Raw genomic sequence first — 67,831 nt, 5'->3', positions numbered from 1 at the left:
AATATCCGCAGACTTTGTAACAATTTTCATTAGGTTAGAAAATATTTAAAACATATTTAAAATTAATAACTTATTGTAAAGCGTTTTTTATCTAAATCCTTTACGTAATGCATGATTTAGTCAGTTATAGACTAACATTGTACACAGTTATAGACTTATATTTCCCCAAAGTTTTCTTTAAATATCGGTGTTTCCATAACTATTATCAATCTCGGTCAGATATACTGATCTATTCCTGAGCTGAAATCCCCCAATGTTTACCTCGACCATATTATGTTAAGTACTTGGCACGTCTACCATAACAACATTATCAATCATGAAGTTTAAGAGGGTCAAACTCTTGCTTGTTTTCATATGATAAAGATTTCATATGACAGATTTTTGCGCATTTGACAATCAATAGTTGAAGCTATTTTCATCCCCGTTTGTATGGTTATGATTATACCTAAGGGCTTCATAACTTCACTTGCTTCCTTAATGCTATATCTTTATAGAGGTTAACTCATGTTATATTAATAAATGCTCGGATAACAGGGAATAAAGAATTCAAACACGCAAAAACAAAGGAAATATGGTGGTACTTTTCATTGCAAAGGCCTTTTTTATCTGATATTGATGCGATTTAAACGTAACAATGCCAAACGAAAGATTTTAACTATTTACTTGAATAAAAAGATTTATTTTTTAAAAAATAACGGAACAATGAAAATTCAAGAGGCTAGCTTTATTTTACATTTTAAGCCTGGGTGTTTTAGTCAGATGGAGATAGATGCCATCGTACCAGTTTCTGTTATACGGTTGTTGGTGTCTTTGTTGCTATTGTTATGCTGGTCATAAATACCCGAGTCCTTGTCCCTTGGAAAAACATACTAGATCAGTTAATGTTTACATTTCAAGGTAATATCAAACTTGATGTACTCCTAATATCTACAATTTACTATGCTGCAAATAAAATAGAAGAAAATGTTTCTGTAACTTTCTTTGAGAACACAAACGACGATATTCTTTTTAATGTGACCTTCAAATCATTTAGGTACATGTTGATTAGAATTATTTTTGCCACATAGATAGCACCAGTAAAAAAGAAAAAAAAAACAAATTAAAGATATATGCAAATACAACTTCAGAAAGGTTAAGCAACTCGTATATTCTATAAACGCATCAAAATCGAAGAATTATAAAAACACCTTTTGATAATATTCCAATTTATTTATACTTTTTTTACAATAGGTGGGCTTATTATTGTGGTCCTACTTTGCGATGCATGGCTATATGGCTGGGCTGTGTTTGTGATGCTCTGTGCTTACGGGAAATTTACCAGTACATTTTATATTTTTGTTCACAACAGCGGACATTTAGTGTCGTGTGGTAGCCGTAACAGGTTACTCCGTAATATGTCTCACTGGTGTTGTAGATTTACTGTTTCATTGGAACCACTTAGCATTTACATGCATGGCTTGTGATCCGACTTCTATCGCTCCCCCTCCCAGCCCTAATACATCCGACCCTTCTATCCTCATCTCTGTATTTTGCATATAATTATGATGTACTTAATGTTGGGTTTTTTAAGCAACCCGTCTGCAAAATGTTTCCGTTACAGCTTCTTTTGTAGACTAGCTCCTAGACTATGATATATCTTTTTACAATTTTATGATTGAATGGAGTGAACTGAGCCAGTCTATATCCTATGTCCAATATCATAGTCTAGTACAATCCGAAAATTCACAAACCTCTTTTTAGGTTTGTTATCAATCAATGTCAAGAACTGACCACAGCCTAACTGATAGAGATCTGTGGTTTACTGCCACATGTTTATGCAATTTATTGAGACCATCTGGTACTAGTAGCTGGGATTTATAACTGCAGGGGTCAGCTGAGTTGAAATTTTATCAGAAATGAATTTTCATTTCTCTGTATTGGTACTTGCAGTTAGATTGGAAAATCTGAAAGATACACATCCCATAAAATGTAAATAAGGAATTAAACTGCAGTTGAACAATAAAGGAGTAGAACAGACGTGTTTTTTTTCTCTGAACTGGTAGCGGAAAAGTTAGCTTTTGCGATGTTTGTGTTAAAACCTTGAACGTTAATAGACGGAAAGCACATATAATATAGTGGTATCACCTCTTTGTGCATTAATGAATATCCAGGTTCAGGGGATTAATAATGCATATTGAAGTGTTGTATTTGAAGGACAGTGAAACACAAGCACTAATCCCCAATGATAACGTGATTCCTGCCGAAACGAGAGGACGAGTCTAATTCATGATAACTGATGTAATAGCAATTCATAATGCTTGCACATTACTTGACAAGCAAATATTAGTATTTCTTTCATTTAAGATATCCACTGTGTATATGGCAACATAGCTCAGTTGGGTAAAATGTAGACAACAACTGGATATAAGCGAATCGTTTTATGGGTTCGAATTCTCATTAGTTTTTTTTTTTTTTCAGATTTTTTTTTTGTTTTTCCCATTCGTTTTCATTTTTACTTCCGTATTTTTGTTTGTTTCTTTGATGGTTTGTATTTGTATATATGTCTTTATATACCACAATAGTATGTTCATTATTTGTATGACTTGAGTGCCTGTATTTAATCAATATCATCTTTGATATATAATTAACTGCCATACCGCAGTAGATACCTCTCTGTCATGAACCCATGAAGGAATCTTTTTTTTTTATGCAAAAGTGAAATAAAAATTAAATGTCGATGCTGGCAAAAGATTTGTTGAACATGGGCAGTATGCTTAACCACTGAGTTATTTCGTAATTGGTACAAAAGTCTAGAAATATTTAGATAGTAACATTTTAGAAAAATGTTGAATGCCCAATGTTCCATTTTAATCTATTTATAGTCATGTTTGTAAATACATGTATCAAGTTATCGTTGGGGCATAGTACAGGTACATAAATCTGCAATCTTACTCTGAGAATATTCGGACAGAATGCTTTCATTTCTTGTAATCCTGTTTTCCGTTAGAAGGTCTATGGCTTTTCTGAGGAATTTTTAGCTTTAAAAATCTATATGTAAATACATGAAAGCACACTTTTTTGCATCAAAATTGGTGTTTCTGCAGAAGATAGAAACGTCTCAAAGTTAGATATAAATTTAAACTTATAATTCTTGTATGTTTCTTATTTGTGCAAATTTCGCATGTTGCATACTATATTTCTAAGTTAACTCCAGTTATTTAACTACTACTACACAAATCAAGAAAACCCCATACTTGTATAATCTTTAGTAAAGATTTGCAGAGCCAAATGTTTTATAATGAAAATTAATTGATTTGTGAAAAATATAATGTTAAATAGAGACATGTGGTTTCAAAGTGTTTTGGCGTTGAAAAGGTAACTCTACATATTAACAATTAGTTACATTTCTCTTATAAGGTACATGCATTTGTTCAATTAATCGCTGATGTAGAGATGATTGGAGATGGTTGAAAATCTTATGTATACTATAAAGTATTTGAAATTTTAAGCGCTGGTTATCACATCTTATTAGACCACTTTATTTGCTATTTAGTTTATAATAGTATAGTTTTATTCATGGAAGGCTTGTTCAATTTACCAAATACTTCATTTTAACGTTAAAAATGTTTAATACTCTAAATACAAGTAAGCATTTGATATTTCGCAGAAAATATAAAGAATTAGGAGTTAACATTATAACTCCGCCCTTTCATTTGAAAAATGCCACATGCCAAATGCAAAATATTTAATGCCAAATGCTAAATCTTAAACATTTAGTCATAATTGTCAAATGCGATGGCAAAACAATACTGTGGAAGGACGGTGAGCCATGCTAATTGCAAATGCTAAATGACAAATAATTTAATAAAAATTGGCATTTAGCATTAAATAATATGTATTTAGCATAAAGTTATTGGCATTTAGCGTTAAAATTGACATTGGCAATTAGCATGACGCACCTACCCTCCATACAAAGCTGAATGCTAACATGCATTGTCCGATGCTGAGATGACATGGTAGAACATGCTTCAAATCAGACTCACAAAACATGATGCAGATCTTTATTTCATAAAATCAAATGGACAATTAGCATTATCTTTCAGCATTATAAACATTAGATATTTGAAATTTTCGCATTTGTTATGAGGTAAGAATAATGTATTTAGCAATTAGCATTTAGATATGTGGCAAAAAGAATGGTGCACCAGCCTTCCATATATGCATCGACCTTCAATAATTTTGTTATTTATAAATCTTTGTTAAGAAAATAAAACGTCTTTTTTGTTTGGTGCTGCAGTGACTGCAGTACGGTGCTTAGTCACTGAATAGAAATCATTTTATGCTGACAACTGTGTTTCCTTTAATTTTGGTACAGCTTTCTCATAATTTTGTCTATATCTACTGGCTTTCCAATGGGGCAACAAGTCTCAGTTTTATTAACACTTTTGAAAAGTTTTATATGGTAGCAATCCTAATCTTCTTTTTTGACACGTATTATACAAGGCAGTTTCTTTATTGTTTGAATAAACTTAACTCGACATATTTTTTAAAATGTGCCTTTGACAAAGACATGCTGTAATAAACTTTTAAAATTCATTCTTCAGTTTCAGAATTTTAATGATTAGAATAATCCTTTAAATAAAATAAACATATTATTGTTAATAAATATATTTGCAAGATGACCCATCAAGATTTCAAAAGTAGCAAAATAGTTTATTCTGCATGAGAATGGTTCTTCAACTATCACCATTAAAAATCAGTTAGGTAAACAGATTTATGATCAGCAGCGTAACCCTTGACCACTAGCATGATGTACCAAATTATCCATGGGTAATCTAATAGCCATAGGTGCCAATCATCTCTCTGAGAGCATTTCGGATTGTACTAGACTGATAATTTCAACATCAGTCCTGTATGAAAATCTCTAAAATAGACTGGCTTTTGTCTCTATGAAATTGAATTTGTTAAAAAAGGGAAAAATATAGAAATATAGTTATTATCAGTCTAGTGGCTAGTCTACTTCTTTTGTTGTGGGCCTACTTTGCGATACATGCCTCTATGGCTGTGATTTGGGAGCTCTGTGCTTCCGGGAAATCTACCCTTACCTTTGATCTTTTGTAAATCCTGAAATATTGCAAACTTCAGTAGAGACTTAAGATTATACATGTCTTTAAAACAATACCAGAGGACGATATGGAATAGTTGAATCAATAATCATGAAACCAAGGCAAACTGTTAAATGACTTTATCAATCGGACATTTGAATTTGTAAAAGTAATTTATCATGTTTAGCATCGTAAAATTCCAATCGGCCTTTACTAGCTTTCAAATAAGCTGGTTACAAAAAAATTGAGTATAGGGAGCTTCACAAAGTTACATTATCGTAGGTTATTAAAAAAAGATTACCTTCTGAATAGTGTGTACGTAATGGTTAAAATCATCTAAAACTAAGTATCAGTGGGTTTTTTAAAATGCTGTTAAATCGGCCCTCTACCTACATGTTGTTAAATCGGCCATCTGCCTAGTTGTTGGGCTATTTTAAGTAAAATGACCTTAAATCAGACTTTATGATAACAGAACAGTAGATTACTGTCTTATAAATTTGAATTAATTAAGTTCGTCTACGAAAAAATAAACGTATCAGCTAAATCCTCAAAAAGTTAAAATTTATTAGACATTAACCTCCATGGACCATTGTCAATACAAAAAAGACGAAACGCGCTCAGCATTTATTTACATTTTTGTTAACATGTCGTCATATTATTTGGAGCATTACTCCAGTGTGCTAAGTCTTACACAATTGTTTTATTTATTCAATTATTGAAGAAATAAGTTAAAAATGCTTTACACGATTCAACATGGAAGTTACTTTATAATTAGTTTAAAGTGACACAAACACATGAAAACATAATTTTCTACCTTTACTTCTACTACTCCTAACACCTAGTATTGAAGAAATAGGCACTGCTATAATTGTCTTCATTGACATTTACTGTCCATAAAAATGAAAAAAAATGTTGAAACTTCAATTTGATGAAAAATTGAGTTAAAACATGTGACAGGAATATTCTTGACTCATAGAATTTTTTTGCCATATAATAATAAGTTTTAACGATATTCTAAATTTTACTAAAGTTTCAGCAAAAAAAAAAAAATAAATAAAAAAATAAAAAAGGAATAAAGAGAGAAAAAATAATAAGCAGTTCTCACAACATTCACAAAAATCACAAATCAAAATTAAACAAAAATAATCAAACAGCATAATAACATAGAGAGTACATACCCGAAAGTTGTCTGTATCGTTACAACCGTGAAGAAAAATATTACATATGATAAAGCCATTTTCTTTCAAACGTACCAACACCAAACAGACTTTATACTACAAAGCCACTAAGCCTCTCTTTTATATTGTGCTTATCAAGGATGGACAATTCCAAAATTATTTTTCCTTTTTTTTTTTTAAAGTACTGTTACTGTACATTATTCTCTTCCTTAGGTAATATTATGTTACGTTGAATGTAAAATAAGTAATACATGTAAGTCAGGCTTGGTCTATATATATTGTAAAAGGATATTGTGGATGCAGTATTATGTTCAATCCAAATAAATTCTCTATGTCCTGGTTAGGGTTGCATTTTTTCGATTTGTGTCGAGTTTACATTTTTTGTGTTGATTGACTGAAGACGTTTCAAATAGTTTAACGACTTTAAGAAAAGTTATGAATCTTTGGATGTCTCTAATTCAAATTCATTACTGAACATATATTTATGGGGTATATCCGGCATGAGTAGGTGTATTAGTTTCAACAGAAAAAAAAAAACACTACCGACACAGTTTTTTTCTCGAGTTGTTATTGATGAACATGATTATTTGTAAAGCTAGATCACCCTCTACTTGATACTGCATTTGTAATGCGTGACTTACGCAATAGCTATACTTTTTTGAAGATTTGATAGACTACATGAAACAAATGAAGATTTACATAAATAAGAAGGTTTTTCAATAATTTGCCAGTACTACAGCCATACATCGCATTCACAATGGAAGTTTCCTCACACAACACGATTTATGCATATAAAATAACACGAAACACTAAATATGTACTTCAAATACGTGACGCCATTTAAATGGTTCGGAACTCGCAATCAAAGAACTAAACTGAAAACCAAGCATAGTAGCAAATTTTGCAAACCTGATGTTACTTAATATTAAAAGCATACCTACATTCTAAACTAAGACAGCTTTAAATACCTAAAAAGAAAGACGTCAGCAGCATAACAAACGTGACGTCATATGTATAATTAAACATGAAGATAACTACATTAACTATGCGTAGCCACTAGCTTTGACGTCGTGAGAGAAAGGTATTGCGACAGGCGATATATATTTATTGGACGGTCATCCCGTGTTGCATCTAAAAGACCAAACTAAGTTATCTGGCCCTATTCCCTGCTATTTTAAATATAAGAAAACTTTTTTAGATTAATCTTGAATTGCATTTATTTAACTTTTAGTCTTTCAATAACTTCTGAAGACACCCTGTATCAATAAAATTGAGTATCTTAAAAAGGAAACAAAGGTAAAAATACATCTTATATCTTTCTAAAACAAACAAATAGATAAAAGGTAAGTGGAGATTTAAAGCACAGGCAGTTTAGATGTCACAGTACTTATAGATTGCTTAGGCACGACGGGTGTTTATTTCAAATCTGTATTTGTAAAATTGATTTGCAATAGATTCAGTTAAACAAAAATTGCGATTTGGTAGTTTACATGTGAGTATGAAACAAATAGTCTGTTTCAAAATGTGAAGAGGCCGAATGCCCCCTTTAAACACAACCCTGTATGTCAAACCTAACTAAATCGCGTATATATATATATATATATATATATATATATATATATATATATATATATATATATATGATTTGATTTATAATGCCAACTTTGTATCCTTGCGGATCTCACGTAAGGGAAAGTAAACATGTTCTGAATTTGATTATATACCTAAATGCAAATTCTAACACGACCAGCGAATAACCTACATACATGTAGTCTAAGAGCAAAATCTATCTCGGGTTATTCTGCAAAAAACCACTCGCGTGCAATGACATCACCCGATCCAGGTGCGTAGCACGGTCGTAAAAAGTAGTTACCATCTTTTCTAACACTGTTGATACTAGTATGTCGTGTTAGAATCGAAATAACATGTTCCCAAGTATGATTTATTGTAGAATAACCCTAGTTTTTCGTTCTTATGCGAAACAAAATATCACTCAGGTCTACGGCCTGCGTGATATATTCTTATACACATAAGAACTCAACACACGGGTTATTCTACGATAAACCACTTGGGAACTTATTATTTCTTAATTATACATATATATTCAATGTAGCCTCGAGATCCAGTTAACCATCAGAAAGTCTAGACATGAAAACAGAGATTTGAATATATATATGCAAATGTTGAACCTGTACAAATGTGTAGCACAATTCGGGTGTGTACAATGTATATATAGAGCAGCATCGAAACTAATCCTATTGGGTTAGTGGACATGCTGTGGCATTTGTGCGCTATTTTGTACTACTAGGCGCTCTGCCGTAATTTTTCTGGTATATTGTGGTGGTGATTTAGTTTGTATAAATTCTCTCTATCATATAAAAATGTACTGTTGCTGAACAATAATTATATTTGTATGTCCAAAATGTATTGTTGCTGAACAATGCAGATAATATAGCGAGAAAAAAAGATTGAAGGAAATGCCTTTTTGGAATTGCATAGTGTAATTGAGTAAAATTACAACTTAAAAATCTCAACCTATTTTACCATTAATATGGATCTTATATCTTAGTAAGATGAATGTTAAGTAACATTCTCCTGGCGATCCATATTAATGGTGACACCTTTTGAGATTTTTAAGTTTATGTATAAAGCGTTGTTTTCTTCTTCCTTCACAAGGATTTTTAGATCTATTAAAACAAAAAAAATCGGTTGCCTTGAGTTAGACCTTCTTATGAAAGTTTACATATCAAATTTTCGTGCCCATAGCATTACATTTTCAAGATATTGTGCACAAATATTTACACAAATAGCTTTCAGAAGGAAGTTAGAACTCGAAAATGTCACACATATGCTCCGATATAAGAAACATCTGTGGAACCAAATGGTTCAAGTTTTACAGAATTGTTAATAAATAAAGACATTTTTGTAAACACTTAGAATTTTTGTGGATTCTGTTAGACTGAAGAGAAAAGGTAATCTCTCAAAACATAACAATCGTTTTTAAACCAGAAGTGTAAGGTATGCAAAATCCTAAACAAAAGTATTAACGGGGATTGTTTGTCCATCGGGCGTCGAAGTATCCAGTGTGAAAATCGTCTGGTGTTATTGTAGGTTCTGTTATAAAACTTGATACAGTTCCTCTATCGATATACAATACGTTCAATGCATTTTTACTTCTAGACACTAGTTAGTATTGGCTTTGTTTGTTGTTTCCTAGACTTGTATCATTGAATGTGTGTTTTATAAATATAACTGATAATACATAAACGTTTACAACATGTACATGAATGTTACTCTTTAACATCAATTCATTCTATCCAAGATTAATCGATTAATATCTCTAAAATGCCTAGAGAATGTATGTTCTGTTACAAAACAAATACTTATCCAGGGGCCGTATTCATAAAGCATCTTAAGTATAAGTTTTGACTTAAGTTGAAGATTTTACTTAAGTTTGTGGTGATTTCAGCTTAAGTCTAAGTAAAAAACTTAAGTCCTATTCATAAAACAGCTTAAACTTAAGATACGTAAGAAATGACTTAAGTCAGAAAACAAAATAGCGTCGTGAGTACGATTAAAGTGCTGTTTTTCAGATAAAAGCACTTTAAACATAAGTGTGCATGTTGTATCTGTCTGAAATTAATGTTGTTGTTTTTTAATGTTTTCGTCCACAATAAAAGCCAAGAATTACTTATTAAGTTGTTTTATGAATAACAAATATACTTAAGTAAAATAAATTTCTTACTTAAGTAATACTTAAGTAAATAATCAATTTCTTATACTTATACTTAAGATGCTTTATGAATACGGCCCCAGGGCTGATTTAATGATATGACACCGTACAAGTAATATTCGGTATTACACCTGATAGAGTATTAATTTACGTGTAATATCCACATTTGTTGTGTATTTGATACACAACTTGCATAATATAACATTATTTTAGCTTTTAAAAGTTTAAAGTTTTTTTTTTTTTTCAAATGCTTCTCTGTATTCAACCTAACTAAATTCCTTTGTGAATGAGTTATCATGTTGAACAATTCTCCTCTTTGGCGATCTTATCAGTACATCTACGGCACAAATTCTGATAAGCCACCGGACAGCGCAACTGATAAATCCTATTCCTAAACTTACATTGATTTATATAGGAAAATGATACATTTACCATAGAAAATGTCATAAATTACACATTTCTCTTTATTCTATTATACCATCCCTGATATTTCCTTAAAAAACAATTCAGTACCTTTACGATGGTATATTTTTCTTCAAAATAAGTAAATATTTGGTTGCTTCTAAATTCGTTTGAAAAAAGTCTCTCAAATTCAATATACTCCCTATATACATTTGGCAGAATTACACGATAACCCTGTTTTTACTGATTATTTTGATGGAAATATTAAAGTTAAATTTCCATCCCTGATATATTTGGAAAGTTCCCGCCATGCACATTCTAGACATATATTTTATTATAAAATAAGTTATTTCTTTCTTGCTTCTAAATTAGTTTAAAAACAGAGTTTCAACGCTTTCTGTATATTGACAAAAGCGTGCTAAGTTTTACGATAAGATAGAGCCGTATCGGAATAGGAATACATGATTGTATAATTATTTAACAGAGTTAGCATGATTTTTAGGTGCGTTCCCTCTGACAAATGTTCTTTTAAAAGTTTTTTTCTTTTTAAAGTTTTCATGGCATTTTCCTTTGAAAATACTGAGATATGTTTTTAAAAACTCGAAAATAAAAGTGAAAGCAGCTCTGTTGTTGCATTACAGTAATAACCATAATAACAATACAGTATATTTATTATGACTTATTTTGACAAAATGACTGGGTGTTTCAGTGAATTAGTTTATTTAAACTTTATTTAATTAATTTATTTATTAAATTTAAATTTAAAGTGTCATTTTGGTCAGGTAGCATCCTGTTTCTTGTATACATGTATATCATCGTGGCACGGGACAGCGTATTGTATTGACAAAATATTAGCATTATAAATTTTATGGTCATATGCCTTAAATCAGTGTACGCAGAAATTAAATTATGTTAATTATATTCTAAAGGGACACGTATGTTGCCATCCGAATCACGGCATGTATGAATGAAAGGTATAACATCATGACACGTGCCGATGTATGACATAAGTATTTGAATTTAAATGCGTGATTTATGTCAAAGTAGCGGATTGTGTCAGTGAATTAGAATTAAAAGAAAATTGACAAGATATTGGCTATGATTTGTAGGGGCTTTTTATACGCACCTTGTAAAATGTTCCAATAATTAAATGGAATAACCAATTGTAAAAAAAATCTCGCAAAGAAAGAGTTGAAATGTTCCTACATTTTTCGAAATCTAAATGGCTATAATTTTTGACAATGTAGTACTAAACTTAAATGCCTTTCAAAGAATTAATATGAGATTACAAAATTGATAGCAGTTTTCTAGTGCGTGCCGTTTTACGCCAAAAAGATGTTTATCTCTTAATTAGATGTAATTAACAGTGGACAGATGCACATGTGTTTCATAATGAATGGAGAATCGACAACTAATAATTACCACCTGTGTTCATTTGGGCCAACATTTTAGGTTTTATTATTTTTTTCATGTTTTACCCTTTATTAAAAATAATAAGAAACAAGGAAAGAAAATAATTCTCAAATTAAACTATATAATATAATTACGTATTGTCCATAAGTATTGACCTGGCACTCATGAATATTCCGCATGTTTTCGTAAATAGATTTTCGGTGTCCGAACCTAAACAACGATATAACTATTGAAATGCTAATTATATACCATCATGTATCATGCGGACAAAGCGTTTTGCCACTAACCGCAGGGTAGTGTGTTCGAGTCATCTGTCTGACATTTTTTTTTCTGTAAAAGACGGAAAACGTGTCACACTTATCATGATTTATCAACGAAAAACTCTACTATGGTGACCATTCTTCTACGTACTTAAAACCGTTCTACAAAATGTCGTTTAAAATCTTCAGGACCGAGCAAACATTCATAAAATAATACAACTATAGATACAAATACAAGCATAAGGAATTATATTTTATATTTCATCGTAAAAAGCATTAAAAACAGCAAATTCTAATATGTGTCCATAACATAAAGTTTGTCAGTAATTAAGTTTTAAAGCAATTTGAAAAAGAAAATGGAAAACCCGACAGTGAAATGACCACGAAAGAACTTAAAGGAAGACTGAAATCACTAGGAATCACTGCAAAAGTTACTCCGCAAAGCTACTGATGCTTATTGATAAGTGTGTGTTAAGATGATGTAAAGATAAGGACTCTGAAAATAAGGGGAATGATGTTGGAGATGATATATTATAAACAGATGTGCAGATATTGTACATAATGTACCTAATTCAATATTATCAAATTTCATAAGAACTCTATGTTTTATCATAGCTGCATGCGTACATTTAAAACAGGGTATAGCCATTCATCCATACATCATACACATGTATACTTTGATTTGTTTGAATACCAATACATGATATTATTAAAAGATGTGCAATGAAATTATTGAATAGATTTGGTAAACTTGATAGATCTATCCGCTTGTCATTCAGTCTGAAGAATACATCAATTATTCAAAAAAAAATCTGATTTCTGATCTGATAATAAATACTATCACAAAACATATCACTATCTTGTATTGAAATGTTTTCCTCTCGTACAGTTTAAATACTTTTGTTGGATTAAAATTTCAGATCAGAAATCTATAAATCTATAAAAACGAATAAATTTCTAATGAAACATTTGCGTATTAGGAGCGAAAAAGTATCCATTGTTTCGCGCAAAGCACAGAAAATAAATTGCTAAAATATTTTGTTTAAAGAAAAACATCAGTCACAACATTCACATTCCGAATAAAGAATGCTATTCATTTATATCAATTGAATGTATATAGACAATCAAGCATGTAAGAGATGATGTCTTGTTACTTGATCACTGTTTGAGATAAGAGTTATCAAAGCGCTAAGGGGAGAAAACGCTAACAGCGAAACTGACTTAATCGTAGTATTTGCACACTTCCTTCCCCTGATAAGTGAGGAAAATTTCTCAGTATGTATTTAGTTTTGCATTTTACACAATTACACAGAACACTATGAATTCCCAATGAAGCCAAAGACTAACTTTAATTCCATCGGGATTGAACGTAATGAAAATGTGTTTCGCTTTATCGGTGCAGACGTTTTTGAACCGGCAGCAAGTTTTTATTACTGAGTCAAATAACGCTAAATTTCGCTCGCGTGATTGAGAATACAGTTACATATTGAATAAAAATCCAGTATCTACCTAGATTGGATTGATTTACAGTTACTATTGTTTATTTAATTTTCTGGTGTTAAATTCAGTTTATATAATTATGTTATGCCGTCATTAAAATATCTGACTTAATGATATAAATCTTGCAGTCTTACATGTTCATGTCAATGTTTAATATTCAGGTCATACATATTAGTTAAATTTTTGATATGCTGCAAACTGATAAACTACTTTTGTCATACTGGCTAGTGTCTTCGTGCGTCAGTGAAGTGTATTCATTAACGAAAAAGCTCACATGGGTAACAGCAGCTCAAGGTTTTCTTGTGAAATAGGGACTGGTTGTGGCTACGCGGCCAGTAAAAGGCAGAAAGTTCTATGCGTCAGATGACTGGCCTCCTTACCAAACACTAGACAGATGTCTTCTTTACTCAAAGGAAACAAGCTGTTTATAAAATGCAATTTGTTGTGAACATCGTTTATCAATGTTAATCCTGTCAATTTTATTTTAAAGTGACTAACTCATACATCTTGGTGTGACATTTTGAATAAAAAAATCAAACTTATATATTGATGTTCTAACAACGTATTTTTCATCGATTTCGTTGTTTTCCTAATAAATGTAAAATTAAAAATAAAAAACATTCATGTATGATTTCTGATAAGGGTTTCCCGGTTTTAAAAATAAACGGAATTCCGTTCAGCAAGTGACACATATAAGTTAGTGAACATGTTAGAACTTAGATAAACTAACTCGTTTTGTCCTCGTTTAATCTAATTGAAAATAAAGAAATTACATACATATTTTTTTAACCTTTACGGGTCTTGGAATCGAACTCCCAACGAAAAAGTATAATGCGGATACAGTAACCGCTCGGCCAACGAGAAATCACTGACTGCATCGTAAACGTATTGTACTGACTTAATTTTACGTTATTGTTTTGTTTGTTTACATTTCAAAACGCCATAATACTATGACATACCTATACGTGTGCACTCCATTGATTATAACGGAAGCAAAATATGCGCATGCGCAGTTTTGGTTTGCTGCCAACGTGATGATATTCTATAAAAATACTGTCTCGTCTCGTTCTATATTTATAAATATCTACAAAATTAAACCAAAATTAAAAAAAAAACGGTTTTTAAAAGTGCATGAGAAAAATTTCAAACACTCGAATGTTCCCGTAATTCTGGAAGGTTTTAACCAGAAACTAACCAACCATTAAGTTTCACGCAAATATATGAAATAGTGGCTGTACTTTTGCCTTTCGGTGATAAACTATTTTAAAAATCACAAAATTAAATATCACAATGTGTGGGTTATTCGTTTTAATGCAATGAAAAAGTAATATATGTTACCTGCAGCACAGCGTAACTTCGTAATACATCTAGTTGTCCTCAAACTGTTTTAATTGATTTTTTCATATTCATCGACAACTGTCGCATACTAATACACAAAATATAGGCAGCAGAATTTTTTGTCTTCCTATAATTAGCTTTATCAACATGTTTTACCTTATGGAATTCTGTGTGTTTTAATTTCTTCTTGTTTTACTTGTATAAAAATCGTCACAATTTCTCCAGTGCATTTCTAAAGTTGGTCTTACCATATTTTTTCTTTCAAATCACAAGCCACTGACCAATTGTGTCTCTGTTCAAATCAGTCTGCATTTATTATTCGTGCTGTTTCCCATGCCTAGAGGTAAAATGTGCATAGTAAGCAGGAGAAAAACGTACAATAAATAACGTTTTAGCGGAGTTTTTTCCATTCTTTTAAAATATTTTACCAAGGATATATTTTAGGCCCAAATTTCGATTTTTCATGAATTAATTATTTGCGTTAAATTGTGTATTTTTGATAGCTAATGCAAATAGTGCCTATTTGAATTGTGTACTTTTAGCTTGAGTGCATACATTTTGTCTTCTGTCTTTAATTGCTACCTGGTTTGTTGATTTTTGTTAATACATGAAGAATGAAAATTAATAATTATCTGCAGTTTGATACAAGTGCACAATTGATGTGATATGGCAATTTTAATGATTTCAATGGTAGGGAATGACCACACCAAAGGCGCTTTTATCCCAAGCACGGGCGTAGCATGAGTAGAATGGTTGATCTTCCGTAAGTCAGTTGGATTTTTTCCTGACAATGTCATGAAATGACAAACTATGTGAAGATCCAACCCACAGCGGTAAAGAGTCAGAGATTCGGAGTTTGCGATCATCCATCATTCAGGGGGCCTTTTGTTTCGTTGCAGAATTTATGTACTAAAAAATTTAATCTAATTATTATAATGATATTAATCAAGCGATTTCATATTGGCCTTGTTATTTGTCCAAAGTTGTCGTATTGGTCCAATTACGTTTCCCCGAGGACAAATAACTAGGCCAATATGAAATCGCTTGATAAATGATGATTTTATTTTTCAACTTTCAAAAACTGGCGATATCACGATAAAAACGTTTTTAATTACTTTAAGGCAGTTATGCACGTTGAAGAAAACATTTGTTTTAAGCCAGTTAAACAAAATGGGTTGTATGTAGGTATGTGTGAATAATTTTGAGAGATATCGCTATGCCTCAACATAATCAGCAGTAACGGGAACTTATCGTACTCATTTTCTTTAGTGAGTATCTTTTCATAACATTTGAGCTGTAATAGAAAAACTCCTTTAAATGTCATACTTTTGTAGGCTACAGGCCACGAGACACAAATTGTGCACTTATGTGATGATCATGATAATACAACAAATCACATAATATACATCCCAATATACGCCTCCGAAATTGTTTGCAGTTTACGACTGACGTTCGTGTTCACAACCAGTTATTCATCCACTTTTCAGCATGTGAATCGCAATTTTTATTGCACAAATAATTCAGACTACCTTAATGTCTGTTTAAGATAAGTTTCATCCTTTTATATGAGTTTCTCACATTTTCTCAGCGCTGTCCTTGAAAATTGTCGGAACTTCTGACAGGAACATGTTGAAGGTGAACATATGGTTATAATCTACAACGATTACTTCCGCTCAGTTTTACTTGGTTGTTACATGTGCATCTTAATATATACTATTTTGTAAAAAATGTGAAAACATTGTAATGTATAAGTTTTATGTAAAACAAGATGGCGTCATTAAAAAATCTAACGGAAGTGATTTCTCCGTATTGACCCGTATTTTTTTAACCAAGCAAAACAGTTGAAATCCGTATTGGCATCGTCTTCTCGTATTGATCCTGCTTTTGTCATATTGGCTCAGTTATGCTTTGTATTATTTCTACCTGTTTCATATGACGTGCGCATTTGACCTAATACAGTGTGTAAAATTGAGTGTCAAGTTGAATAATAATAGGCTATAAAAATATGGTAAAGATCCATCTCTTGCAATATTTAGAATGCTAAAACACTTCAGTTTAGAGAGCATTAAATACAGTATGAACTCCCAAGATATGTGTTACTGTTACTTTATCAAATTTGACATAACAAATATCATCAAGACGATATACAATACACACTTAATGATTGTTTCTTGTTTAATATTTTATTAAATACACATAAAATAAATATTTATATTCTTTGAGTCGTAACCAGACAAATACTAATAGCATAGCATTTCATTACAAAAATTCCCAATTGCCTATGACGGCATTCGAACCTTGGTCGTTCCGTTGCTAGACCAATACTCTAACCACTGAGCAAAATAGTCGACTTCATGACGCAAAGATTGGTTTTGATCGTTCAGGCGACCAAAACAGTACATACCTTTTAAAGTGATCTAAATCATTTTTAAATAAAGCGAAATTGTTCATTTTTGATTTGATAAAAACACGCAAACGATTTATTATTTGTGTTAGTCAAGTTGCTAACCGAACATGTTCGTTAACAAAATGGAAAACAATAAGAATACTTTCTGAAATGTCTCTGACAAATAATCATACCAGATAGCAGCTCTTTAGGCTATGTACAAGAAATTTTAGTAAACAAATAGAATATTCACCGTCTAGATTGTAAAAGAATTATATTTGAAAATATCAAAGTTTCTTTATAAAAGAAACAGGAACTAAGAGAAACATAGTCGTGCTTATTTGTAAAGTACAGTAAAATTTTATTAATGAAATAACCGAAGAAAATAAGTTTATTTTCACTGTTTCACTACTGTTGCAATTATTGTTGTCGAATCACTTGTAAAGTTTATTCACTTTATCTGTCGGTTAAAATCTTCTTTCTGAAAGTAGGAGTCGTCAGTGGGTGCTGCCTCGAATATCCCACAGGTACACAAATGGAGTCCATGTTAAGAAGTCTGATGTATAGTATGAGATAAAGCGTTGTCAGGTGCTAGATTATTTTATGCTCACTGGTAATATACTGAAAATTATCACAGATGAAGAACAAAGCTATTCACGATTCACTTTATCCGCTGGATAAGGTTTTATTTAAATCACAAATGTTTGCATATTGTATAGTACTTTATAGGCGCAGGTAATAAATGAGCCGCGCCATTGGAAAACCAACATAGTGGCTTTGCGACCAGCATGGATCCAGACCAGCCTGCGCATCCGCGCAGTCTGGTCAGGATCCTTGCTGTTCGCTAACTGTTTCTCTAATTGCAATAGGCATTGATAGCGAACAGCATGGATCCTGACCAGACTGCGCGGATGTGCAGGCTGGTCTGGATCCATGCTGGTCGCAAAGCCACTATGTTGGTTTTCTCATGACGCGGCTCAAATAATGATAGTCCAAATGCGTTTCCTTAGATGAAACTAAATAAAGCTGATGCGTACCAATTAACATGAACTTTGATGATCCCTACGGCGGAACATTCCTAAGAAGATCACAGCGCTCAGTAAGCTTCAATTATTTAATATATAGATCACGTCGTTATATGAAAAAACGGGCATATGACCGGAAAGCTGCACATTGAATGTGTACAATGTGATGCGATATTACAGTGTTTGTTAGTCAGTTAAGGACTTTATCGTTATAGAGATATATTACTTTCAAAACATGCAGCAATGAAAGAAAATATTAACTGCAGATAGAAGGCAAACATCTTGTGATGTAGTTACAATCTGTATATCATATACATTGGGCTAGTTAAAGTACACGTGAAAGCCTTCCGCATTCACCCATTTTAAAGAGTCCAGCTTACATAATATCAAGATGGTATCTACATAACCACAATTATTCCTTAACTGAAATTGAAAACAGTCATTTACTTGATATGCAGAAAAAAATCAAACATAAATATGACCAAATAGGTCACCCCTTAAAGTACTAAGTTACGATCCGGTAAGAATCATAATGTAATTGCAATGCTCTGTCGTTCTGTCATAAAAGTCATAAAATAAAGAGGTAATGTTTTTTTCCTCTTCTTTTCAAAGAAGAGTGTGTTTGAGCTAAAGGCTATCCTGCTTTTTAATGATGATTTAGCAAATAAATAACTTTATGCTAATACGCCTGAATCTGCCTATGGATTAAAGAGCTCGGTAAAATCGGGTCTACCAAATTACATAACGTTTTAATAACTTTGGCAATAAAGCAATTCAACACGATAATATTACATTTATGTGTGTGCACATGGTACCACTGGATGTTCTTTATTAAGTTGGAAATATACATAATGGTCTTTACTGATTTTCAATATATAATGTAGTGAGTGAGATTTACCTGCAATTATTTTCCACACAATAATATATATTAATATTTTAACATTTTACCACAATAGTAATTTTATTGATGACATCATAAAATTCTCCCATCCATTATTGTGTTCTAAATATAATATCAATATAAATTTACCGAAAACGACATTAGCAATTTATCAGCGAATCATCTGAATGTATGATCCAGTGAAAGGTATTAATCTAGGCTTAACATTTGTTACATACATGTTAAATATCATGGAAAAGTGGGATCACAATAGAATATCACAAATATGAAAAAAGCATTGCATTGATTAAATTCCTCTTCTAAAGCTTATGTCATTTCATGTCTAAACAAACAACTTTATAAAATGTTTTATTTTTTGTCCTGGTCATCTCTACATCCTATTGTCTTCTGGTAAATTTATTAGAAAAAATAATTAACTGCATTCCATTCTAACAGCATTTGCAAAGATTCCTGCACAGGTTGTAGTTACAATCTACTTTGCTTGATTGTATTTTATGCTCAACAGTATAATCTGAAATCTTTAACAATGTTAAATTGAATCTTATGGCCGGGGTATTGCCCTTCTTCTTAAGCGTAAAATCATTATGACCGCATCACTAATGGCATCTAAAGATTTTTTTTTTAAAAGTGCTAAGTCCATTGTTGGAATTGTTTTTTAAACTAAACAGATTTAAGTCAAAACACATGACAATTGCGATACGTATAATTTATTCCAACTGTTTTGTTAAATTAAATAGTGCTTTTATTGACCTATTTACGGAATTCAAAGGGACCTTCTTGCCCGAGTGGTTAAGGTTGAATTTAAATCCTTCACCGATGTGGGTTCTTTATGTCAGGAAGCTACTCAGCTGGCTTACGGAATGTTCTACCTAGGTGCTTGCCTGTGATGAAATAATGCACGGAGGAACACCTGTGGTTTTCCTCAACCATCAAGCTGGAATGTCGCCATATGGTCTACAGTTGAGGTGGTGCAAAATTGATTTCAAAACCGTTCTTACATACACATTTGTCTGCAAATATAATCATAAAGCAGCAACGAAACTAACCTTATTGGGTTAGTAGACTTGTTGTAGAATATACATGCTCGTTTGTACTGCTAGGCGCTACCGCGTCTGATATATTGTAGTGGTGATTGGGTAAATCAAAATTCTCTCTCTCTCTCTCTCTCTCTCTCCCTCTCTCTCTCTCTCTCTGATATATATATATATATATATATATATATATATATATATATATATATACGTTCGCATATCTTTATTTATTCATTGTTCATATATCATAATAGGGTTATGTACTATAGTATGGATCAATATATTGAAAAGGGGAAGGTTTGAGGCTAGCAAATACATAGAGAAACATCATTTAATTTACGATTTAAGTCCAAAACTTTTGCTATGATTTAAGAGTTCATGTAATAAGCTATAATGTGAAATCATCAATATCGTCTCAAGTCATTTAGACAGCGACGAGATTATCTGATATTAGTACAAGTGTCCATCAACTGGTTATGAAGCTGTTTCTGTTTAACAAAGTACACAAGTTTTCGTCATTTTCAGATTTAAGGGGTAGTGGATGAAACGATCGTGGTTGTTGAATCTAAAAAGGAAAAATAGGTCACGATCAAATAGACGACAGCAGAGACGAACAAAACTGGATTTATATCCAAAATTAGCTTATGCTTTATTTTGATCGTCTTTTGCAAAGAAGGCTTTCATAAAGAATTTATTAAAATAAATATCTAAAGGAAATAGAAAAAAAATAATCGTAGCATCGTTATTCATATATATATGATGAAATATATAAATATGTCAAATTCTATTAAAAGTCAGTCTCTTATAAATAATTCAATGAACACGCTCCGTGGCTAAGTGGTTAAAATCGCTCACTTGCCCCTAACCGGAGTAGGTTCGAACATTCGGGGTATTGACTTCTTCATGTGAAGAAGCCATCCAGCTCCGGTAAAAGTGTACATAAAACAAAGCATTATCAATAAGATGCATGTGCTAAAACAAGTAACAAAAACACAATGACATCCGCTCCTGATGAAATACTGCACGGAGGAGCACCTGGGGTCTTCCTCTATTATCGAAGCTGTGTCGATGCGACGTTTAACCACTCAAAAAATAGGAACACGCTTTCCCGCTTAGAGCAACTTTAAAATTTGCTTTTAATAACTGATACGGCGTTAATTATTTTTCCTTCAAAACAACTAATTAAAGCAATGTATTATAAACATTAGTAATTCTTCATAATTTAGGAGATCCGTGATCAAAGAATCATCGAAATGTTTATAACCAGCTACAGGTCTGACCTATGAGCACAGCCTGCCACATATTTAAGACTTACCATTGACCGTGTTGCATAGGTTACAAAAGCTGGCGCAATGATCGTGTGTCCATTTACTGAATGACGCTGGTTTACAAATGTCTGGTCCGTATTCATTGCAGTTGTCTACTGTATCGGCACATGGTTTAGGAGATATGGATGATCCTTGAGTAATAACAAAAACATGAAACTAATTGTATCTGTACATTTTAAACATTTAAAAACCCGCGTTAGTGGATATGACGAAGTGGGTTGCCCCTGAGTAAGAAAAAATAAACTTCTTTTAACTAATGGCCCTTTAGAAAGAACAAAAAACATAAGACAATTCTAATCTTTGAAAGTAAATTAGGCTTATAGTGTGTGGGTAGTTTTTCTCTTTAGTATATTCAATACAGCAAAATATATCAAAGCGCCATAACTGCGAAAAAAATAGAAGAAATAATTCTTCCCTTATGGTCATCTGCATATCAAGCTTGTTCAGGCCAATAGTGTGGGAGGAGTTCGACAAACATTATTTCGGTACGTACGTACGGACGTAGGGTCGGACGGACGCGGACGGACGAACGGACGTACGGGCATCACCAAGCAACGCTATATTCCCATCCCAATCCCTCATAAATGTGTAGGTTTATAAAAATAAGACAGATAGAAATAAACTAGAAATAAACAAAATTGCTTACGCAATCTGAATTTGCATCGCCTTTGCATCTAAAATCATTAAGTGCAAATTAACGTGAAGCTCAATTCTAACCTTGGCAAAATCCACAATACTTCTGACAATGATCCCTTGCCCATGATTGATAATCCGTACATACGTCTTGACCAAAATCTCCACAGGTGCTTATTTTGTTTGTACATGTGTTTGTAGAAGCAAACGAGGGTGCCGTCGCTAGCATTCCGTTAAAATTTACTAAATGTATCACAGATCGTTACAATTATTTCTACACTTAACAAAATACATAATCATATAATTATTCATCTTTTAATCAAAAGTATTCGTTTTAAGGAGGTAAGCTAACCTGACGATTTACGACGACGTTTACGACAATCTAAATGTGTTCGTATATCCATTCTTCTTGAAACAAATCATGGACCTGCGTCTTACCTAATGCTTAATGGTTTAATAATGCAGAAATAATGAATAAATTGCCACAGAAACGCTTCAAAACATTGTTGCCTTAATATAATGTCGTTGACGTCATGACGTTACGCGTCAGTTTCCGCGGGAAATTAATAGCTTTTATTTTGAAAGTACGTAACTTTGTGAATTTTCTTGATCTGAACTATTTTTAAACAGCAATTATTTTCTGAAATATTTTTATGAGTCTTTCGCTCTGCATAATGATCAGTATCTTGCTTCTCTTATTTAGTTGTATTGAAATGTTATACGGAATGTAAGAAAATTAATGGTAGTTACTGATGCTATTGGGAATATTTGGGTGAAAGGTAATTTATTACAGCCATTTGCAAATAAAGTTTGGCAGTTTGATTTGTAATAACTTTTTTTCTTCAGTTTTCGTAGAAAATTGCGGTTGATGCTACCATGGGAACGAAGCCCTTTACCTATATAGCTAAATGTAAAATTCAAAAGCGTTGACACTGGTCTATTTAAGGAACACAACTTCGGCTTTTTATTTGCATTTCAGCAATATCCATGAGAATAATAGCAGCATGCAGAACGATTTTCCATAAAAATGTCAGACAAGGGGTACTACTGTAAGTTTTAAGGCTGTGGAATTTGTTTAAAAATGCAAATAACACGAAAACTTTACATACGTTAAAAATAAGATGCTTTAAAGCTACATTAACAAGAAAGATAATTTCATTTTTTTTTTTTTTTAAAGAATTTACGATAAAAAGCATGATATAAGCTATTTTATTATGGTTACTATAAACTCTAAGAAAAGTAGGGTACCATGTAAAGTGATTGGTATTTTTCTAAATATATTGCCCAAATATTCTATGATGGTCATTAACAGAATAGCACTGAAGCCGTCGAAAAAAAACGTGTTTAAACATAGTCGTTTAATAGAAAATACGTTACCGTGAAAACACGAGCCCCGCGACATATACATGTTAAGCTTTTATTAGAACGCTTATGCGCATACTAGTAAAATTACCAATTATGCAAACTTCTACGGATAACAATGAAATCGAAATACACAGAGTGTTGACTGTCCGTATTTTCCTTCTTCTTTCAATATGAAATACCTTTGGAGGGGCATATACTTTAAACCTGGATAAAAATTGAAGTTGAAGACACAGACAAACGGAATTGCGATTGTAGCAGTTAAAACAATACAAAAATAAACTGCGGTAAAACCAATTTGGATTACCCTGGTAACAAGGTAACCTACCTCCTTAAGCGATGTTTCTTATTGATAAAGCTCAAAGGCCTTAATATTTGCAGTTGTCTTGGACATTTATGAGTTCACTAGAACAGTGCTGGTTCAATCACACAGTGTCAAATGTTTTTAGTATTTTTTAGCGACACCTAAAAGTAGCGCTCAGCATGATATTTCGTATGTCAAAGTATCAATAACCATAAACTTTTCAATATATTATATGAGTTATCAACTGTCGTATAAACCTTGCAAACTTGTTCGATTAATTGCAAAATAATAGGAAAATACCTGGGTATGTTTTCTTTGGCTTGGATTTCATTCATTTACATGTATGAAACGGCACGAGTTAAGCCTAACTAGTGTTCCTGAATTCTATACCAGTACAACCCAATTCTCCGCAAGTAATGAAAACTTCCCCACATGAATCAGAGTTGATGGACAAATGCTTTCAGGCAAAATGTCTTCTATCAAATCGTCAGGGTGAACATGCGCGTCGCCAAGGGGTTGAATCCGCAACCCCCTGATCTGTAGATCTGCTTTCTTTCTATTGATCAAAGGGTGGGTTCGGGTATCATTTATTGGACTTATACGCCTAGTAAATATGCAAAATAGAATCGGTTTATGAAACGGGATCGATCACAACAAAAATGGAAGAAGAGATAAAAGCAACTGATCTGAATAAAGATTCCTTGCCAATACCCTTATAATGCTGGACTTTGTTTTGGATAAGCTAAAATCCTCCATCCTGTCTCAATTAAGTCAATATTTACCGTATAGCGTCAGAGGTTGAAGCTTATAAGTGTAACGCCAATAACGTTGCAAAATGTGTGCGTTTACATATTTTTATTCGCCGTTGAATCAAGGTAAAAATTAATGTACCAAATGTTTAAATGTCACTTTAGATGTTTTTTTTGCATATTGGCAGAAAATAAATGTGAAAGAATGTTATATTTGATAAGTACAGTCAGTTTTAGATTTAACTTTTGCAAGTCTTGATGTGATTTTGCAGTTACTGTATAGTAAACAAATGGCTCTTAGAAGATGCAGTACATGAATCATTCTTTTCATTTGATATTAGTTGAAGAATAATTCTTAAAATGAGGTAAAGATTTGTACTTTGAACTCGGTCTAGCAAGGTGTAACAGCTCTGTGAACATTGTCAATTTTATTTAGAATAAATAACATATATAAAACAATATACCTTAAATTCATGCGTCTATTTTTCTGTATAACATCCAACTTTTATTCACAATATTGTTCATTTACAGTTACATAAAGATTGCATTAATCGAACTATTATCACTTTTTCCTGCGTTGAACATTTACATAAATATTACAGTGTATGGCATTATGTTGAAAAATAAACACTATTATGTAATTGCAATAAGATTAATTCACGTCTGATACACTTTATCGGAAGAGAAACTAAGCAGTGTAATAATCAATACACGTTTTCATCATTCGTGACATTCTCCCTAGAAATCGTATTTCCATTAAACTTCTTTTTCAGTTTTAAAAACATACTGATAAAAACCGAGAAAACACTTTTTTTTTAAATGTACAAATAGTCTTGCTTTGTTTTTTGAAGATTAAATAATTGTGAAATAAATTTAATAATCACTTATAGTTTTCTTCATTCCTATTTTTCTCTCTCGTTTAATTTTCTATCGTTTAAATTAATATTTTCTTTACAGTTCTTTTGTTGATGAAAACTTCCTGTTTTGGTGTCAATTATGCCAATGCATGTTTCAAGTTCATACATGTTTTAAAAATGATTTAGCACAGTTTTAACCCTATAATCGCTTATCAAGTCGTACCCCTGTATATTTTCTGTTACATCTCTCACAGTAGTTTTCTACGTTTTGCGCGAGGTACATGTAAGCCGAATGTAAGTAAAAAATATATCAATTACATGGCAAATGAAATTATCTTTAATTTGGTATAAAACAGTGTATATCTTATGTTTATTCAACAATATTAGCAATCGTTTATTCCCTGCATTACTTAATTAGTCGCAATTTCTGACGCGAGGTCTACATTTTTCAATCAAATGGAATGCTTCAACAAAGTAGGCCGTAGGCCTGAGTGATATATTGTTTCGCATAAGAACGAAAAACCGGGTTATTCTACGATAAATCACACTTGGGAACTTATTATTTCGATTCTAACACGACATACTAGTATCTATCAACAGTGTTAGAAAAAATGGTAACTACTTTTTACGACCGTGCTAGGCACCTGGATCGGATGACGTTATTGCACGCGAGTGGTTTATTGCAGAATAACCCGAGATAGATTTTGCTCTACATGTATATAGGTTATTTGCTGGTCGTGTTAGAATGTGTAATATTTATAAAAGATTTTTTTCATTATTGCACCACTTTAAAAATTGTGCTAGTATAAAATATTAATAATCGGTATATACACGGGTACATACATCTTAGACAAAATCATAGTAACAATTTTAGAAACATACTAATATGTAAAAATGATATAAGATTCTTTCGCTAGTATTTGTCTCTTTTTTGACGATGTTCATTCCAATGTCATATTTAAGCATAAACATATCAGAGTATTTATTGTAATGCAAACTTTTTTAACACTTGAATGGCAAAATGTTAATTTACTGATATTATATGTTGCTTTTATTTCTCTTTTCTCATCACAGGAAAACGGCATTTCTGCACTATTATAACAAGATCGTATTCAATTAATATAAATAATATTTTAATAACTTGGTAACGTATAATACTGTTTAAACCAATTCCACGAATAAATGGCTGTTGTTCACGTATGATTATATTTGTTAAGACTGCCTTAAGTGTTATTAGAATGAAGTTGTATCTAAACAATCATTTCGTGTCACTTTCTTATTTCTGTTTTTATTTAACTCGATGAATATTGTGCAACGTGTGTCTTTCAGATTTATTTTGATATTCTTGTCTAGATGCTCTTAATATGGCATATAGGTCATATAGATATGTTAAGAATACAAGTTAAATATATTTACTTGACGTGGATGTTACAGGGGTTGCTGCTGCCTTTGTTGTCATTGGTGTGGTTGTTGTGTCTGCACCTGTAAGTACATACGGTTTAAACTAAACAAAGCAATTATTTCATTTTGTTACATATTCAGTTTTAAATTTTGTTACAATGCAATTGAACATCAAACGTTAATATTTTTCTATATCATCTCTGATGTGTGATGTTTCTTGTAACGTCAGTTTCATGCGTGTGGCCGCATGTTAAGTGTTCATGACGATACTTTCGAGTTTCGACCTTACTCAGTATACTCAGTAATGCTGGTACGTTTTGGAAATTAAAAACCTGTACTGATTGATGGCTCCCATGTTCAACCTGTTATCACTTGAATAGCTAAGATTGGTAGAGGGTGGGAGATGATGGGGGGTCACAAAAAAGGATAACAAAATAAAATTCCACTTCGGTTGCTAACTTATACATATTTTTGCTCCTCGATGATTTGGCAGCAAAATATTACAAAATGGAAAAAATAACAAGTGTAAAATCGTATCAAACCATAATGACCTTCGACGAAAAGGAAAGAAAGAGACAAGTACTCAGCTATTTTCTTTTACTGTTCAAAATACATTATACTATTCAGTCACATGGTCCAACGAGCGTGCTTCGTTTTTTTCGAAAGCATACAGGTGCGACCTACTTACTATTTAGTATCAAGCTCAGCTAACTGACCTTTTCAACTATGGAGTTCCAGTAAATTACAGGAATATTAAAATGAAATTTATCTGTTATTTGTTATTTACGAAGAAACTAGTAGAATTAAGTCAAAACAAAATAAATAGAAATCATGTCTGATTACATTTTCACTATTGGTTGCAAACTTGCGAATGATTTGCAGCTGGAGTTCGTTTGGCGCAATATATTTTGATTTTACACTGAAACAAAAACTTGCCTTATACATATGTGAATAGGTAAGAGCAAAAGGCCACTTTTACAAATACATTTTATGAACTTTTTGGAGGCCTTAATTCTTAACCAGGTTTTCGTTTCTCGTAAACTGTACAATTTTTTTTTGTACATAATCAATATATAATCACAGGGTTTGCCACTTTTGTCATGTACAACCTTTTAATTATATTTATATGCTAGAATGTCTAAGCTGAATGTCTTAAGCATTAAAGTTTACATTAGCAATTAGATTGAATTAATCCGACACATTCAAGCCGATTGCTATTCGTTTAGACGCTAATCTTCATTCAATTTGTCTTTTTCCAAAAATGCATAAGGAAGATGATTGTTGCGTGGAAAATTAAAATATTATATACCATTCTCAAATGCGCTCATTTGATTGGTCGAGAAGAGTGAACTTGCGGGTCCGCAAAAGCGATATTGACCCGCAAAAGTGATTCTTGTGATATCACTTTTTCTTAGTATATGAGTGCATTTGAGAATTGCATATAATATAACAATTATAGACATATGTTTTGGTCAATATATGTTTTTACGGACCTGTAAAACACACATTGACCTCAACATAAGTCAAATCTCTGAATAACAAATAATAGCCTTTACTGACTTATTTTATATCATCTAAGTTTATTTCAGAAGAAATAATTATGTGCTGATAACATGTAACATTTCATTCAAAGACAATTGAGAGAGAAAGAGAGAGGGAGAGTGAGAGAGAGAGATAAAGACTGTTCCTGGCATTTACCAAATCGTTATGATTCAAAACTAGGCAGACCTAGATGTACCGATACGTATATATTCAATACGCGTCGGAAGTATCTAAAGTACAATACTTAAATAAAAGTAGCAATCGCCAAAAGTCTATTTCTTGTAGCGATATACTCGAAAATTAATAGGACGGTTAAAGCAGACGTTTATTATTTTATATGCATTTCACGGACATACACGTATTGAAATCTCAGCCGTTGTAAAGACACTTCTAAAAACATGTAATCGAGAGTTGCTATTCTTTTCTTTACTAGTAAGCACATTTTGTCAATGCCTTCACATTAAAAAGAACAATTTTGCAACTAAAATCAACGTTTAATTTTTGCACAAATAGCGGTGTCTTTTCTTATTAGGTAAACCTCAATCAAGTTGTTCTTGATAACTTGACTGATCACATACAATATACATGCTGAGTATTTTTATCTGCTCATTTTGCAATCGGAAAAAGTATGCATGTTTCTCAGAAGAAATAGCTAGTGTTAACTAAATTTATGATTTTATTTCTCATGGTAAGTATACATGTGACAAATTTCTGTGTATTTTGAAAATACCTCAACAGTTTAAGCACATACTGACAAAAATATCCAGCAAATTGAAACTGTAATATTCAGCCAAGCAATGTAAACAGGTTATCTGATTCATCATGGGTTTCTAGGTTATCACATAATGTTTGTCATTGTTTTCTTTGGTGTAAGTCGGATAAATCAACTCATTGGTTCGTCTCAGCAAAATTAAAATCTTGCTAAATGCGATGTCTATTTCGCTAAGACGAACGTGTTCGTGTTCTACACTGTATAATACTTTATTAACTATCTAGTAAGCTGATTTGCGGCCATTTGTCATGTAAATATATTCGCAAAGAAAATGATTTGACACAGAAACTACCAAAACTCAATAACATATGCGCGTCATATATCCCCAACATCCGTGGATCTGCAGGGAAAATTTTGGTGCAGTAATTTCTTTACTTGACATTTGTAGACTCGACGAACCGTCCCTATCATGTCATATACAAATTTGGAAAATGCTTTAATAGTTTAAAGGTATGACACTTACAGTGTCATTCTGTTAAAAGTAACTCAACACTCCCAACTGCTGTTTCAAAGGTCAACATCCGTGGATCTGCAGGGAAAATTTTAGTGCAGTAATTTCTTTACTTGACATTTGTAGACTCGACGAACCGTCCCTATCATGTCATATACAAATTTGGAAAATGTTTTAATAGTTTAAAGGTATGACACTTATAGTGTCATTCTGTTAAAAGTAACTCAACACTCCCAACTGCTGTTTCAAAGGTAATGACCTTTGACCTGATATTCAATCAAAAACCGGCACGCGCTTGAACACGGGCACCATATTAAAGTTAATGTTCCAAACTTTCATTTAGTTAGCAGCATTTTGCTGCTCGGAATATATCGCACTAAATCGTAATGGAGTGATATTTTGTCATTCCGGTCTCTTTAGTGCGCACTTGTTCTTTTGCCAATACTGCGCTCCTAAATCCACACAATATTTCATCTACAGAACGTGTGAATATTTCTTGATACAAATGTAATATCGTTCAAATATTAGATTTTACTATATACATGTACCTATATAAATTCTGTCAAACATTCGGATTGTATTTCTAAAGTATTTTAAAATATGACCAGGCAGAAAATAATTCCGTATTGTACCTTTTGTATTGTGAGTTGCCGGTCTTCTTTCATTGAATATGCATATGCTGGTACAGTTATTTAAATAGCGCACACAATCACATCACTCATTTTAACATCAACAAACATTTCCAATTTCGTTCGATCACAAATTAAAAATAAAAAGGTCGAGGTAATAATAATGAAAGGGTCATAACAACAGTAGCTAGATCTTGGATTTTGTATTCGGCTCTCGTGGATTTGGCAAAGACGGATCACACACGGTGCTTGCACGCCTCAAGAAATCCGATCTGGCAAAATCAACTCAAGCCGAATACAGCATCCCAGATCGAGCTTCTGTTATAATAACCGTATTATATTGGATCGTAAATTCTAAAATATACAAAGGATCAGCAAAATTATAACTTGCCACAAAGTCCACAAAAGTTGGAACAGTAGTCCTTTGTCCATTTCTTGAATGCTGTTGAAATGCAGATATCAGGGCCATATTCTCTGCAATTGCCTATTTGATCGGCACATGTTTTTGCCGCTGTAGTGGCCCCTTAAAGACAAAAACTTATCGCATACATTTACACAGTCTGAATTTTGTCTTACCATCGGATTATTTTGTATCATTGCATATCGTTTAGCGCCAAAAGAGCAAAGTAAACACGAAAATTACATATTAAAGTTGCAGTTAAAGTATATCAATGTATTCGGACACATGTCTAATATTTCTCTGATGCGATGCGTAACTACAGTCTAAAACTAAAAAAAGTTATCTTATTATGTTTTAAGTTCGTGGTGAACCAAAATTGTTTTTCAAGATGGCCGCCACGGGAAGTCTATTTTTGGCTTGAATAGACATATACCGAGTTCATTTTTTGTCAATTTTGAGGAAAAGATATCGTTTAAGATGTTTTGAATGTGCGAAACCTATTTTTGATACACAAAAGGCTGGTTTCAAAATCCAATATGGCGTCTTTTTTCAAGATGGCCGCCGTTTCATGTAAAAGTACTAATTTGCCATTAACACTGACGTTCCTAGTTAAATTAATTTTACTGTCATAGTCAAATGACACATTTAGAGTGTTGAATGACAGTGTTTGTCTTGCCTGCGACTTTAGGAACTGACGGCGGATTAAGGCGTAGCTTTTCCAGCGGGACGGCGATGATGACGGCGGCGGTTGCGTCAACGTTAAGTTTTTATGTTGCCTTTTTCTCAGAAACTACTATGTTTATTGGGTTGAAACTTCTAACAAAATTATTTCCCTTATTAAATTTCAACGTAAAGTCTTCGTATTAAGTCATTTTCTCAGAAACTACTAGGTTTATTTGGCTGAAACTTCACACATGCCTCCAAGGTCATTAGGCAATATACCAAGCTAAGTTCCATAACACTGACATGAATGTTAACAAAATTTTCCACTTTTTAATTTAGAAATTTCAACGTTAGGTTTTTGTGTCTCTAAATGGAATATTATTTAATTATGTTCCTTCATGGCCGTCACTGCTTGATTGGAACTTGTGGTCCAACGTTATATAACGCGGACATTTTTAAAATTAAAGTGTACATGTATATAGCAATTCACGTAGACATATCAATTTTGACAAACAAAAGACCTGCTTTGTGTTATAGGTAAAACAATGCAGATCTACTGTAATTGTTTCCTCTGGAAGACATGTCACAAGACTTTATATTTTGGCCAATTAGTTGTCACATTTGCAGCTGCATAGGTCTATACACGGGAGTCCAAAACGATAGCATTTACACATACCACAACATTCTGTTTTACATGCACAGTTGGTCAGTTCTTTACAGATATCTGCAACTGGTAGAATCGTTGTCCAGTGTATCTGCTAGAAAAAAGGTCACCTTGTTTCTCCCATCCCCATTCAGCAGGATTCTCGACTTCCATTTGGCAAAACAGTGCCTGCCCCCATATGCATCCAGCTTGGTATGCAACACGCTTTGTGTATTCGGCATGGGCTGCTTAAATTGGGGGAAGAGCATCATATGACCTCTGTTTTCGGGCAAACATGTCCAGTCTGACGCCATAAATATCTGCTATAGAACTTGACCTGTCATACATTAAAACAAACTTTTCAAGAACCACATTGTCCTCATTAGAGATCACTTGCAGATATACACCTAGGTTCTTAAAGACATCTGTCACTTCCGGACAAAGATTTGCCAAACAGCCTTGTTACTGTTTCCCCAGAAACCTGACACAACATCATCACCTGTAAACGCATGGAGAGCAATACCTTTTGCTTTCTCATGGCCGATTGATTAAATGACATCATATATGGGAATCCATCTCAAATTTGTTCCCTGTCCGAAGGCTACCAACAGCTGCTCACGGCCAAGATCTTTCAGCTCAAAAAATACATATTTGGTCATGAATAGAGATGGAAACTTACTCTGTGTCTGTAGCTTTAATGACAAGCTGTTTAGGACCATGCACAACAGCATGTCTTTGTGCATGAACATCCGTGTATCGGCTTCCTCATGATAACATGGTGTCAGACCTTCAAGACTGCTTTCCAGATTGCACACAGCCTTTTTCCCTCTGGTCACAATTATTGTAAGTTGTGTATGCATTTCAAAATGTCTGTCGGCTAAAAAACAATGAAAAAATCAGTCTTGTTATCATTATCCCTCAAGAAACTGCACCCATTAAGTGAGATTTTTCTGTTGCTAGTAACCCTTCGTCTAGCAACATGACCACATTTCGTTCACACTTCGGATAACATTGCCGAACTACTGTAATTGTGACCAAAGAGGAAAAGACCAAAACTGTCCTTCAACACTCTAAATGTGTTATTTGACCATAACAAAGGCATATGTAAAGTCTTAATCTAATAAACAAAGTATTTTCTGAGAAAAAGGTTTGACATATAAACTTAACGTTGGCGCAACCGCCGCCGTCGTCATCGCCGTTGCCGCCGGAGAAGCTATGCTTTAGTCCGCCGTCAGTTCCTAAAGTCGCAGGCGAGACCAAAACTGTCCTTCAACACTCTAAATGTGTCATTTGACTGTGACATTAAAAGTAATTTAACTAGAAACGTCAGTGTTAATGGCAAATTAGTACTTTTTACATGAAACGGCGGCCATCTTGAAAAAAGACGCCATATTGGATTTTGAAACCAGTCGTTTGTGTATCAAGACTAGGTTTCGCACATTCAAAACATCTTAAGAGATATTTTTCCTCAAAATTGACAAGAATGAACTCAGTATAGGTCTGTTCAAGTCAAAAAGCAACTTCCTGCGGCGGCCATCTTGAAAAATGGCCGCCATTTTGGATTTTTAAGTGGCTAACCTGCTTTTTGAAAAATGTAGACTCAGACGAGTACACATGCCAAATTTCATGCTTGCATCACCAAATGCAGTATTGTTTCAGTAATCTGCCAAACTATAACAATGTTTTATTGGATAATTGTATATCAATAAAATATGTTGCAGATTGCATCGTGACTGCCATATTAGCAAAATAATTGAAAAATGTTTACCATGGCAAAACCCACAATACTTTTTACAATGTCTAATTGCCCACGGACGGTAACTTGAACACATATCCTTGCGATATTCATCACAATTTTTCACTATATCATAACAAGGCGGTGTCACCGAAGCGAACAAAGTTGATATTGACTCTTTAGGTGGTAAAGTAGACAGTTCAACTAAAATCATAAAAGCTGATGTTAAGTATCGAATCATTAACTATAAAAACGTGTTTCTAAAAAAATATATATATGTTGAAAATATTTAATTTGAACATACTCCAGTAATAGTCCATAATAATATAATAATATTTGATCAAACCTCCTGATCAGGGGCAAGTTCCTAAAAAGTAATGACGTATAAAGTCCTTAACATAATTAAATTCTGCAATTCAAAGTATTTTCATGCATTGAATGCAGTCGTATATGGGTATGAATATTAACATGTAAATAAATTGACTTTTGGTTTTTGTCAGATTGTCTAACGGGAATATATACGTTTATTAGTTTTATAACGCTGCATCCTCAAACTCCACAAGATATAAACACTTACTCATGACTAATTAATTTACGTTTGCTTCTTCAGTGGAAAACGTTTCTGGCCATTAAACGATGTGGTAGAGAATAAACATATATATAAACGAGACCGGTAGGCAAATATTAAGTAACTCGTGTAATGTTATTTTTTTTCTTTACAATTTACTTGACCAGACAAAGACATATATATATAGTTATATTATAACTTTTCATCCACATCTTTAGTCATTTTCTTTTTTTTTTCTTCATATTTTACCTTACTTCTTTGTTTCACTTTAAATTTATTTATTTTGGTAAATAAACAACAACCTTCTATAAAATTACCCATTCATACGTTAATATTGACTTACACCCACAAATTACACTGGTAAATACATTTTCTAAAGACTTAATGTGGAGATCGTCAAAATCGTCGACATGGTATATAAGGCTTTGGTTCGTGTACGGATTATTACTAGCTATGTCTACCAGCTCGTTGAAGTCTACAAACTGGCCAACTGCGGTTGCGATAATCTGTATGGTATTGTTCTGCTTTGCTAGACGAGCCTGTAATAAACAGAAGGAAGCTTGATAATTCCTGCATATTTTGTCACTTTTATCATTTTACATGAGGCTTTTCTTCACGTGGTAAATTCTGCATACCGGTGTGTCAAAGTTATAAATCAAACAACTGAATGCTAGGTACAATGTACATTGTACGACATAACCAAGTAATTGTATATTACTCATATTCATGTTGAGGTACATCTGGTTGGTGCAAAACGTAAATATTAACTGATTCGTAATTGTACTGTAGCGTATGTGGTGCATTTCAAGTTGTTTTTGAATTAATGTTAGAAGCACTTATTACAGTGAAATAAATATATAGTTATTCACATACCTCTTTATTGCATCTGTATCTGCGTATTTGTCATAAAGGAAACATCTTCAAATTGTTTCTGCTTAACTATTGATTAGATAATATTAGTTACACGGCCTGTTGGTGACAGGATACGGGATATACGCTGTCGAGGAAATCCATATGGATTTTCGAGACAGCGTATATCCCGTATCCTGCCATCAACAAGCTGTGTAACGATTATAACTTGCCGACTACCTTTTACTTAATTGCTATATTCGACACATTTTGTAAACTAACAAAGCAATTTACAGTGCAGACTAGAATCATCCTGAATTCATTTGTTTGGTTATCATGTTTTGTTTATTGTTGACTAATACCAGCCATAGTATGCACAATGACCTGTATTTTGATTAAATTACAAAACACAAGAGCTCATTTACACAGGTTATGAACTGGTTTAGATCAGATATCTGTTCCATCCTTTCGAAAATCATCGGATTTCACGATGTCAGAAATATCTTGAAACTGCTGCTTTCATCCCGTTTTCTGTTTATGTGCACGTAGATTAAATGATCCTACAACACTCTGCTGAGTAACAAAGATGTCAATTCCTTTGTTTTACGATGATTCAACTTAAAACAAAATTTCAACATCCGTGTACTATACAGAGTTATTCCGCTTTTACGGCTAACTTTCGTCAAACTTAACGAGCCTAAACTAAGAATAATGAAAACGACAAGAAAACACTAATTTACTCTCGGAAACGATATCCATGTGGAGCTAATTAGTAATCCGACTTGATTCAAGTATGCCAGCAATGCGGCAGCCATTTTGTTTCAAATCAAAATTCATATCTGAAATGAACTTGCAGGATACGGAACATATCCTGTCTCCGCGTGACATCTATTGACCAATAGAAATGTTAGAAACTTGTAGGAGGTAAGATCATGTTTAATTTGTCTCCAAATGCGCATGTCTTTAGTGACATTCCTTAGTTTATGCACCTATTTGTCAACAGAATATTTGTTGATATTTATATGCCTATTCTGACCTACCTGTACTATCGCTGAATTTTTGTCAGATGAATAACCATCCGTGATTAAAAACGCAATGTTTGGAACATCTGGGCGATCATAGGTGAATCCTTGTTTGCGAACTAACTCCAAGGCATCGCCTACATATATATTACGAACATTACGGTTATAAAAAAAGAAACATTATAACAATTCACCAGTCAACAAATGGGACTATTTGTTTCATTCATTCTTAGATGTGTGCCAATAGCTATTATATAGCTTTGATATTGATTGCTTATTAATAAAAATATTACGATACCTTTACGTAGAACGGTAATTTTCTATATGTGTGCTGATATATTTTTTGATACTATAAACCTCACAGCTGCCTGCATGTATTGCGCGATAGAGATGCACTCCTGTAAAACCTACGTATTCTGTTACATATCTGTTCAACGTTTCCAGTGTTGTTGAAAACCTTGTCGGTCTGTCTTGATGAAAAGCTCTCAGAAAACTATAGACAAACCGCCAGATATAAATTCGAAGGATAAATATAGAAACACGTTTATGGATCATTACTCAACTGTGAAAGACAAATACAACTAGAGCTATCACTGAAGGTGATGAATGTACACCCCCACCCCCGCACGCACTGACACTGTACATTGCGATTTGACGCACACAAGATTGCATAATTATGTGGACTGTATGTATATAGACTCTATGTATATAGTGTAGTAACAAAAATTAAAGTCCCATAACTCTGCAGAATATTTTTCTGAAAGAATCTAACATGCACCATGCACAAGTAAGGTTGATACTGATCACTTAATATGTGAAGATAAATTAAATTGTGTGCAATGGTTCGGGGGAAGGCGCGCACAAGACTGCATAATGCAGACTCTATATATTGTATAGTACAAAAACAAAGTCCCATAACTCTGCAGAATATGTTTACGCCACACTTTCCTGACTGATAGAATAGAATAGATAGAAGTTATAGGTATATCAAGGATGCCATAACATAGGTTTATTCAAATTACAGATAAAAGTACATACAAAACCGAATATGTGTGCAGAATGTTGAGCGAAGGTTACTGTAATCCTAACATCAGACTTATAAGCAAATACTTTTGATTTATTCACATACCTGTATTTGTTTCATCTGTTGGTTTGTAAGCAATATTTTCTACAGCATTTAGTATGTCTTGTGATGCATTATACCTGTCCAATGGAAAAGCGATCGTTGCATTCTTGTTGAAAAGAATCAAACCCACTCGTGTTAGATTAGGACCGATATCAAATGTTCCTATTGCTTGTTTGATAAAATCTTTCACTTTTCGAAAGTTCTGTTCTCCATCTCTGCTGGAACTGTCGACTAGAAATACGACATCTTTGTCTTCTGGAACACAGTCTGAAGCAAAAGCAAACGTATATTCTACACAAATGTGTATACAATGTGGATGTATAATCTGTTAACGCAATTAATTATGTTTAAGCAGAATTGAGAATGTCCATCTTGATACTTGTATATGGTAGACGTAAGATGTTTGTTTATGGTGACGTGACAAATTCGTTAAATGTATCATAACCATATATAAGGAATAGAAATCGTCAATTTAAAATTTCTACTTTGCGGTTCTCGTCTTTGACTTAAATACATTTTTTTTCATTTCTGTAAATTGCATTTTATCTTTACTACTGTTATTTTATACCCCAGTTACACATACGGCGCGAATAGCTACGTTTTGCCACGGATAGAAACGTAGTAATCAATATCGATCCGTGTCTGAGCCGTACCATATTGTAGTTATCCGCATCGATCCGTACCAATCCGTATTGCTCAAGTACGGATCGATACGGATTACTACTCTTCTACCCGTGGCATAACGTAGCTATCCACGCCGTATGTGTGACTGGGGTATTAAACTAATCTTGAAATGAATTGTTTATCATTTTTCAACGCTGGAATGCTCTAACTGACAAGAAGTTATGTAGATCATTTCGTCTGATGTCATGTATAATTCTGTCCTACGGAAGAAAACAAAACATCCTAGCAAAATAAGCAGGTTAATTCTGATTGCGTTTTCCATGAGCGGTAATGAAAACTTCCTAACATGGACTATATTTTTTGAAAAACATTGAATCAGTGGACTCGATAATCTGAAAGGATAAGAAAACAATTAGTCCTAATTTGAGGCAAAGTTTAACAGCCGTCAAATATCTTTGCAACTGTTTGTTGTGAAAGTTGAATGACATCTATAAGAAGATTTTTTGGCAGGAAAGAACGCATTTCAGCAAAATAATAGCAGTTTGGCTCATTGGAAGTGATTAAAATGCAGTCCCTGTCCTAAATCTAAACATAGGCCATACAAATTGTTTAAGTAATTCGTTAATGGGCTTCTCGAAAAAAAACACTTTAAACAGCCACTAGTATTTGAAAATAAGAATGGGCCGACCCAACAATAAAGATAACACAGGTCAATGGAACATGTTTTAGGGCTAAAACTGTTAAGAGCACAATGAAAATAATACCGTCCGGCTAACCTAAAGTTTTCAAAAGCAATGGTTTTAACTCCAAATATGCATTTTATGTCATGGTTTTACAGTTAAAATATGGTTTTGTACGTAATCCTGTCTTAGTTTTGTCCATTATATAGGTTATTGTACCGATAAAGTTCTATATACACGATAATTTTACTATAACCATCTATTATTAACCTGTAACTGTCAAATCCTAAAACAATGTATACTTTAAGAATGGACAGTTAGCATATATTGCATATGCATGGTAACAACCTTGTGCGTTGAGAGGTTCGAGTACATCAACCTATGAAATTTAAAACAAAAAATCGAAATATAAACTGGAACGTTTTACAGAAATTATAGCATGGAATAAAAAGTCTGAAGGGGACCGTATGACTTTAGCCAAAATTGACCTCGTAATTTTCAGGAAAAAAATAAGATCAAACACTAAGTCAAATACTCGTTGTATATTGCGATCCCTAAATCGCTCCAGAATAGTACCGCAGAAATGCACTTGCTATGGCATTTTCGGCCGAAAACTGCTGGCAAGTACTTCATGCATAAAATACATTTAAAATTTCCTTTATTTATGAGAATGCTGCAGATATACCTTTCTCATGCAGTGTGCGTGTAAAATTTGTTAACAAATTTGCTCTACAGACTTTTATTGAAATCGTTTTCAGAAATATGTTAATTCACCTTTCTACTAAAACGTAAAACAAAATAATAAATGGGGGCATCCGTGGTCGAGTGGTTTAATTCGCTTTCTTCAAATCACTTGCTCCTCACCGATGGGGGTTACAGCCTCACACGGGGCATTGAATTCTTCATGTGAGGAAGCCATCCAGCTGGCTCGTGATGAAATAATGCACCAAGTGGCACCTGGGGTCTTCCTCCACCATCAAAGCTGGAAAGTCGCCATATGAGTTATAATTGTGTCGGTGCGACGTTACACACAACAAAACAAAACAAAGTAAAAAAAAAAGAAAACAAATGCTCTAAAAATTTTCCAAACGTTTCGATATTACGAGAAAAATCTACCTAAATGACTTCATTATAACGATAGTACTTTTCTGCAATTACGGTATTATTTATTGTAATTAGCGAAATATTTTCTTCTAACGAGAAAGGAAGTCGTCATAATGTGAAATGTCCACTTAGTTATGTGATACGGGTAATTTTCTTGTGATAATGATAGAAAACTTAGTAATCACAGAGAAAGAAGCTCATTTCCCCAAATGTTGTAGTTTGGAGATTGCTGTCAAAATTCCATAAGCACCAAATGCATTGTCACAAATCCGCAGGTGCATAATTTCACATGCTGAATGATATTTTTGTTGTTTCATGACCCTTGGTCAAATACGTTTAAGATAAGCTTTTATGCAATTTTATGATGTATTTTTGACAAAGTCAAGGCCATAACTGGTCTGGCTGAATAAAAGATAGAGCTAAGCCCCATGTGCCCAACTCCACGTAAAGAATAATACTCCTGTAATGTATCATAATCCAAGTTCAAAATGTTATTAAATACATGCAATAAAACTTTTAGCCATTTTAACGCATATTTTTACCAAGTCTGGTCTCGCTGTGTGAGATCCAAATTAAAACACCAGGTGCACAACTTCAAATCATACTGAATAACAGTCCTGTGATGTGTGATGACTCTTTGTCAAATACTTTTTTGAGATATGCGTGACACAAATTCGGACGGACGGATGGACAAACAGACGGACAAGGGCAGCCTTAAAAGCCCCTCGCCAGTCAAAAAGTCTTTTTCAGAAAATTCAAATCAAGCTGTTTGATTTTCCTTCCTAACATAATCAAAACAGAATTTCAACAGAAGACATAAAATTGAATTACATTTTATTTTCATAAATTAATATATTGGGAGAGAAAAAAACGATTTTAATGATAACTTATCCTTTTCTTGGAATTTCTGTTTCATTGCTGAGTTAATACATGTATTTGAAAAATAAACATACATTTCAGAATGTCTCCACCTGGACCCGTCATTATATTAAATTGCTTGACTTATATAATACTGCAAACTCATCACCGTGACGGACAAAGCATGGGCAACTACTGATGCACGTATCATAGGGTCAAGTTAAATCTAAGTTGTGTAAAGGCACTTCAAAGCATTCCAATGCATCAAAAATGTATTAAAACTTTTCTCAGACTGAGTATCATCAAGGCTAAACTACCTTTTTAATTACAGTAAACCTGTATGTGCAATTTAATTTTAGCTCAGACTAACTTGTTTTTAGTTTAGTGCAGATATACAAAGCTATGAATTGCCTTTGCCTTAAAGAGGACAATAACACAGAAATTCATAGTATCACGGAAATATTCACTGTTTCGTGAAGACAATGTTTAAAAGTAATAAGCTATCCATTATGTGAAAGAATGGACAATCTCGGCAATTTGCGTCTCGATTTGTTCAATCTTTTACATAATGGGCAGTTTTCGGCTTTTCTCCTTTACATAATGTAGTTCTTATTATCAAATGTAATTTTATACATACCAGATGTAATATTTCCGCTTAAGACCCAAGGCGACCTATATGAAAGATCAATGATAGATCAAATAAGTTTTCAGCATGAAATTCAATGGGTTTCAATCTTGAACGTAAAAAATTTTTTAAAGTGTCTATTTTGTCCTCTTGAAATATGTAACTGTAATTTAACTGAATGTTTTACTGTTTCCAGAGGTAACTATGGAAAGCAAAACAAATGAATAGATTTACTGATTTCTAATTTGGCTATTTTGCTTCTTTTAGTTTGGAAAGACTAAAGTCTAAAATGTTCGTATTTTACTGTGTCTTAATGGTTTTACATTTGACATTTTAGAAAAGAAGTAATAAAGATATCCCCACGTTTGAACATATATTTGTAGCAAAAATACTGTGTAACAGTAGGCGATTGTTATTGTAACAAGTAGGGCGAGTGAATCAGTTCACCTCGATGACAAACTTGCAGGCTTTGATGTTGCACTCGTCGATGCAGTTACAACGTGCGTTGTCAGTATCGGAATATCTGAATTTTGGAAAATGATATATAAAAAGCAACCACAGCAGAAATATACGGTATGCAAAATATTGATAATTCATGATCCTAGAATAAAATATCAATTTCGAAAATTAGACCAAAGCTTTTAAAACATTTATAAAAATAATATTTTAATGAGTACACTAATTTATACTTGTCAATATACTATCATGTATACAACCTCCGACTATACATTTTTATCTCTTTTCCATGAAATAGCATCCCGAGAGTTTTTCCGTCCCATTCCTATGTTATATCGCTTAGGTTGTATTTTGTTATCATGTTTTCGCGACAGAGTCGTTTTTTATTGTTTTCTATTTCGCTTTAAATACATATCGCCTCAAGTTTGTTTTTTTCAATCCTGTCTCGGCCACATTCCTACATACTGGATAATACTGCAATGATTTAGACTGCTGATAAGCCTTATAGTCGTGCAAAGCAAATCAAAGGTGTTAGGCAGTCTACAGTAAAGTACATCGCGTGTTGGATACCAACTCTTTTGGTTCAGATTCATTTTGTATAGTTATTTTATCAGGGGATAAAGGTTTGAGAATCAAGATGGATGCAAGTTAGCTGAAGTGGAAACTGATGTGCTTTATAATGTTCATGACGTGCAAAACTGAAATCTGAACTGAACAATACTTATAAGTGACTTAAAAAAGGTTTTAAACTTTTTGACGTCTTGTAAACAAGAAAAGAAAATAGAGTGTAATTGAAGAAAACACTTAAATTTGTAGTGAGAAGAAAAAACTTAAAACAATTGCAGCAAAAGCAAAAGCGAATATATAATATTACATTGCATACATATTCACAAGGATAATATGTTGACGTCACGCCGACATTAATTAGCACCATATAAGAATCGAAATAGCGCTTTCAACTCTGATCAAATATTTTACTTCTATTAAAACATGTTTGAAACAAAATGTCACATAGAACAACTGTATTGATTAATTTATACACACAATTGGTTCTTTATTCGCTGTGCAGATTAATTCGCCATCATTTGCGCCCAAATGGAACTATTCCATATGATGGCCGGTAGCGTCCGTTTGAGAAAATTTTCCGTAAGTTTATAAAATGCCGCGGGTAACGTTTGAGATTTTATGTCGAAGTTTTATAAAGTATCTGTAACACTTATGTCACAAAATGTAGCAAATTACAGACGAAACCGCGACATTTTCTGTCTACATATTAGAATAAGCCACGCAAACACATTCTTATTTTAGTTAGCCGATTGCGGCAATTTTAATCCGCTATATTTATCTTTTGATGCCTACTTATAAAAAGTCAAGTTTAAACATTAAATTTTAATCTCGGGTTTTTAAGCCTAGAAACATTTGTCATATAAAACAAAAAACTAAAGCTTTTTTTTTAGAATTTCTACTAAAATTGCAATAAATGTCGCGTTTTTTCTATTCCTTGAATTTTTATAGAATGACGAGGGGCAAAATGTAAAATCAAAACATGGACGCTACCGGCAACAGGAGTCAAAATGTTCCTTGCTGTTTACAACAACTATAATACAATATCGCGGTTTATATGTTCCCCGCGACATTATGTACGATTTCGACAGGAAATCTTGCAGATTTGTAAGTTGCTTTCAACATTTTATACACAGGCGATAAAATTGCTCTTTGGCTTAAAATGGTCGCAACCGGCCACCATAATTACGCAAGACGTATTACCATTCCCGGTCCTGGCGTGTGTAAACAAAGGAGCGTGACGATATGCCGTTTGCCGCCATACATGCGAGAAGCAACAGTTCTGTCATATTTGATCAAAATTTTACAATTCGAAATAAATTATAGTAAAACCGTCTTTGAACACTATTTATACACTTTGGCGGCTATACGTCCTGCGAAATAATTTCACTCGGGTTGCGTCCATTGAAACCATTGCAGCGTAGGAATACACCTCTCCATAGGTTGGAAAATAGCTTAAAGATTTGTGTTGACTATGCGAAGCATTGAAACAGTTTTGTTTTCAACAGTATTATGGTTTTGTGAAATTATTACTAGTAATACGGCTTTCATTTCAAACGCTTTTTCGTATCACTTACTTGCTGTACATTGTTGTCCTGTGAAGGTGGTTGGACATTTGCATTGATCAGGACCAATGCAAGTACCGCCATTTCCACATGGTTTGCTGCATACGGCTATATCAAAACAGCATCAAACATGTATCGTTTATAACTTTACGTAAAGATGCTAGGGGTGTGCAGTGATCGATATAGTCATTACCTATAATTGTAATTATCTGTTATCAACTGAACACCTGTTAACATGACTGAAGTAAACAAATAAATGTGTTTGTTTTTTTAATCTAAGGACTGTATAAGAAATTTACTGCATTTGTACATTGGGTACAGAGTGAAGAGGTGTGGTATCATTTCTGTTGGAATATGCCGAAAATGAAACAGAAAGTAGTGTTTATGTATTTCAAGGGTCGTTTGTTAGAATATTGTCAAACTTCGACTCACGTATCGAGCACTGAGAGCCTGTCCAGCCGTGGCAACAGTCCTGATATATATATTGAGAGGGTCTGTTGTAATAACACCTACCCCAACCGCTAAACATAAAAAACGAAAACTATAAACAATTTAAATCATTTGATAAGTAAACAAGTCCTTAGATACATTCCGGGGTTTATGAAGTAGTTTACATAAGGGAATTTAACAAATAGTATATGTATTTCTTGTAATTATACCAATATTCATTTAACAAACTGTAATAGTTGTTCAGACATCGAATTTTCTTCAAAATGATGATTAAAATTACGATATCTAATATGAATTTAAAAGATGATTTGTGATATCACTCCGAGTCCTTGGAACGATATACACTATACTTACCATCCTGAAAGTATTTGTAAAAGCAAAGTGCAGCCAAATTACTTACAACACCCCGCATCGTTTGGTTGTGTGTACAAATCGTGTCGCAGAATAACTGCAATAGGCTCTGGAATACATAATATCCACATTAGAATTAAACGTAGCAAAACATATCAAGGCTGATACGTAATAGTACGTATATGGCCGTCCAGTTTGGCTTAGTACAATTGTGTACGTTTCTACTACGTTTTAGTGAGTTTTATGTGCGTTGTAATACGTTTCACAGCGTGCTGAAAGGTATATGCTACGTACAAATGTATATCGATTCTCCACGTTTGTTTTGAACAGTCTTAAACAACCATGTTTGGAAAATGCGCAGTTACTGTGTAGCATTTCTTTCAGGTTTTCTACGTTTATTGCCATTCTATTGTGGTTTTTAAACGACCTAATACATAGCCCTTGATACCAGGCAGTGTGACTCGGGCTTAAGAAAAGAAATATAAACTCTTAAGCCTATATGACACGCGTGTAAGTAAAACCACTGGCACCTGACCAGAATTAAAATGCCATTGTACATCTTAAACCCTACCTTTAGGTATGCTATATTAAGAATTATTGCAAAACGCGCAGTTCGGTAAATGGGTACTAGCATGTTGATCGAGGTGTAATTTATCTTCCATCCCTAATAAACTTCCAGTCTAGACGACAGGCCCGGTTGCACATATTAGGCGAAATGTAAACAAACAATACAATTATACAATAAGATGTGAAATGATGAAATCATCTTAGAAATGATTTTGAATTTGAAATGTACACAGCTGTATTGTTTATTTTATTCACATTGCACATTTATGTTTCATAAACACATTCCAGCGTACACGTGTAGTATAATGACGATTGACATACATTTCAGCCAATCAGAATAATTCAATATTCTAGACCGGAATTACACAAAGGTATAAACTTCGCAGAAATATTAAGACCCTGTGACCCGTGCACGATGGAAGATAAATTGTTCAATATGCATTACGAAGTACCCTTTATCGAACTGCGCGTTGTAAGTGAGAAAAGTCCGATTGAAATGGGTTAGTGTACCTTTCCGTTTATGGCCATGGTTCCTAATGGTAGGATATAACATGTACAGTGACTTTATTCTTTCTGGTCTGATGCCAGTGAGTGAAACAATAAAAATGTGTGTATTTTAAATATTGACGGGTTTCAAAAGGTATTGCAGTAGATGAAATCCTTAATTAAACGGTTTATACAGTTATCAGCTACAATAGAAAATGTGCCATGACCTAGAACCCAATGAAGTTGTAGATATATCCGCTCAAGAGTACTCTATAGATGGATTTACACATGGCACGATCCTTAGCTGCAAAGGAAGTAAAATTTTACGTTACAGTTATATCACATTTTAATCTGTTCGATCAAAATTAGTCTGTATTATGATAAATTTATACTACAGGACGAAGAAAAATATATGTAAACCTTTGCACATCCACGACTGCTTTGCTCAAATTCAAATTACTTCAACTAATACGCATTATAATTGATGATTAGGGATTCATGAGGAACAGGCAATAAACTATTTTTCAGCTATATTTATCGTTCATCTCGACAAATTTAGGATAAAGAGAAGTGAGACATTGATAGTTTCCATCAATTTAAAATGCTTATGTTTATAAGGACATTATCTGACAGAATTTCCAACCTGCCGCAATTAGCTTACATAGTAATATCATTAAAAAGTCGAAGTTAAAAATTAAAAGTTTAATTAAAAGTAGTTAAAGTATGAATGTTGAAAATTCAAGAACTAAAGATTTTCGACGGGGTTGATTTGTTCCAAATAATGTACCCCTCCACCCACTCCGGCACGTACACCTACAAAATCCCCCACTGTCCCCCATGCTATATTTAACAAAGCGAGACACAATCCCTACTTTGATTTTGTATCCAATTATTCCCAAAAGGGGATCAATCATTCGTAAAGATATTTGTCATCTTAAAATTGTTATTTTATTTTTATTTCTATTGATTTTTTAAATTTTGAAGTTTTTACTTAACAATATCAAAGTGGTGGGGTGGTGACCGCAGCGGTCAAATTTAACAGAGCGTGAGCGGTTTGCATGGAGGGTTGTCCTACACTCACTTTCTTTATCTCTTGTAGACCTTGATCTATACACTCAACAAAAGTCCTAAACGGTCAGTTTGTATTATATTACTATTTTGTTAAATTAAATAATGCATGTATTCACAAGACATTTCACATACTGGCATTTGAAAAGGTACTGCAGATAATTATTGATTTACTTTTGGCCGACTCATGGCCAAAGTAACCGCAGTAGGCGTTTTGACCAATATTGTATATTTTGCACGTGCTGGGTATGTGCACCAACATGCACGTGTTCAATTACACCTTCGCCATTACTGACAAAACTTCTAAAAGAAAAAACGAACATTATGGTGAAATTGACACGAGAGCAACGCGATCGAGCTGTTGCTAGCCGGAATACATTTACGACACGTGGGTAAATATTTTTTGCAATTTCAAAAGAATTTTGATATAATTTGTTTGTACCTGTTACTTTGATGGTCATTTCCATTTTTAGCTCACCTGAGTCAAAGGCTCAAGGTGAGCTATTGAGATTGCTCACCGTCCGGCGTCCGTTCGTTCGTCCGTCCTCCGTCCGTCCACACTTTCCTTTAAACGACATCTCCTCCTAAACCACCAGTCCGAGTTTAGTGACACTTCACAGGCATGATCCTTGGATAGTCGTCTTTAAAATTTTTTCAAAGAACTGAATTACGTACAGAACTCTTGTTGCCATGGCAACAGGAAGGACAAAAATCAATAAATCTTCTTGTCCAAAACCACAAGGCCTAGGGCTTTGATATTTGGTATGTAGCATCATCTTGTGGTCCTCTACCAAGATTGTTCAGTTATCCCCTAGGGTCAAATAAGGGTCCGCCCTGTGGGTCACATGGTTTTCATAGACTTATATAGGAAAGCTTTGAAAATCTTCTTACCCAAAACAAGAGTGCCTAGGGCTTTGATATTTGGTATGTAGCATCATCTAGTGGGTCTCTAACAAGATTTTTCAAATGATCTCCCTAGGGTCAAATATTGCCCCGCCCCGTAGGTCACAAGGTTTATAAAACCTTATATAGGGAAAACCTTTGAAAATTTTCTTGTCCAAAACCACAGTTCCAAGGCTTTGATATTTAGTATGTAGCATCATCTAGTGGGCCTCTACCAAGATTGTTCAAATGATCCTCCTTAGGGTCAAATATTGCCCCGACTAGGGGTTTACATGGTTCATAAAGAATTGTATAGGAAAAAAAATAAAAATGTTCTTGTCTGAAACTGCAAGGCCTAGGCTTTTGATATTTATTATGTTGCATTGCCTAGTGGTCCTCTACCACCAATATCCAAATTATGCCCCCCCACCACCCGGGTTGAAAAGAGGCTCCACCTAGGGGATCCCAAGCTTGACATTGATTTATATAGGAAAAAATTTAAAAATCTTCTTGCCTGATATTGCAAGGCCTATGCCTTTGATATTTTGTATGTATCATTACCTAGTTGAAAAGAGGTCCCGCCCCGGGGGTCACTTGATATATGAGTTATATATGAAAAATTACTTCAAAAATTATCAGATCATATGTCCTAGACCGTTTAATTATAATTACCTGGTGACACCAAGTGATAAGGGGTCACTCGACTGTGATCTTGACCTACTGACCTACTTTCTTGAAATTTGGGTCATCATGACCGTATTTCCGTTTACAAGAATCTTCAATCGGTGGCTATCTATCATCCGAGCTCTTTTGGCGAAATTTAACCCAGGTACAATTCATTGAAGTGACCGATTTGGAATTTTGTTTTAAAATTCCGTCAGCTCGAGCACGTTTCTCTTGTGTCAGTTTTACCTTGATATGTGTTTTTCTAACAGGACATCCGTCAGTAATGCCAAAAGTGTTCATGAATACGTGCATATTGTTGCACATGCCCTGCACGTGCAAAATATGCTATATTGGTCAAAACGCCTACTGCGTTACGCTGGTCGTGAGTCGGCCAAAGACAAATCAATAATTTGCTGGAGTACCTATTCAAATGCCGGTATGTGGAATTTCTTGTAAATACATGAATTATCAACAAAATAATAATACAATATAAACTGGCCGGTTATGAATTTTGTTGAGTGTACTTCTGCGGAATTTATTATAATTATTCTATTAATTGAAGGTTGATAATTTCTGCGCACGGTACATTACAAGACATATTACGTATTTTCCTTCAGTAAATAAATTCGAATTGTAATTTAAGGCCTTTTTGAGCTCGAATTGTAATTTAAGGTCTTTTTGAGCTAGAACTTTGGAAATTAGATTTTTGTTTCTGTGTGAACTTGGTTTTAAAAGGAATTGTCCACCAAAGTTCCAAAGAATATTCTTACATGTTTTATTAAATGTTTAGATATCGTGTGATATCATCATGTTTATGTTTGGTGAACAAAACAGCTCCGCCACGTGATATATTAAACCGAAAGGGTACTAATTATAGCACTGATGACGGAAGTCTTAAATGCTTCAGTAACGTTCATGTTTCGGTCTAATTAGGTGACATCCTCGAAATTACAAACAAGGCCAATGTTTTGTCTTGATCACATATTTGACCTATGTTTTATCATGCCAGTTGCATAATACATTGTAGTTACGTAATGATTTCACGTGGACGGTAGCATGTATTTCCACTACCGTCCACGAATAGGCTCAATAAAACCTAGCCTGTAACATTTTCGTTTCAGTCGTGTTGAGCGATCTGTGGCGTTTCCACTTATTCTATTTTATACAAGTATTTGTTTTATGAGTGGATCTAGATATCGGAATGCTTGTTCTTTTCTGACGAGAATAAGAATAAAGCCGGCTTCTCACGTAAGATATGATAAATAACATATCTATCTTCAATCAAGGCATTCTGTACAATAAATTGTGAGATCAAAATCGTCTTTATAGTGGCAAAACAATTCGTAATATAGTAATGGTTTTATGTAGGATTACCTATTGTTGAGCGGTCTTTATGCCTCAAGTAAAGAGAGCATGCGCATTAAAACCAAGACATCCGGTAAAACATCGGAGCAACAAGTAGCGTTGTAAATCCGTCTATATGCCCTGCTATTAATATTGCATGGATAACTTGAGACAAAATCTGATAAACGATAAAGGGTATCCTAAGTATTACTTTTATTGAACTGCAGTTCAAGGGATAAAGAATGTCCACTACTGAAGCAATAAAACATATTAAGACTAACATCTAGATAGTGTGGTATATTGATACATGCAATGATAAAGATACTGGCTCACTGAAATCTCAAGACAAAACAATACAAAATAAAACCTGCGATAATTGGTGTTCAGTTATTTCTAATTAAAATATCATTTATAGTTAGAGTGCTTAGAGCTCAAAATTGGTCAAATCGTTCAGATAATTTTACAAGGAAACCGCTTTGCATTATTATAGTTTGACACATTGCCTTAAATATTTGATCGAGACCCCAACCTCAAAATCAATATGGCGACCAAAATTCAAGATACCCGCCGCATGGCTACCAAACTTTATGACAATTGCACAAATTTTGTAAAAGTTTGTTAGAATATGGAAAGTAAGGTTATTTCTTGTGTTTGTATAGAATAATATTGCAAACGTGTTGAACTACGTACCAAAATAACGTTTTTGCCAGAAATATCATTTTTGTATAACATATGCGCATTTATAATCATGGTAAACTGGGCAGAAAATTGTCATTGTTTTTTATCAACACATTGAATCTACGTTTTTCAGACGATTTAGCAACCAAGTATTACCAAAACTGTTTTATAGTCTAATTTGATTTATGTTTTATTGGTTTTACCTGTAATACAGATACTTTTGGGCATTATAATGGAATAAACGCAAGGCTAGGTGGGTGAGGTAAATTGCAACACTGTAAATTCACTCAACATGTACATTACTTGTATATCATTTTAAACATTAATACGAATGAATTTGTGATTATGTAAACTCCATTATATGACATTTCGTAACCACATCATTGAAGGAAAAATCAATATGTAGCATACTTCACTCAAGTTAAATTAACTTTTTCATTAAATTTGTTTTATTATTTTAAATTATCAGAACGATTTTAAATTAAGGCAGATTTTAAATATAAACCACTACGAATATTGCTGCAAAACATAAACAGAACTTTTTAATACTAGCATAATTATATTTGTTTGTTATTGGTTTAGTTTTAAAAAAGACTATAAGCAACTTATTTTACACTACACTTATTCTACTGTATCATTATATTTATAAGATATTTCAAAAATAAGTGACTGTGCATTTAGTTAATACTGTAGGTATGAAATACACAAACGTACTTGTCAAGTATTGCTGTTTTTTATCTAACAGCTCGTTTAAATAGATTGCCTCTATATCTGGTTTTAATTTGAAAAATATGTATAGGAAAAATATTGATTTACCGATATCAATATATTGAGGAATGACTAAATAATAAGGCGAAATTTATAAGCTGCCAGCCAATGCAAACGTTTCTAATAGTCATATAACTATGTACAAGGTGTGATCTAAAATTGCATGGCATTTTCTTGTAAGGGTAACAAGTAAAATCTAAAGTGGGGCAACCAAAAACAGGTGTAGTTCCACTTTAATTCAAACGAACAAATATATTAAGTATCATGTGTGTAAGTAAGTTCACTGACTGGTTATGTCAATATGTAATACATACAGAATTTCCACATTATACGCTTGTCTTAACAGGAATTATAAAGTGATACATAATTTTGCACACAGCTTATCAAAACTTTAAAAAGTAAGATGTCTAAACTCTATGAAAACACATAATATGACAGAAATTACACTGGAACTACGACACTTTTCCCTGCTTTTCCAAACCTTAACTATGTCTTATTTTAATAGCGCTGTCAATATTAGGTACACACGCGTTAAATTTTGTAAATAAATGAAACACATTTTGCATATTTTAGAAGAGAGTTTTTGTTTTAGTATATTTTTTTCGTTTTTGAGTTATGACGAAAGTCTACGTAATTCTACCCTCGTTTGGTCAAAATATCATTCAAACACACATCAATATATCATTAGTCAAGTCATGATATCAGAAATGTATGAAGTCATTCATGCAGTTAATAAAACATGTTATGTAAAGAATCATATATGTCATGATCAAAAATTGGAAGAACAGAGAAATAGCAAAGCCCGTCTGTATAAAAAATATTTATTCTATTCGTCCAGAATACTCAGTTATTATAACTATTGACAATTTCAAGATCTGACGAAAAAATTAACCATTATTAATCAGTACTGTGCTTCAAGGTCAATGTCAAAGGTGAGAACACTAACCCTAATACACTGGCATTAGCACTTTTCAAGCTTACTTTAGATTAAAACGTCATTAAATTCAATCAAGCTTTCAAGAAGTAACAGAAATCATGATGTCGGAAATATATATTTGCTTGATAAAATATAATACAGAAGATATATAAATTATTCTGAAACATCTAATAAAGTCTACAAGAGTAACCTAGGCCCGGATCCAGGGCCGGGCCGAGGGGCCGTGCCCCACCTCCAAGTTACTAACAAGTTACCTATACTCATCAAAGTTTCACCCAACTATTTTGGCAAAGAAATAATATTTCTCAAAATTTAGACCCAAAAAATGCTTCAGAGACCACCATTTAATACCAATATTTCAAAATTTTCCAGGGGGTTGGGGGAGCCTAAAGTGATGGAAACACCCCCACAGTACCGCAAAATTTAGACAAAAAATGCATCAGAGGCCGCCATTTCATACCTGTATTTCAAACATTTCCATGGGGAGCCCAATGACCCCGCTAAAATGAAGAGGTTACTTCTTCAAGTACATCAACCTTCAGACTGGAAAATGTACAAGAGGCCACAATTTCATACCTGTATATCAAACAATCCTTGGGAGAGATCCCCCTGACCCCCCCCCCCCCCCCCCCCCCCACCACTCACCTCTGCAAGTATAGACCGCAATATTTTAAGGACAGTTGTTTTGATAGTTAATAAAATCTAAAAGAGGAAGCGTAGATCAAAAGACTAGAAAATATAAGAATTCTGCATGAGTATTCATTCAATACTGACATAACTGATATAACTGACATAATATGATAATGGTTAAAGAAATTTGGTCAACATAAATAAATTATCAACATACCTTAATTCCGTAAATCAGTCTTGATATTCAGTCTTTGTGAATATTATGTTTACACTGTGTTAAATATTGTCATTATATAACGAAATGAAAAACAGTTGAACAATATTATTTTTACATGTAAAATTGGGAGAATATATAAATGGTCATCTTGAATTTAAGGATTATTGCCAATATCTATATCACATTAACTTAAAAGCCAAAATGCATTTGAGCACCCTTTTCATTTTTGATTACAGTGGATTATGAAAATATCCCCGTTGAATTACCATTTCCTTTTTGTCACTTTCCAATAAGATAATTGCCTATTATGTTACACCGTGTATTTAAATATTTCATTATCAAAACCCATTTTGCCAACTTCCAACATAAAATATTACTAAATAATCATTTTAATCAAGCCTAAGAAAATTGGTGGACATCTTGGTGGCCATTTTGAATTTCAGTGTTGATTTTGACGCTTGGGTCTCGATCAAAAATTTAGCGTGTAGTTTCAAACAATAAACATGCAAAGTGATTTGCTTGTAGAATTATCTGTACGATTTTTGTATTATCACTCTTACTATACCTGTCCAAAAAACAATATCCTAAACTGCACATAAAGGTTGCTTTAAAAAAGAAAGAGCTATGCCGTGTATGCATGTCATAAGTCCAAATGTTATAACCCTCGATACGATACAGTAGCTCGATGACTCGAGGAGTGTCACACAATTTTGATCGAATTACTTTCCATCTTCATTAAAGCGAACACAGTTGAGTGAAACCTTCTGTTTGGAGAATACAGTTCAGCATGTTGCTCGGGTTCATTGAGATCCGAGTCTTTTGAAATAAATGAAAAATTGGAGACCAGCATGAAGCATTTGACCATCTTGGCAGTGTGATCACAAAAACATACTCGATGGTGTCTACATCTTACACAATGTTGTTATTATATTTATATCACTATAGTCACTTTCAATATCGAATGGCGGAAAGACAACAGTCAAATGGAATATCAAGATGATAATTCAGTGATTTCTTTTCAAAACTATTGCATACACGTGTCTGCCCAGAAACGTGTCATGCTGCCTCGTAAAACAGAGTAAGAATCCCGGGCCAAGCATTGGAAACTTATGAAGCGCTTTTGAGTGTCTCTCACCATCTAACGAAGAGGCAAGAGCTGCTTCATTTCATGAAAGAGAAAGAATGATATGGGTGTATCGAAATTACACACCGTCAGGTGGTATATTCAAGAGCTAGGCTAAGTTAGCCTAACATCCCTGTGTCAATAAGATCTTTTACTTTATCTCTTTCAAAGTCAAATGTCCAGTTTATTTTTATAACAAAGTAGCAAAGTGTATCAGTAAGTTATAATACATGCGTTTCCATCGTCTCAGAGTAAACATTAGTAAATTGACTATCACGTCAAAAGCAAGGTATCGGAAAATGTTAAAATGATAATTATTAATTCAGTTGCAGTGAGTATTCATCATAAACAGAAATCCGTAAACTATATACATGTACATATAAGAAAACAATTGACATTGTTTGTGATCATACCTATAGTTCGACTAATCTTCTTATTACACGACATTTAGGTGAAGTTTCACTGAATTTCAGAAATAATACATTACATTTGGAGGTTCATAAAAGCAGTGAGTGACATTGCATGTGATCTTGGACTTAGGGGCATTTTCCTGACTCTCGCCTGAGACATACGTTCATATCCCGCCAGGATGTATATAAACGTTGATCATGTTGATCAGACCCTTTTATCGTTAAAGAGTTAGTGCTTAAATACAAGTTGATTCGGGCGGAAGAAACAACAAACAACAAACAACTAATAAACTAACAGTCTGATACCTCATTTGGGTCATAAAAACCACACACGGGATTGAGCAGATCAATACTATTCGTTTCATAAAACTGTTGTCCTAAAAAAATCTAGTTTTTCTTATTTCAAGAAACTATAAGCAAACGAATAGAGAAGGAAAATATTTTATATTTTTGTTGACATTCATATGAAAAAAAAACAAATAAGAAAGTACACAACTCCTTTTGTACCAGAATCAAGTCGGTGGGTTCAAACGTATAGTGATCCCAATGTATGAGTATAAAAATAAACTTAAGTTCAATTTAAATACAATCTTAGCACAGGTCTAAATTATTTACTTTGCTGAGCATAAAACTAGACTTGCTATGGTTTCAGTAAATTCATTTCATTTTGCTTATTCTCATCAAATTATTGCTTGTCAGAATCCCTTTCTGTACCTTTTTTTTTCAACAATTGTTTTCGTGATATTTTAGAAGCGAATGTTGATTTTATTAAATATAATAATAGTTTCCAATACTTAAATGTTATCAAAGGGCATTTTAATATAGATAGAGTATTATGTGCAAATAAATTGTCAGAATAATTTGTATATTTGATATATGAATAGCATAACACATCAGTACAGACAGTGTTTGACTTCCTTTTTATGCTATTATTGCTATAATCATCGTTGAATTGCTGTTAATAATAGGACTTGAGTCATTTATGGACGATTAAGGTTAATTACAGTGTTAGCTGGATCCCAGTATCACACATTATATTGTATACATTAGTTAAAGGGAACCAACTATTTGTTAATTATAGCAAGTACCCGTTAAATACTATGTACTAATTTGGACCAATCAGAAACAAGTTCTATAAATAGCACCAATTAAAGCTCACTTCTGCCCTGTATAAATACGTAGATAAATGACAGAGAATTCATTCTGTATCCAGCGATTGATGTAGACACATCGATGGTTCAACTAATAATTTATCCCAGTACCTTGATGAGGAAGTTATTGCAACTAAACTGTCGGGGCGGATACATTATTAAACAGAAGAGGTTTGAAGTTCAATGACTAAAGAAGAGTTGCAGAATTTCAACAAGGTTTTGAGCTATAGGGCCAACGCATAGCAGTCTTACCTTAACGGTAGTTTAATGCTATAGACGATAGCAAGTATAGGCTGAGCATCGGAAAGCTGAGGCAGAGACAATCTACTGAGATAGTAGGAGAGTTCCAGCTTATAGACGAAGCTCAGCGTTATTGGCGAAGTACTGCTAATGCATCGGGGTTATACTTATATGGTAGTTGAATGCTACATGAGACAGCATATAGGCGCTGAGCATCCAGGAGTCTGTGCAATCTTATTTAGTTACATCTTCAATTAAGAGTACATAGGCTGAGCATTTATGCGATAGGACTCCTAAGTTGTTGATGAGAACTTCAACAAAAAGACCAGTCAAGTATAGTATCTTCAGCCTATAGGTGTTTGAGCTGATTGTCATTAATTGAAGATTGTTAGTATGAAATATTTAGTGATTTGCCTGATCCCTGAAATTATTTAGCTCTTAATTGAATCATTTACGAATCATTGGTACACGAATTATTTAGGCAAGGTAGCCAGAGAAAAATCTTATATTTGAGATATTTTGTCTCGCCGGCTATACGTTTTAACAATTGACATTCTACATCGTTTGTCAGCTAGTCTAAGACATAGTCACCTTAACGAATCGACCTATTTCATTGTTCAAGATACTAAAGACAGGGTCATATAACTCATATCCTGAAATAAATATCTGCGTTCAAAAGTAAGATATAATCACAGGGAAGTGTCATGTAGTTCTAGCGTTACAGATTAAAAGATTTTTTTCACTGGTTGTATGTGCAGATGGAAATATCCAGGTGGATGGTAATCGAGGCTCAGCCGACTTACTTTGTAAACAGTTACTCGAGAGCCGGATAATTAATTTCGCACCTGAAGCCAGTGAAAGAATTTTTTCTTGCATTCCATATTGAACGAATAAAATCAAACGAATGACTTTCTATAAAGCACCTTTTCTTATAGCAGCGTAGTTTTAATAAATATCAATGTCCGTAAACAAAAATTACTTCATAACGTTTCAAAGACAAATAACGATGTGTAGTTCCTGTTTTGCAGCATAACGTTATGTATTTGTCATAAAAGAACGTTTTTGAATCAACAAATACCTTATAAGTAACAATCAGAAGCTATGAAGGTAGTTGGCTTGTACCTCGTTCTATGTAATACGAAATTGCTGCATAAATCTGTATAGATGTAGGTATTTATACGTCATTGAAAGCGCATACAGCATCTTACAATCTGGGGTGTAAGATAGAATTTTCCAGCACAGGTGAAAACTCTGGAAACTCCAGTATTGTATGCAAGAACTTGATATAATAGTATTCAATACTTAGATATTATCAGAGGGAGGTTTCAGGTATATCGAGCATTACAGATAAAGATTAATGGTTCGTGTTTAAAACTTAACTATTATTAGAGGGAAGTGTCATATAGATTGAGCGTTACAGATAAAGATATATTAATTGTTATAGTGTTTAATTATTATTAGTACCAGAGGGAAGTTTCATACAGACTGAGTGTCATGGATAAAGACATACCTAATATGTCTTATCAAGAAAACAATGTACCAGTATATGACAATTTCACTTTTATAAAGGCGGATCCAGGTTTAAGATTAAATTATCCAAAATCTGATTAAAGTCATGAAATGCTTTGTTATAAATTTGCAGAATTATCCGATCACATATACGCTACGAACATTTCAAGGAGCTCAAATACGAAATACAAGTCAAAGTGCATTTAGGTACTGTTGGGAGAGAAAAATATTTATATTAGTTTAATTTTAAACAGGATGCGCTATTAGACATCGGAATTAGACAGTATTTGCTTCAGCATGTCGTAAACGAGCTGTAAACATGGACGGCATAGCCTGGAGTACCTAGAATACATAGTTACCAAAGTATGTTTATTCCATATCACATGGACATTATCCTATTTTAGCAGTAACAGTTGGTAGAGAAATTCCTTCTTATCCTAGCTAATGTGTAACGATCCAAACAAAGGTGCGAGTTTATTTAGTTTTCTTATATAAATACATATTAACGTAGTTAAAATGATCTTGTGTAAATAATGCAAACGTATACATTTTATTTGACAATTGTCGTCAATGATGACCCAGACCTAGCATAGTCAGTTATAGCCAAGAAACCGTAGTATGCGCATCATAGGGGCATCATTCAGGAAGTTTTAAAGATTCAGTTATCGATATATGTTTCGTTTTCAATATACATTGAAAATAAACTTGATGATTTTATCAAAACAATTGTTCTAACGACAATAGTCTCATTTTTCTGAAAGGGTTTGTTGTAAGTGCAAGGAGTGATACCCATGACGTAAAAGTTCAGTTTGGAATAGGTGCAACTTTAATATCATAAATATCTGTAAATATTCCTTATATTGATATTCTGATCTGTTTTCTACATTTTTAAACTCATTTTAAGGACACACTTAGCAGTCAGTATGTGCCTTGCTTTGATATGGTTTTATTCCACATTTGCTAAAAAGCATGCTATACAGCATAATAAAAAATGAAAAGGTAAAATGAAACTATACCATGGTACTGTTTTAATAAGATTTTACGAATCAAGATTCTGATAAGATGACAAAGTATGTAAAACTCTTTTGTTATCTTCAAACATATTCAACTCTTTCATCAGTATTTCAATTTGACCGAAAATTTGTGTGTTCTGTAAACTACCAAATAATGTCATAAGTTTCAATTTTAACAGAATGATGAGCCAAAAGTAAGATTTGTTTTACAGAAGGACTTTGAATGCGAACCAATCTGCTATAAGCAACTTGTTTTATTCTTTATTCTCACTTGCTAGAAACTACCTACAATTAATGTTTGCACGATATACTCTGCAAAATATAACAAACGATTTTAAGCTGCAAAATATAACAAACATTTTGTTATTATACGTAGTCCAGGCTTATCCTAATCATTGTCAGGGTCCTTCAAACAGTTTATTAAATGCACAGATTAATTTTAAGCTAAACAGAATGAACATCTGGATTATAATGTAGTACAGGCAACGAAAGACGTAAAATGGTGGTTGAATTAATTTCCCATTATTTCAATAGTATATACATATGTATTTGTCAGCGATTTCAACGTCACTCTCGCATAAGTTTAAAGAGTCCATTACCAACAATAACAAAAACAATTAAGTTCTCCTGAAGGAAATTTTATTCGGATGTTCACTAAAAGTTCAAAACCAGTTCTCGAATGCTAAAATCTATTAGCGTCTTTCCACGTCCACAAAAGTTCTGGCAGAGCTTTATAACAAATTAATCTAATTAATTACTTGTTCTGATGACTCACACTTATAAGGTATCTCTACAAACGTTATTTTTCCCTATTAGATCATATTTGCATTAGATAAATAAAATAGTGAACCTATAAAGACAAATATAATGCGCATTGAGCTGCCTTATGACCGAACAAGGAGATTACGTTATAAAAACGGAAATTGTCGGTTGTCATTACTGGTCCACTATCTTAAAATGAGTCAATACACAGTTGGTACTAAAATAATGATATTTTCGTTTTTAGTAGCTAATGGGATATAAAGATATAAGATTTATGTTAGACATGTAGTGTCTTGCAAACGAAGTTTTTTTTTCCAAACGTATGGAAAACCTAGGAAACATCTAAATAAATCCTTATAGATATATATTACTACTTCCTGGAATCCGGCCAGAGAAAAAGACAAATTTGTCTACTTCCAAAAATAGTTGGTAAACATTGTAAGGAAAAAGAAAGTATTTAAGCAAAAATGAGAACGACCATTAATTTGTTTTTCGGTATTGGTAAATATGTTATACTACATGTTATGCCAAATTTTGATATATATGCTAAATTTTAATGAAAATAAATATTCAGACGGATAGTTGTCTGTTATGTCCGTCAGCATTAACCAATAACAAACGTGTCATTAACTTGCAGCAAATTTCTACGATAAAAATCGTACGAAAGATAAAGGAGACCAACTGCCCCGAAAATTACCAATATCACGACTACATACAGAATGAAATAAAATCTGTAGCATCTAGAAGTCAATTAGGGTTAAACATAGTGAATACGTACCCGAATGTGGTATCTATCTTTACAGCTGTAAAGAAAAGTATTAAAACAATAAACACCATCATCTTTCAGACGTTCTGACGTATAAAAGACTACTGCGAAGGCACTTCGTCCTCCCTTATATATATTGCTTGTCAAAAGTTGATTAAACACACCACGTTATCTATTGTATTTTACGTACGTATTGACCTGACACTCATTTATCTTCGCCGATACTTTCGGGTATTTTCGTTCCTTTACGCGATATTTGTATTCTGAAGATATTTACTTTAATATAAATAACCTATAAAGTTAACCAACGACATGATGGAGTGGTTGTAAGCTGTCCTACTTATACGCACGTTAGCACAGGTTAGAATTAAGTTCAGACATTATTTTATTCTGTGCAATGACATTGTGTTGATATTTTATTCTTACTTTATCTTATGATACATATCATTTTCCTTGTGCACTGACTCAAGTTTCTTGAATTGCCAGTGGATAAATCCTGGTATTTCGCACCTGATTACTTTTCTGCACAGCAATATGTATAGTAACGGGTTTTCAATAAATATATCTTTATTTAGGTTCGACATCGTATACAAACAGAATATTAGTTAGTGTCCGGTCAATTCGTACGGATAATGTTATGGACAAGTGGCTTCTTTCCATCAATTGAAAGTTACAGTCTGCAAGTTTTTCTTTTCTTTACTTATACGTCAATTTGTTGTTATTTTGGTGAGCATTTTAATATTGGTTACATCAATACAAGGTTTTAGAACGCATTAGTTACTTGCAAATAACGTATTAAAAGGCAACAGTTAAGATTATAAATTTACAAGAAAACAAAATACAAACGAAACACTGATCCAAGTGGTCAGTATTGCCTTTCCAAGGCTATCAACTTTGTTATAATATTTGTATCCCATTGACATGCATCTAATAATTAGGCTCATCCTGTCGCTCTTAACATCTTTCTCTGAAGTTTCAAGACTGTGTTAATAAATGTAATAAACACAAGGCAAATCCTTTACGCAACGACCAGATGTACATACGAGATAAAGGGATATACAGTTTGATTTTAACGTTTGAGAGTTCAATTAATAGACTAGTCTGTCGATTAGGGAAATCAGAATTTGCTTTGCTTTCATTAGTTTTTAACTACTGCTGCTTTAATTTGACTACCTAGAATGGTGTAGTGGAAGCGTGTTGACGACTAGGGATCAATACTCCGGCGACTCATTTTTTTACTGAAATATATTGCGTTGCATTTACATTTATGTTATTTTGTAATTAAATTTTCCCATTTCATTGCCATGTGCTAGACTTCATTTTATCGCAAATACCATTAGCGGTAGGTTACGCCAGTTGTGTCAGAGATTACTTGTAAGAGGAGTCCATAGTACAACTTTTCTAGCCAAGGAAGAGATACAATTATAACTTTCTTTTCGTATATTATATATTTTGTATCTTTTGATTGTGTATTCTATAAGATTTTGTATGCTTATTTGAAAACAAAACGACTTATAATACACAACATACCTCTAAATTTCACTTTTCCTTGATTACATGAGAAGATATGGACTCAAATAGCGCTATGTTAAAGATGAAAATGAATGGAATAAAATACTTATTTAAATGCGACTCTGGCTGATAACGAACCTAACCCCCAAAATACAAAGACTGCAGTGCTTATACATTTGTACTTAATTCCACTGGTACCAGACACGAAAAAATGCCACTGTACGTGTTATATCCTACCAGTAGATATATAACAGCCATTGTCCTGAACGGGAAATGTAACCCATTTCCATCGCAGATAACGTGTACAGTGTTTTGTTTTTTTTTCTGGTTAGGTGCCAGTGGACCATCCTATTGTTAGAACTGCAAAAACATCGATAAACTCAAAACAGAACAATAGCTAGGCAACGCTTTAAACGGTCAGTGTCCAAAACACGCATTGGAGGTGATAAAGCACTAACTATTTAATTTATTTTGTTTTAAATTCTCAACGTTACAGATACAAACAAAAGATAAAAGGTAAGAGTAGATTTCTCGAAAGCACAAAAAACCACAAAACAGCCAAAGAGCCACGTATTTGCAAAGTAGGCATACAACAAAGAAAAAATATTTTAGACGGGCTTTTTTTCAAAATATCCAGTAACAAGTACGTTTTAATTTTATGCAAAATGTAGAAAAAGGGGAAGGAAGGGGTAAGCGGTAGAAAGGGTTGAAAGGGAATGCGGAACAAGGTTGAATGTAAAAAGGGTACAGTTATCCTCAGCTTAACATGACCTCAGTAGTGGTTTTCGAGTCCATTTAATGTTGAAGTAGTATAGAATTTCACTTTTAAATAATTGAAGTTTCGTGTCAGCCATGCCACATTTCAATATCTTGCATTACTGCCTTTGAAGCGTCTCGGTTACTGTAACATCTAGACTATTACTGTAAGTGTATTAATATTAGCGGAGTACTAATTTTCGCGCTATTAGTGGGATCGGGTTTGCGCTAATTCATGTCTAGCGCTAATATTAGACTGAAATTAAAGGCTTTTCAAATAAAAAAGAAACATTTATCGCATTGAAAATACAACTGAACACAGAGAAATACATATCTATTGTGTAAATATGACAATAACTGCATTCTTAACTGATATTCTGCAGAAAGTTTTGAATAGAATGATTAGACCTGTTTGAACATTAGAGCAGAACTCATATAATTTTGTAAATGAAGTTGCACCTTTTTATCTTCGCCATTGTCCGTAAACATCGTATATAACACCTTCAGAGTAGATCGCCAGTTTGTCTGGTCGAGCTTATTTCTAGTGTCACCATAACATTTTACTGCTTTGAAAGCCAAGTGCGAATTTGAAAACAAACAATTATCAACATTCTGAACTGTATTCATGTATAAAGTTACAGTATACAGATTAACACTGATCTAAACGAATGTACATTATGTACATAAATATAAAAATTTATTTGCGTGCCTGGTCGATTTAATAACATTATCAATATGAGACTTTTCCGTAGTAAGAAAAAAAAGAAAAAGAAAACAGATCAACATGCACAATATCCATATCGCTTGTTATTTAAAACAAAATACGTAATCCAAATGCAAATATTATTAAGTTATATTTTTTTTTTAAAAAAAAGAGTATATATAGTCACAGGCAAAACTGTTTGACACAACGGTCACGTTCGGATCATTGCTTATTTTATCGGAAATTTGTGTTTCAGATTAGCTATTTAAATTAGCGCTGCTGATACTGCGCTAATACAAGTACGCGCTAATAAGTCGAAACTACTCAATTGAAGGCGTTTGCGCTAACATTTAGCTGCGCTAATATAAGTACACTTACAGTATTATATTGCTTAGTTTCGTTCTAGCCGCAAAAAACTGACCTTCCAACATTTGATGACTATTTTATCCAAGATCTATATTTATTAATAAGCAATACATATTATTGTTATATTTGTGAATTATCAAGAACCGTTATATTATGCTGCTTTTATAAATTAACAAGAGCTGTCTCCATAGGATGACACATGCTCCCGATGGCACTGGACCTACGGACCTGGGTCTTGCGCGCGACACGTCGTCCTACTGTGGTACACATTCATGCCCAATAATTTTAAAATCCATGCATGAATGACAAAGATATGGGCCGGACACGCCCATCAATGCACTATCATGAAATATGACCTTTAACGTCTAAGTGTGACCTTGACCTTTGAGTTACGGATCTGGGTCTTGCGCGCGACACGTCGTCTTACTGTGGTACACATTCATGCCAAGTTATTTGAAAATCCATCCATCAATGACAAAGATATGGACCGGACACGAATGCACTATCATGAAAAATGACCTTTAACGTCCAAGTGTGACCTTGACCTTTGAGCTACGGACCTGAGTCTTGCGCGCGACACGTCGTCTTACTGTGGTACACATTCATGCCAAGTTATTTGAAAATCCATCCATGGATGACAAAGATATGGACCGGACACGTATGCACTATCATGAAAAATGACCTTTAACGTCTAAGTGTGACCTTGACCTTTGAGCTACGGACCTGGGTCTTGCGCGCGACACGTCGTCTTACTGTGGTACACATTCATGCAAAGTTATTTGAAAATCCATCCATGGATGACAAAGATATGGACCGGACACGAAAATTGCGGACAGACCGACAGACTGACAGACTGACAGACCGACAGACTGACAAACGGTTCAAAAACTATATGCCTCCCTTCGTGGGCGTAAAAAGCAACAACTAAAAGGTTTTGAAACTGTTTCATTAAAATTACCAAACAAAGGGTTATGTTCTAGTAAGTTATGTAGTGTTATAACTGGTTTAGTTTACGTTCACTTAGTGTTTTATCGACAATGTCATGTCAGCTTTCATTTCTGTATTATTTTAAATTTAACACGTATCAAAATAATAGTATTTAATTTAATAATTTATCTTTATTTCGTTTAGGTGGCGAAAAAGATTATCGTGTTATCAGAGGATTTTATTGCATTTTTGTTATTCAAATTTTGACTACTGTAAGACCTTAACGTTTCATAAAATTATACTTTCTAACAGAAATATATTTGATTTGAACAACATTAAAAACATTATCCCTGGAAGCTTTACGCACAGTAAACACATCTGGCGCCATATATCGTTAAGTAGGTCAACCGCAAATGGAAAATGTAGTAGAAAGAACCTGGAATCATTTCAAGAAATGTTTAATGCAAGCTTTATAAGTCGTATTGAGTTCTTACATGACCTCAAGAAACAGTTGTTGTTGTTTTTTTTTTGCTGTTAGCGTTTGTTTCTAACGCAAGATTTAAAGGTGTACATAATGTCAATTATTGATTCATTACCAATCTTTTCTAAAACTGTGGTGAAAGATGAATTACACTAGATGAATTGCCGCTAGTCTGTCTTCACAGGAAACATATGACTCGCTCCGGCCTAGAATTATTTTTCCAAACGGGCTGATTTTATTGAAACAGCATAAAAGAACTTCATATCTGTTCAAAGAGATACAAATGCATTAACTATCTTATTATCATATTGAAAGGCGATCGTTTCATTATTGTTTTCCGAAATATATTGATAATAATAATCGTCAATAAACTTTTTCCATATTGAAAAATAGCCGATCGATTTGGAATCTAAACCTGTGAAAATATCGTTGTTACAAAACTTTCAGAATATTCTAGTAAGATAGCATTAAACTAATTTTACATTACAATCTTAAGTGACATTTCACAAACAGTAGCCAGGTTGCCATGTGCCTGAATGTCGCACAGAGAAAAAATTGTTGCGATATAAAATTTACAATTTAGAGGCTTTTCAACAATTAAAAAATATACATTATCTGGAGTAGCAGTTATACAGTAAGACCTCTGTTAAAAACACCTTCAAATAAAAGTCAATTCTATAAAATCTGCTTAAGAATGATACTAGTTTCTTCTCGATAAACACTCAATAGCATATGTCTGCTGTGTTAAGAAGCTACGTATTAACAGTTACTACTAGCCTTTGTCAAAATCTTGCAAAAAACGACTGGGTGTGTTATAAGTACCAGCAAAGACACACTAGAATTTCTTATCAACTGCAACAATTAAGACAGTGTCTACAATTAAAAAGTGTTGCTTAAGAAAGAGAGACAGATTCTTTGAAGAAAGAATTTAACACATGGAAGAATGTCAGACACACAGGGGAAATTCGAAAACATTACTGGTCAGCATATTTAATGAGGTAGGACAGCTTAAAACACATTAAAATAATAAATGCAGTGATCCTGTAAACACAACCATGTTCCACACTGTGTTGCAAATTTTAAACAACTTTTACCGTGCCGGTTTTATTTTGTAAATTTTGTATAATTTATGGTATTTCCTCAAACTCAAGTATAAACAAATTTCAATGTGATGGCCACTGTCTAAAACGTTTGCTGATAATTCATTACAGCATTAATTTTGATAAAAAATACCCATAAAACTATTGTTAAACAATTATAAAACACAAAATAAAACTGTAAATATCATTTTTGTCTAGGTGCCTCAAGCAGATTTAATGAGACAGAATTCTATATCCAGCATTGAAAAATTAAGGTCGAATCCTGTGGGTCTGTTTTGAATTTTCCTCACTTCATTCAAAAATATCCTTGGAGTAGAAGTAGAGCCTACCTGCATTTCTTCCACAATATGTAATCTAAAGAATGAAGGCAAAATAGAGAACTTTTACCGCATGTAACTCAGTTTTTTTAAAGATGTCTAAATCTACCCCTCCTGATTCAGAGGTAAATTCACTTTGAACAGCAAGAAATGGCTTATAAAATAAAAAAAAATCCATTTTTGTAGAGTACATCCATAATAAGTCTTCAAAAAGTAAATACGTACTAGAAAAAAGGAAAATATAGAAAAACAATATTTGGTCCCAGTGGGGCTTGAACCTACGCCCCCCTGAAAATTGTAGTCAAAGTAGGTTTATAGTAGAAAATGAATACTCTACAAAAAGGAGGTACTCTATTACGGGTCCAATACCTTAAATCTATAGGTATCATTTTTAAGAACTTTACTGTTTTAATGACAAAATATATAAGAAGCTAACCAAAATCCAAACATCGAATACATTCCTCATATTCATACTTTCATATTTCATATGCTTAAATTTTCTCAATACGTTTGTGGATACAAGCACTTGAAGACTACGTCACGTAACAGTTGTACTTATCTTCTACAAACATATTAGTTTTGCGGAACTTTAATTTAAACTTACTTACTTGTTGTACATTATTGTCCTGGGAAAATGGAAGTATCACGGATCGTAATTTTTATAGACTGTTTCATCTTTAATAGTAACGTGCGCCGTGCCTTAAGTATGCATTTTTAATATACTCATCACTAAATATCGGAATTAAAAAGTTATTTCTAGGTATTGCCTGATTTATCTTCTTATTCTATTATACTGCTGAATCTTTCTTTTATTATTCAGTATTTTTAATTTTATTAAATAAAGTATAATTTTTTTCTTTCATAATGTCATTTGCTTTAAAGTTTAGCAATAGATTATATTTGAATAAATATAAAATAATCAAATAATGGCTGTTTTTCTATGTCCAATCTTTCTTGAATATTGCAGTTTTCCATATTCATGTTACTTCAATTGGCCTGTAAAACAATTTTGCAAATCAAAATAATAGTAAATTTTAAATTATTGAATAGGTCATAAATTGTAGTATCAGTTGTGAAAATTTCAGTTTTATTTATCTTTTATAAACAGATGTTTGTTCCTAATATTGATCAAAGGATGCCTAGATCTTATCAATTATTGATTATCAGTGAAAATCCACAGGCATACAAAGCAGATAAATTGATAAGTGGCTCAGGAATGTATCGATAAATTGAGACCAGTAATTAAGCGGCGATATTGCTGCAGGTGTTAATGAGTTAAGTCTTTTCCAGAGCGGGAAAATAATACTTAACCCTCGCGCATGCGCCAAATTTCCGATAGTGTCTGTCAGGTTTATTTTATGTTGTATCGTCTGCTATTTAATTGAATCGGGGCTTCTCGGTAATGTACGTAATATCACGGATAATAACGGAAGTTCCCGAGGCAGTTCATCCGTGTGTTTGTCCATGCAGTTTTGTGAACACTTGTCATGTTTGTCAAATCGTCCTGTTTGTCTTACATGTTTGAATGAGAGATAGAATGAGAGAAAGATATACATTGGTCTGTTCTTTTTATCCTCTTTGCACTTTTCACCGCCAAAATCCTTCGGCCCTCAGTACAGTTTTTCTTCTCTTACGAGTAAGATGGGAAAATCTTAAATACAAATTCAAATCAGATATATTGTTCATTAATATTGTATTTTGTATTTCTTTACCCGACGCGTGAATTAATGTTTGTGCAATTTTGTATTATTTTATCTTTATTTTATCATGATTGGTAATTTCATGTTATTATGTTTTAGGCTTTTTATGTAACGGAATAATAAAGAGAGTAGAACCTACGCCGGGATTGCTAATATATTTAGCCCTGTGACACTGGTGGCCAGTGTGGCT

The 67,831-nt window shown here is 33.3% G+C and overlaps 1 protein-coding gene across 1 annotated transcript; it reads right to left on the bottom strand.

Moving 5' to 3' along the window:
* Nucleotides 1-20,564: 20,564 nt before the first annotated feature.
* LOC123531689 (transmembrane matrix receptor MUP-4-like) lies at nt 20,565-59,916 on the bottom strand. The gene is made up of 15 exons (XM_045312875.2): nt 59,792-59,916; nt 44,612-44,671; nt 44,194-44,282; nt 43,774-43,869; nt 41,624-41,699; nt 41,189-41,223; nt 37,289-37,552; nt 36,178-36,296; nt 34,632-34,827; nt 33,754-33,924; nt 30,671-30,802; nt 26,901-26,966; nt 22,297-22,455; nt 21,567-21,710; nt 20,565-20,816 (listed from the first exon to the last, which is right to left on the bottom strand). Exons 1-15 carry the CDS (start codon nt 59,851-59,853, stop codon nt 20,779-20,781), a joined length of 1,707 nt encoding a protein of 568 aa, XP_045168810.2. The 5' UTR covers nt 59,854-59,916; the 3' UTR covers nt 20,565-20,778.
* Nucleotides 59,917-67,831: the final 7,915 nt, after the last annotated feature.

Source organism: Mercenaria mercenaria, unplaced genomic scaffold, assembly GCF_021730395.1.
Source record: "Mercenaria mercenaria strain notata unplaced genomic scaffold, MADL_Memer_1 contig_601, whole genome shotgun sequence".
NCBI classification, from domain to species: domain Eukaryota; kingdom Metazoa; phylum Mollusca; class Bivalvia; order Venerida; family Veneridae; genus Mercenaria; species Mercenaria mercenaria.
The sequence above is the reverse complement of the archived record's forward strand: the minus strand, read 5'-3'. Positions and strand labels throughout refer to the sequence as shown.

Bases quoted from the DNA above. Each gene is read 5' to 3' on its own strand.
- LOC123531689 (XM_045312875.2), bottom strand. From the start codon at position 59,853: ATGATGGTGTTTATTGTTTTAATACTTTTCTTTACAGCTGTAAAGATA. The intron at 41,700-43,773 runs GTAAGTGATACG...TCCAAAATTCAG, and splicing joins AGGACAACAATGTACAGCAA to ATATTCCGATACTGACAACG. The intron at 34,828-36,177 runs GTAGGTCAGAAT...TGTTTATTACAG, and splicing joins AAAATTCAGCGATAGTACAG to GCTCGTCTAGCAAAGCAGAA.